At 40.4% G+C, this 72,089-nt stretch overlaps 1 protein-coding gene across 1 annotated transcript; it reads right to left on the bottom strand.

Moving 5' to 3' along the window:
- Positions 1-11,604: 11,604 nt before the first annotated feature.
- On the bottom strand, positions 11,605-48,239 carry LOC139155452 (ORM1-like protein 3). The gene is made up of 6 exons (XM_070730588.1): positions 48,039-48,239; positions 38,539-38,600; positions 36,472-36,513; positions 28,746-28,937; positions 18,651-18,802; positions 11,605-12,735 (listed from the first exon to the last, which is right to left on the bottom strand). The coding sequence occupies exons 4-6, from the start codon at positions 28,917-28,919 to the stop codon at positions 12,600-12,602; spliced, it is 462 nt and encodes a 153-aa protein (XP_070586689.1). The 5' UTR covers positions 28,920-28,937; positions 36,472-36,513; positions 38,539-38,600; positions 48,039-48,239; the 3' UTR covers positions 11,605-12,599.
- Between the last annotated feature and the right edge of the window lie 23,850 nt (positions 48,240-72,089).

The raw sequence follows: 72,089 nt of genomic DNA, 5'->3' as shown, positions 1-72,089 counted from the left end.
AATGTTGCCCAGTGTGATGATGATGATGATGATGATGATGATGATGATAATAATAATAATTATTATTATTATTATTTATTAGATTTGTATGCCGCCCCTCTCTGAAGACTCGGGGTGGCGCACAACAATGATAAAAACAATATTATAATGGCACAAATCTAATAATAAAAAACTAAAAACCTTATCATAATTAAAAACCAAAGAGCACATCCATACCAAACATAAATTATAATAAGCCTGGGGGAAAGATGTCTCAAATCCCCCATGCATGGCGGTATAGGTGGGTCTTAAGTAGTTTACAGAAGACAAGGAGGGTGGGAGCAGTTCTAATCTCCGGGGGGAGTTGATTCCAGAGGGCTGGGGCCACCACAGAGAAGGCTCTCCCCCTGGGCCCCGCCAGCCAACATTGTTTAGTCAATGGGACCCGGAGAAGGCCAACTCTGTGGGACCTTATCGGCTGCTGGGATTCATGCGGTAGCAGGTGGTTCCGGAGGTAGTCTGGTCCAATGCCATGTAGGGCTTTAAAGGTCATGACCAACATTTTGAATTGTGACCGGAAACTGATCAGCAGCTACCTAAGATAAATTGCATAAATTGATGAAAAAAGTTACTTCTCCATGCAGCCAGCCATGAGCGACATTCATTACCAAGCCTATCTATGCCTCCCCACACATGTGAACTGTTTAAAGTTCCCTTGTAAGAAAACATCCACTGCAAATTGAATCAAAGGCACACCTAATAAAACAGTCACCCAAATGGGTTTGTGTAAAACATTTCAGCCAATCATGCTGTAATTTGCACCGTGTCTTCCCTTTTCTTTATCTCATTTTTGATATGCACAGGCCAAAGTTACATAAGCTGGGATTGTGTTTTTGCTCGGGGCTGATTAATGGCATGGGAGTGAACTTGTAGATTTAATTGCGAATGATAAAGCTAAAATGTATGTCAAAATAATAAATATCATCTAGACAGTTGGGGCCTTGCCTGCAACTAGAAATTCATAATATGATGATGTTACGCTTTGGTAATAATGAAAGAGGATGTATTTTGGGGAAGCACATTTTTAATAAAAGTGATCCGGGAGAAATTATTCTGAATGGATGTGGTGAGAGCATACACAAAAAATGACTTAGAGACCCAAGATTAGCAATTTGTCAATGAATTCATAGGAATCCATTGTACATTTTCACTGTATGTCAAATAGCAGGGTCGCCTAGAAAGTCATGCATCATGTTTTTTTTCTCAGCCTAAAGTGATGGTATGTTTATAATTGATTCCATGACTTTGCATGGGACGCAGCATAATGAAATTGGTCTCTCCCTACAAGAGAGGGTTCTCCTTTTTTGAAGATGGAGATGACCATTGCTTTCGACCATAGCTTAGGAAGTGTGCTGGTTCTGAAGGATTTTTCAAAAATTATACTTAGTAGTTCAGCTATGGCAGAAGAGAGCTTTTTTAGGAAGTAAGCACATAGACCATCTGGTCCAACTGATAGAGAAGGTTTAAGGTCACGTAATGCTTTTTCAACTCGGTCTTCAGTGAAGTCTACTTGGGTTAAGTCGTTGAGGGAGTTTGAGGTGCGATTGATGAAATTGGGGGATGAGCCATTGCTGTTAACAAAGACAGAGCCAAAGAAAGAGTTGAGGAGGTTGGTATGAGTATGAAACTTTAGATATACATTATTTGAATTGTCAGGAGTGCGTGTGTACATTTTGTGTTTCTTCAGACAGACAGCATAGCTGCAGCAGTGTTTTGAAATGGTGTCTGTAAGTGATGTATGTTATAAGCAGCGTGTGTTCATTGAATTTCTCACTGCAGAGAAAGAAACTGTTGGGAACATTCACAAACATTTGTGTACAGTTTATGGAGAATCTGCAGGCGACAGAAGAATGACAAAGAGGTGATTCACACAGTGCAGAAATGGCTTTGTGACCAGAACAAGGAGTGGTACTGACAGGGCATGGACGCCCTCGTGTCTCGCGGGAGGAAGGCCATAGAACGGGACGGAGATTACATGGAAAAATAGGGAGTGTAGAAGAAACATCATTCTTTCTTGTGTGTAAGTTTCATTGTGTTGAATAAATAATTGTTGAAGAAAAAAATGTGATGCATTACTTTCTGCGTGATCCTCGTACATTGCATTTTACACTGACAATGCCAGAGGATTCTGCTGTCTTCATGCAGAAAATATGATCATAAAGCTGAAATGGCTCAAGCTGATTTAAATCTGATGCACTCATGGGCTGAGAATGAGATGGTCATATCATGGGGACAGGGCAGAATAAATAAAGTACAGAAAAACCACTATACCAAACATTCCTAGCTTTAAACTTCAATGTGTTAACAAAGTAGGTTTTAATTGGGCTTTAACTGAATGCAATAATTGAGCCACGTTTTTTGGATTAGTGTTCTGTGAGAACTAGTTCCTTCAATAAAGTTTGTTTGAAACAAACTATGGCTTACAGCATCTTCAAGAGAAGGCTCAGGCCTTCAAACACTTTTTTCTATTTCAGGATATAAATATTTTATTTCATGTACATAATAATCAACACAACTTATAAGTAAGAACCTGTGTATGGCAATTAGTTATCCAAAACGTAGAGCAGAGGAAATATCAGTCTTTTATGCTGGCTGGGAAATTCTAAGAGTTGATGTGTACGCATCTTAAAATGGCTTGGATTGAGAAACAATGATCTTCATCAGGTTCCTCCCAGCTTGGACCACATCGCTGAACTGGTAGTGACTCATTGGTGACATCACAAATGATAACACAGAACTGGATCAGTCAGTGCCGTGGGTGCCGCCATCTTTTTTGATCTTTTTTTAAAAAAGATATTTTTTAATTTTTCCCTTGAGTATGTACAGAACCCAAGTTTGAGCACTCTGCATGTGGTCGCCATCTGTTTTTCAGCTTTGTTTTTTTTGCTATGTAGCATGGGGGGAAGTGAACCGGCAGTGAGGTAAGTTAGAACCCACCTGTGCTTCCAGAGTCCTCCCATGCCCCTTTTGGGTCCCAGGGGCTGTAGGCAGGCTTGCCAGGCCCTAAATGGGGCATGGGGAACGGATGAGTGCCTTTCTGCACCATTTTTCACTCCCAGGGGGCAGTAGGGAGGCTCACCAGGCCCAAAATGGTACACAGGAGGTGGGTATAGTGCCCCTCTGCACTCTATTGGCTCTCAGGGGCTGTTGGGAGGCTTGCTAGGCCCAAAATGGGACACTGGGGGATGGGTGCAGCGCTCTCCTGTGCCACTTTTCACTCCCAGGGGGCTGTAGGGAGGCACACCAGGCCCAAAATGGTACACAGGAGGTGGGTATAGTGCCCCTCTGCACTCTATTGGCTCTCAGGGGGCTGTTGGGAGCTTGCTAGGCCCAAAATGGCGCACTGGGGGATGGTGCAGCGGCCTCCTGTGCCACTTTTCACTCCCAGGGGGCTGTAGGGAGGCACACCAGGCCCAAAATGGTACACAGGAGGCGGGTGTAGTGCCCTCTGCACTCTATTGGCTCTCAGGGGGCTGTTGGGAGCTTGCTAGGCCCAAAATGACGCACTGGGGGATGGTGCAGCAGCCTCCTGTGCCACTTTTCACTCCCAGGGGGCTGTAGGGAGGCACACCAGGCCCAAAATGGTACACAGGAGGTGGGTATAGTGCCCCTCTGCACTCTATTGGCTCTCAGGGGGCTGTTGGGAGCTTGCTAGGCCCAAAATGGCGCACTGGGGGATGGTGCAGCGGCCTCCTGTGCCACTTTTCACTCCCAGGGTGCTGCAGGAAGGCTTGCTACACCCAAAATGGGACACGGGAGTGGGTGTGTCTCCCCTGCATCCCTCTGGGCTCCCAGGGGGCTGCATGGAAACTTGCTGTCAGGCCCATAGCTACAATATTTTGCTGATGAAAGGTTTTCTTAGTCTTTTGGCTAAGAGCAAGAGTAGAACCGAGTTTTTCTCTCTTCCAGGTATACATCCGAACTAGACTGTGTTGTTTCTCTTTGTCATCTATGTGGGTATATGCATAATTTTGTATTTATTTAGTCATGTTTATGTAGTGCATATTCGAGGTGGTGACTTTTTGAGAGCTGTATGCAATGAAATTTCATTTGAATTTCATGCCAATTAATATACTGTAATTCAAAGTGACAATAAAGTTTCTAAGTTAGGACTTTAAAAAAATCCAATCTATTTTACAATCCTGATATTTAATGAATGTCTCCCATACAAATATCTACTAACCATGCCTGACCTCACTTTTTAAAGTCAGCCAAGGTTGGCTAGGAAGTGTTAAATTCTGATCTGACAAATTCATTAACAACATATTTGCTATTTTAATTTTCCATTGTCAGATTCTTCTTCTGTTTGGATTTGAATTTTTGAAAGTTCTCATATTCTTGGAAATTTGCAAAGACATATTGGCTGAAACCATATTGCTACATTCATATAGAGCCATAAATCACAGTAACACAGACAGGATATTGCATGAATACTGATTTTTGTTTTATTACCAGGTTTTTAAATACTGTAGAAAGGACATAAAAATAATCACATTTTGTCTTAGAAAGTTTTCCCAACGAAGGATTTCTTTACTACACGACAAATCAAGGTCAAATTTAGAAAGGAAATAATAGGATGGCATAGGATAAAGTAAGCTGGAATAGGATAGGACAGAATAGATGAAAGGAAGGAAAATAATACAGCTATAATTCTATGTTCATTGCGAAGAGTTTAATGTGAAACTAATAAAACTAATTTAAAATACCATTCACACGCTCATTCTAAAAATCGCATTTCACAGATAACGGCAAATCAATGCAATACATTATTTCATATACATCTCATAAATTTCAGTTTGTGATCGCCTCAGCTACCTTTGCCTTCCTAAAATGCTTATTATCGTATCTTAAAAATATTTTTCCTATTTTTTTATATTACATACTTGTGAAGTACAAAGTCTAAATCTAAAAGGAAGCTTATATTCCATCACATCAAGTAGATATCAAACTGTTAGCTCCTTGAGAACATACTATTGTACTATTGCAAATGTATACCAAGATATCTGTGAGACCGCCTTCTGCCGCACGAATCCCAGCAACCGGTTAGGTCCCACAGAGTTGGCTTTCTCCGGGTCCCGTCAACTAAACAATGTCGTCTGGCGGGACCCAGGGGAAGAGCCTTCTCTGTGGTGGCCCTGACCCTCTGGAATCAGCTCCCCCCAGAGATCAGGATTGCCCCCACCCTCCTTGCCTTTCGTAAACTTCTTAAAACCCACCTCTGTCGTCAGGCATGGGGGAATTGAAACATTTCCCCCTTGCCCATGTAGTTTTTGTGTATGATTCGATTGTGTGTTGTTTTTTATATATTGGGGTTTCTTTTTTGGACTTTTTAATCTAAAACTGTAATCTAGATTTTCAAATATTAGATTTGTTACTATGTACTGTTCTTCACCATTGTTGTGAGCTGCCCAGAGTCTGCGGAGAGGGGCGGCATATAAATCCAATAAATCTAATCTAATCTAATTAGGCAAGCCAGAGAAAGCATCCAGCTGGGTCCCCTATTTCTAGATCTCTAGAAGTGCTACATTGTTCTTTGAACTTTTATGTGTGCAGTAATGCATAGCAGAACTGCCCAAATCAATTTCTCAAGCTTTGTTTGGTATCAGTGGAAATTCTTCTAAGCTCCATCTGTTCTATTTTTCTTATGCAGCTGGAAAACATAGCTATGTGTGTCCTGAGCTGTTCTGAAACCCACCACGAAGTACTATAATTTGCAAGGATGACCTCCTGCCACATAGGATTCAAATGCCAATCCTGTTGCTACATGCAATCTGGATGGAAGCAATTGTTCTGGATGGATAAATTGCTACATGCAATTTATCTTAGGTAGCAAAGCATTTCTAGCCCACCCTAACAAAAAATAGCTTTAGGTGGGCAATCTAACGCAGGGAAACAGTGTAAACATAGTATGGCAGTGGAAGAACCGCAACTCCCCATGCTTGCCTCTTCTCTTCATTCCTAAGGTAATAGTCAGTGGGAAATCTTTGGTGCTCAGTCAGCAGCCAATGAGCCTGAATGAACTGGTTGAAATTTCTTTGACCAGGGATGGGAACTCTAGTCTCATCCAGAGCCTTTGCCAATTTCTCCCTATTGTGGGTCAAAGTACAAGCCACAATATTCTCAGAACCTTCAACTCCTTTTGTCCAGCTCTCTCTTATCTATCTAAGATTCCTCTGGGTCATCCAACATAGAAAAGCTCAAAGGGACTGAAACCAGAGGACATCTGGGGAATTTCCCCAAATGTAAATAATAGATAAGGCAATCATATGACCCAATATTTAGGATCTTATGCTGTATATTTCTTTAGTATATTCCTTAGGGAAAGTGATGGCAAACCTTTTTTTCCTTGGGTGCTGAAAGAGCGTGTATGTGTGCTACCACGCATGTCTGAGTGCCCGCACCCATAATTCAATGCTTGGGGAGGGCGAGAAGAGCTTCCCCTGCCCCCCGGAGGCCGTCTGGAGGCTGGAAACGGCCTGTTTCCCAACTTCTGATAGGCCTAGTAGGGTCGTGTTTCACCCTCCCCAGGCTCCAAAGTTTCCCTGGAGCCGGGAGAGGGTAAAAACACCCTCCCCATCCTCCCGGAAGCTCTCTTGAAGCCCAAAACTCCCTCCCAGAGCCTCTGTGAGAGGCAAAAATCAGCTGGCTGGCACACACATGCACTTTGGAGTTGAGCTAGGGCAATGGCTCACGTGCCAGCAGATATGGCTTCGCATGCCACCTGTGGCACCCATGCTATAGGTTCACCTTCACTGCCTTAGGGTTTGATTCAAATATTCTATAACTCTATTTGTCTGAGGGCGTTGAGTACAAATTATACAGAGTAATTCTTTATACAGTAAAACTGATGAGAAATTGATCCCTAATCCCTCTGAGAGAGCCAGAATAATTTTGTTCTGCACCCAATTTGATGGTTCAGAGTTATGCCTGTCTACTTTCTTTAATGACCAAGGAGGCTATTATGTACTTACAACGGGGATAATATAGGAGGACTCACTGTGGCCACCTCAACCTGGTCAACTCATCACAGGGCCAATTCATTACTGGACAATTCAATGCAGAGTAACTCAAGAGAGGGTCAAGTTCAATTGCATTAGGCCTTGTCTTGATTTAGCGTTGGACCTTTCCAAACTAAAAATTCTTGAGGCTGGGATGATCTGCAATTCTTGTCCCTCTCTTGAGTATCCCGCGTTGAATTGTCCCACAGTGAATTAGCTGCCTCAACTTGTCCGGTGACAAATCAGACAGGCTAATTGCCCCTTTCTGTACTGGGAAAATTTATTACTAAATAGCAAGATGAATCCTATTCCAAGGGTAAAACAGCATTCACAATATATCACATGCCTAATAATAGTAAAACTCTGAGGCATTAGCATAACCTGAAGCTTTTAATTTTAACAGCGTGGTGCAGGATTGAAGATCTGGTCCCACTGTATCGTTTTATTTTATTCAGTTCACAAGACCAGCATTCTTGAATCAGTCATTCAATTTTTAAGGGAAAGAGATGGAATAAAATTTAAAACTGCATTAAAAGTAAAAATATAAGAACTGTGACAACCTAATGACTACACTAAGTTACACTGAGCAACTATTAACCCTTTAGAGTTAACTACTATAGCACAAAAGAGAGAAACTCTGTGTGTTATGGTGTGTTTCTGCTAGCATGGATTAAGAGTCATTGGCGTATTCTGAAAATTCAGCCCCTAAACAATTGTAGGTCTTTTTGAGTCCTTATCAGTCCCATCGGTTCTCTCAATAGCTGGAGAAAATGGCTTAAAGTTTAGTAATTATAGAATTATAGGGCCAAAAACCTGGTATAGAAAAGGCTGCCCTTTTTCCAGTGAGCATCCAACACTGGTGAATAAATTCTTTCTGTTCTACAGAGTTGTAAGAAGGACATTTTATAATTGAAAGACACACCGAGGTCAAAGTAGCTACTGTACCTGGGAATATACAAAAGGGTGAGTTGGATGCCACATTGACAAATTGTCGTTTTTGTACAAAATTTAATTTGAGCAGATTTTCCACAAAGTGAAATGGAGGATGCCATATATTTCTGCATTTTCTATCACATTATAAAGCAATTTTGCAAGCATTATCTTGTGTATCCTTTAGCAACACCTTATGAACTTTATCTGGTGAGCCCTTAAGGCAATTCAATCTTTGAAACCAAAGGTAGCATACATCAATTTATTATTTTCAGAACTGTATGTGGAAACACATTTTTCTCCAGTTAATTTGATTTTGCCTCAAGGCAAGTGGTAAGCCTAAACTCTTTTTAAAGATGCTACTCAAACTTAGCTTTTACTTGCATACAGTTAACTACTCTGCACATACAATACTCAGGTCAGGACCGAATCCAGCAGGTTCTGGAGAACCGGTAGCAGAAATTTTGAGTAGTTTGGAGAACTGGCAGTAGAAATTTTGAGTAGTAAATATCACCTCTGGTTGGCCCCAGAGTGGGGTGTGAATGGAGATTTTGCAGTATCCTTCGCTCAGGAATGGGGTGGGAATTATTTTGCAATATCCTTCCCCCAGGAGTGGGGTGAGAATGGAGATTTTGCAGTACCTTTCTCCTGCCATGCCCACCAAGGCATACCCTCCAAGCAACACCATGCCCACCAAGCCATGGCCACAGAACAGGTAGTAAAAAAAATTGGATTTCACCACTGACTTAGATGCATTAACAACCATGCACACTTGATTTGCAGGAACAAAGAATCAGCTTTTCAGTACAATTTTGAATTCTCAAAAACTTTCCCCCCAGAGAGAGAGAGAGAAGGGGAAAGAAAGCTAGCACAGAGAAAAGAAAGCAAACCTGAGTTCATTTAAAGAGCCCCCACATAAGCAAAGTAAAGAACCCAACCACACATTAAAAACATTACACGAACAATTTTAAAGGAAGAAAAGTGGAACAAGTTCTTCTTTCTGCTTTTTTCCCAATGCTTCTTAATTCTTCTTATGTTCTCTTTTTACGGATACTTAAAAGTACTTTGTTTTGAAGATATATATTTGTCAAGCTTTCTGCAATCCAAGTTTGTCCAGATGTTTTCTGACTTACAATCTGAAGGACATGCTGGCAGGAGGATCATGGGAATGAGAGATGCTCAATCCATTTGGAGACACCAGGTTGTGAAGGAAGTCTTACACATGCATAAAAACGGGACATAATGAAATGCATAGCAGTGCAGAATCTCAGCTATGCTAGGATTTTGGTGAACAGCATCCAAAGTAATTTGCTACGGGTAGTTCTCAACTTAGGACCACAATTGAGCCCCAATTTTACGTTGTTAAGTAAGAATTCGTTATGCGATTTAACATTTATGACATTTCTTGCCACTGTTGCTAAGTGGTATCACTGAAGTAGTAACCTGGTTGTTAAGTTCATCTGGCTTCCCCACTGACTTTAGTTGTCAGAAGGTTGCTAAAAGTAATCACATGATCCTGGGATGCTACAACTGTCATAAGTATGAACAAGTTGCAAAGCATCTGAATTTTGACTACGTGATCATGGTGATACTGCAAATATTGTAGAGAAACAATCTTAAGTCACTTTTTTCAGTGCCATTGTTACTTTAAAAGGTCACTAAATGAACTTTTGTAAGTTGAGGACTACCTGTATTTTGCCAGATGTACCCCGTTTCCCCCCAAAATAAGACATCCCCTGATAATAAGCCCAGCTGGGCTTTTGAGTGCATGGCAATAAATCTAAGCGCTTATTTCTGGCTTCAAAAAATATAAGACAAGGTCTTATTTTCAGGGAAACATAGTACTGAATTCGGACCTATCCGCACCTATTAGAGAAGAATTACATTAGGAAAAGCCATTCTTCCTCTCTGGCCTTCAATAAACCTTCCCTAGTGAAATAACCTCACCAGTGCATTTGGGCAGTCTTCAGTTCATTTAGCCAAAATGAGGGTTCAAAACAGGCTCATTTATATAATAAATCCTGAGCTGGACCCACTGCAATTGAAACATTCTGTCTAATTTTAAAGTGGATTTCATAATGTATAACCTGAGGTGCTGGCACTTTGTGCAATTGTCAGTATCAGTGGTAATATTGTTATATTTTATTAACAATCAGCAATAAAGCACCTGTCAAATTGTAAGAGAGTCCCTCCTCTCTTCCCAAAATCCTTCAAAATTTTAAAATCCCGCTACAGTTCATGTGAAGCGCATTTGAGCTGTCATGTCATCTTACATGATGGCATCAAAGATTGGAGAAAGTTGCCAATCCCTTCTCTAAATGACTAGACAAGTGACCTGTGGTTGCCTTTGAGCAGTTTCATCCAGGATTAGATCATTGTGATCAGGGTTGAGAATTAGGAATTTTTCATGTAACGTATATACTTTTTTTTTTTTTACATTTAATCAAGCAAGAATAAATTATCTTCCTTTTAGTATTTGATGATTGATCTAATATCTGGAGAGGAAGCTTCAAGGGCATACAGTTAGATTGGGTTATGGCTCAATTTTAGATTAGCTTATTGGTTCAAGCACTAAGTGCTTCAATTTTAATATAAATATTGTCATTATGAATAGGAAAATGAAAACCCCAAATGATCACTTCTTTTCACATACTTAACTTATGGTTTTCTCCCTTTTAGCTCCATGTATAATAATTTTTGAAGCTTCATACATTGTGGTATACATAATTCACACTTTATCATTTAGGTGTCTTTTTATGTTCTGGAATATGTTTAATTAGAAAATATGTTAACATTAATATTTGTTAACAAGAAATATCTATTTTATTTAGATTTTATGGAAGCAGAAGAAAGGCTTCAGTTATGCTTCTATTTCCTGAGAAGTGTTAAAGGAATTTAATTACCTAGTTGAAAAAAAAACATTTCCCGCTTATTTTTATATTTCGCTCCTCTAGCATCTATGTGTAGGCTAGTTAGCAAAACAATAGAAGCTGTTGTCAGGCACCAATCTTTAAGAATTTGAACAAATAATGCCAAAATCATTCCAGCCATGTTAATTTTCACTGCAGTCACCTCTCCTAACTAACTATATGCACATCTGCAGGGGAGTAGGGGGTAATTAAATTATACTCCTCTTAACAGGATGCATGTTTAACAATAAGAAGCAACTTCATATATCTTTAGATATTGATAATCAAAAGTCACCCTTCCCAACATACTTTTAATGCCTAAGTGTGGCCTGAGGTTTATATATATATAAAGTTGATGCCTCATACCTTAATGTATTAAACTTCTAGTATTCTTCTTTCTTTTCTTTACACCCTAATGAAAAGCTGCAGAAGGAAAACACCCAGGTAGCAGCTTTCCCCAAAATTATGCCCCTCTAGATGTGTGAAGATTCAACTCATGTAGCACTCCAATTAGCATAATCAACATGAAACATATTGGGAAAGTAGGAAGTTTGAGGAAACTTGTGTTATTAAATGGACCTTTTCCTTTTGCAGTTTTCTGAAGAAATGATAGGTTAACAATGTTCACCAAATAAAAACCCATTTTCCTTTCTTACAGTAGCCAGCACTGTTGATGAGAAATAGGCTAACAGCAAGCAGTCCTTAAAAGTATCATGCTAGATGCGTCATTGCTGCTAGACACAAGATCATTTTTATTTTAACATAATGATATATTTATGCAAAATCTGTTCCACCCTATGGACGGCAGGTACAAAGAAAACAAATCCATCACCTTTTCTAGACATCGCAATGAGTAATGAGAGACATTAGCTTCTGAGTTTCAGCATGGTCATAAATAAGTAGTATTCGACAACAGGTCTTAATAATTTAATTACTACTGTTGGATTTCTGACAAAGAGGCAGATATTGGAAATGGGGCCGATTTTTTAAAAGCCACATTCCTTGTCTTCTTCACCTCTGCTCTCATGTAACTTCACAGTACACCATTTGTGCTCCAAGAGGCTAGTCGTTCTCCCAATAATTCTCTGGTGAGAAATGCCAGTGGGGAAGCTGGGATTTAAACCGCAGCACCGGCTGCAAAACCAGTGGCAAGCGTTTCCTCTGCTTCCTTCTTTTCTTCTTCTACCCTAACCCTGCCTCTACTTCATTAAAGGTATTTATAAAGAATTGAGAGAAATCTGACTATTCTTTTCATAGGCTGTAGCTTGATATTTCTGACATAGCCCTTTCAACGAGCAAGTCAAACTCCCCCAATGGGACAGTTTGATGTTAAAGTGCATTTGCTATCATCTTAAACCAATGATGCTTTTGTTATCCTTCTGAACCAGAATCATTTCCCTACCAGAGAACAAATGATGCGTGCCTGCATCTATTTTCAGATTCTTGAGAAGAAATAATAACAAGATTAATTATCATACATTTCAGCTTCCTCTGGTCTCTTTGCAAGCCCAGAGCTGGTTATATTGTGCTGGTTTTTGCAATCCTGTGCAATGTAGTACCCATTGAGAAAAAAAAAGAGAGCTCTCCTGCAATCCTAACCTGAAGATGCAGCCAGAGCAAAGAAAGTGGGGTTTCTCATCTGGTTCACATCTCACCAGAAAAAGGGGGAAGGGAGACAAGCCTCCCCACCACCACCACCAAAAAAAACCACACACAAAAAACCTCAGTACTTGTTGATTCCAAAGATACGGACACCATGCAGCTGGGGCAACTTCGGGATCAAGACGCTCATCAAAGAAATAGTGTTGATGATGAAATGTCCCCGATCATATTTAGTGTAGAAACTGGTAAGAAAATAACTGGAAAGGAAAGAAAAGGAGTTTTAGTTTTACAAATAGTGCTTACAATACTTTAAAATATTTGTCCTTTATCCTACACAACTGGATACTATCAAAAGTGCGGGTTGGGGACCTTCTTTTACATTTGGTGGCTATGTTCCGAAGCAAAAAAAATATTGGATTAAAATTTATTTATTTATTTATTGGATTTGTATGTCGCCTCTCTCCGTAGACTCGGGGCGGCTAACAACAGTGGTAAAAACAGCATGTGACAATCCAATACTAAAGAAGCTAAAACCCCTTATTTTAAAAACCAATCATACATACAAACATACCATACATAAATTGTAGAAGCCTAGGGGGAAAGGATATCTCAGTTCCCCCATGCCTGACAGCAGAGGTGGGTTTTAAGGAGCTTACGAAAAGCAAGAAGGGTGGGGACTATTCTGATCTCTGGGTGGAGTTGGTTCCAGAGGGCCGGGGCCGCCACAGAGAAGGCTCTTCCCCTGGGTCCCGCCAAACGACATTGTTTAGTTGACGGGGCCCAGAGAAGTCCCACTCTGTGGGACCTAACTGGTCGCTAGGATTCGTGACTGGTTTCAGGATATAATAGAAACAACTGTAGAATATACTCCCGAACTCTTCTTACTGGACATAATCAAAAGTCAACACCCCCAAAATATCAAATATCTAATATTGCATATTACAACAGTGGCCAGCATTGTACATGCACAATATTGGGAGGATCCCCAAATACCCACGGAAAATACGATAATGAAGAAGATACAATATATGATTGTGCTAAAGTGGATAAATTAGCCATTGAATTAAAAGGACAAAAAGACTCCGAATATTATGATGTATGGACAAAATGGTATAATTGGACTAAAAATAGGAAATTGAAGAGACAATGTGGGACAAAGACACAGGATTAGACAATATGGAAAAAAGATGTACAAGTTGCATAAATACAATAGCAGTATTTATATATGGCTGTAGATCTGCTTAAAAATATTATATTTAAAATTATATTTAAAATGCAAAAATCAATTAAAAATATGCAATAAAAAAGGTGCGGGTGGTGGGGGAATACTACCAGCAATCTGATACAAAAAGACAGACAAAAAGATCAGCATGTTTTATTAAATTGTATAAGATTTGGTGAGTTTTTATCCGATGAAATAAGTTAAAGCGCACCAAACTTTTTTTGCTCTATTTATTAATTAAAGGCAATTCTTGTTTAGAGACTATCTCCTACATTGATGTAACAATTTTTTTAAAAAATGTTCCCAGTTGTTAATTGTATTTTCCTAATTGTTTGTACCTTAAATGAATAGAAAAAAGTTATTATTCCCTGTAAACTTTGTTTTTGTGGTCAGCACAATGATATTTTGAAATTGATCTATTTTTAAGGATATTCACAATATTTCAAGATACTTAAGAAGCTTCTGGAATTGTGAGAACTATCAAGAAGTTTCTAGAACTGTCCAGAATTATCTAGAACTTTCTGGGACTGTACAGAATTGTAGGTAGCTGTATAACTACAGTTATATAGGGCCATTATAGCCCTTCCTTATTGGGATTGCATAGTAAGTGGGCCATGGCCATCACAGAAAAAGGGGAATTGACGTAGACAGACAGGTGTGAATTCAATATCTATTCAGATTCTGATAAGGACAGTATTCACACTTTACCCCACACCCATTACAGGAGGAGTTTAGGAATGTAAATGTATATATTGTGTGTTACTCTGGTACTGGGTGATCAATCTTGCTCTGCTGAATCATCAGTACACTCTTGTACTTTAATACTGCATGGAATAAAGACCATTTTTATCAAGTTTGGAGAGACATCCTTTTTCCTTACAGTACACAGCAATTTAGTCAAGTTAGATGGCATCAAGGGGTTGCATACATCCAGCAGACACATTTTGCTACGTATGTGGCCAGTTTATAAAGACAAGAGCGAAAAAGTACTATGTGGAAGCATCTGCTAAGATGTGTGAGGCCTACAAAGCATACTTTGGCATGCCTGTTGGTGACCAAGACAAACCATGGGCTCCTCATTTCACATGTGAGCACTGCAAGAAAACTCTTGGAGGTAAGTGGATAAATGCTAATCTCTTAAATAGCAGATTAACTGTGTTAATATTATAAATATTACTAGTCATTGGTGTGAAATAGGCCGAAATTAAATTCTCAATCCAAATTTTATTTTGTTTGCTTATAGGTTGGTACAGGGGAGAGAAGAGAGCCATGCATTTTGCTATCCCAAGAATTTGGCGCGAACCGACTGATCACTCAACAAATTGCTATTTCTGCATGGTGGACCCTTCCAAACGTCGCACTGGCAAAAATGCACCGCCTGTAATGTACCCTGACATTCCTTCATCTATTGCCCCAGTGCCACGCTGCCCTGAACTTCCTGTACCAACAACTCCAGACAGCGCTACACCACCTTCAAAAGAAAGCAGCAGGTCAGACACCGTGGAAGACGTTGAAGATCACGATTTCTCTTCCTATGCAGATGAGGAGCGGAAGCCAGACTACCCTAACCAAAAAGACCTCAACGATCTGATCAGAGACCTTGATCTCACCAAGTCCAACGCTGAGCTTCTGACATCGAGGCTCAAGCAATGGAACTTATTAGATGAAAGCGTCCAAGTCACAGATCAGAGGAAGTTCAGACTCTGACAAAGAACTATGCTGCAATGGGCTGCAGGATGTCATTCAAAATCCATATCCTTGATGCTTATCTTGATAAGTTCAAAGAGAACATGGGAACTTATTCAGAGGAGCAAGGCGAGCGCTTTTACAAGGACATTATGAACTTTGAACACCGATACCAAGGACAATATAATGAAAACATGATGGGCGATTTATATTTGGGGATTAATTCGTGAAACTGATTTGCAGTATAATTGTAAATCTTGGAAAACAGTACACTTCTGAACAGTTTTTGGTAATCTGTGTAAATTTGAAATGCATATAGTGTTCTTAGTCTGACTGTAGATGCAAAATTGTTTGTTTCTATAGTAAAAATGCATAATATTCGTTGCCGTGGTCACAAAAGCGAAATTTATGATGAATGTAAGCAATTTTTAATTTGTTTTAGACATAAGCAATTGGAATATAACATTTAAAAGCTGGGAACAAAATTTGTGTTACATATTTGCAGGTATGATGGAGGTGAAAAAATAACTTTGGAACCAATCCTCACATTTATGATCTCTGCAGGTCTATGAAGGAAAGCTGAAGTAAGGCTTCAGTGACCAAACGGCCTTTCCCAATTGTAACTAAATGAAAATCACCAGTATTTCAATTCTATCCGATGATTTTTGTAAATCCCAACCAAGATAACAGGAAGAGCCGGGGTGGCGCAGCAGGTAGAGTGCTGCACTGCAGGCAACTGAAGCTGACTGTAGATCTGAAGGTTAGCGGTTCAAATCTCATCACTGGCTCAAGGTTGACTCACCCTTCCATCCTTCCGAGGTGGGTAAAATGAGGACCTGGATTGTGGGGGCAATAGGCTGGCTCTGTTAAAGAACTGCTATTGCTAACATGTTGTAAGCTGCCCTGAGTCTAAGGAGAAGGGCGGCATAAAAATTGAATAAATTAAATAAATAAATAAACAAACAAACAAATAAATAAATGCCACAATATTATAAAGTGCTCCAATAAAAAGGCCAAGTCAAGATGACGTCTCAAAGTTACATGCGATTACAAGTCTATTCTGTCTACTGCATTTTTTAAAAGAGTTGGTAGAAAAAAAAGTAATCCTACATGGTTATTGATTCTGTGTGGCCCCTGGCTAATACTTTCCGCTAGGAGGCAGCAAAGCAAAGGCAGTAAAGCCTTTTGTCTGCAAAGTGTGCAAAAAAAAAAAAAAGGCACATATTTTGTAGTGGCTTCATTGATCTTTTCAGTTTTGCAAACCAATTTTCCATTGTCATCCGAGGATAGAAATAGGGGCAAGAAGAAAATAGAGATTCTGATAATTTGAATGTACAGTGTTCCCTCAATTTTCGTGGGGGATGCGTTCCAAGACCGCCCGCGAAAGTCAAATTTCCGCGAAGCAGAGATGCGGAAGTGGCTATGAACAGTATCACAAGCCTTCCCTTAACACTTTAAACCCCTAAATTACAATTTCCCATTCCCTTAGCAACCATTTAGATTATTACTCACCATGTTTATTTATTAAAGTTTATTTAAAAAAATATTTATTAAAGGCGGACTAAGGTTTGGCGATGACATATGATGTCATCGGGCGGGAAAAAACGTGGTATAGGGGGAAAAAACCATGAAGTATTTTTTAATTAATATTTTTGAAAAACTGTGGTGTAGACTTCGCGAAGTTTGAACCCGCAAAAATCAAGGGAACACTGTATATTTTATATATTTTGAACTAATGCACAAAACTGTTACAAGATGGGATGGCAATGCCTAGTTGAGACAGTGGATCCAAAGAGCTAAACCCGAGGAAGAGAAATTGATGAATTGATTGTTGATGAACTAAGGGAAGAGAGAACGTCCTCATGAGTTGCTACTGGTTTTCAAGTTGTCATTATATTGGGCTATACACAAAGCGATAACTGGTTTTCCACATCCCACTATGCTTTCATGTGTTAGAATAGAATAGAATAGATAAACCATATTTAAGCATACATTCAATACACATATTACCCCGAAACAAGATGTATGGCTTCAATATAGGAAACAGAATGCTGGATATATAAGCCTTGATCTAATCCAGCAGGTCTCTTATGTTTTTTAGGTTATGTGGTTTAAACTAAGGGTGTGAGCTAGTGGTTAGGAATGTATAATATCCCCCTTCCCCAACTGCTGACCTACACATCTTGGCAAAAGTTCCATCAGCAAGGTCAATGAAGAAGGAGACTGAAAAATGTAATTCCAGACTGTTCTACACCTGACATAACTATGAGGTATCTATAACTTAGCCTAGTGGTTCTCAACCTGGGGTTCGGGACCCCTTTGGCAGTCAAACGACTGTTTCACAGGGGTCGCTTAAGACCATGGCAAAAGACAAATTTCCTATGGTGTTCTTTATTTATTTATTAGATTTGTATGCCACCCCTCTCCGTAGACTCGGGGTGGCTAACAACAATAATGAAACAACATGTAACAAATCTAATATTTAAAATAATTAAAAGACCCTTATTTAAAAAACGAACATACACACAAACATACCATGCATAAATTGTATAAGCCTAGGGGGGAGGGAATATCTCAATTCCCCCATGCCTGACGACAGAGGTGGGTTTTAAGGAGCTTATGAAAGGCGAGGAGGGTGGGGACAATTTTTATCTCTGGGGGGAGTTGGTTCCAGAGGGCCAGGGCTGCCACAGAGAAGGCTCTTCCCCTGGGTCCTGCCAAATGACATTGTTTAGTCGATGGGACCCGGAGAAGGCCAACTCTGGGACCTAACTGGTCGCCGGAATTCGTGCGGCAGAAGGCGGTCCCAGAGACATTCTGGTCCGGCGCCATGAAGGCTTTATAGGTCATAACCAACACTTTGAATTGTGACCGGAAACTGATCGGCAACCAATGCAGACTGCGGAGTGTTGGTGTAACTAAAGTTTCTATTCTGGTGCCTTGGAACATATTTTTACAATCCAACCAATCAGGTGCTTACAGTGGGGATGTCCCTCTGACCTTCCTGCCAATCAGCTTAAAGCTCTGTTGGAAGAACTGATACTAGACTTATGGTTGGGGGTCATCGCAATATGAGGAACTGTATTAAGGGGTCGCAGCATTTAAAAAGGTTGAGAACCACTGACTTAGCCCATCTAGTTCTCAATGGTCTTCCCGGTAACAGTGTTTGAATTCCCCAGTTTCAGTGCAAACTGGAGTATTCCCTTCATGCTGGAATCGGACATAGAGGAGGATTTCCCCCCACGGGGTTTCTTTGGTACTCACAGTATGATTGGTGTGATGGTCAAGAACTTGCGGGAAGCTGTGAATTGCACTCCATAGTCCATCTGTTCCCAGTGAGTGAGCAGCCGAGCCTTCCCCTGATCAGGAGTCTCAAACGGTGTTCCTTTCACAGTGTGCAAGAAGATGTACATGCACTGTAAGAAAATATGAAGGTTTGGTAGTTTAGCAGGACTTTTTAGCTTGTTTGGCTGCATACTTTCTTTCAGAAAGCAGTTCAGGCGACGAGAAAGGTGTGCCACACTGTATAGCACAATACAAAATCCTTGCAAGAAGACTTTGACCACGTAGCAGAATGGTCTAAAACCTGGCAACTTCAAATCTCCACCACTAAATGCTCTCTCTTGCACATTGGTAAAAAGAATCAGAATACTAAATATAAACTTGGAGGAATTGAACTTATTGATAACCCTCGATCTGTCAAAGACCTTGGAGTACTCATATTCAATGACCTAAGTCCTAGAGCCCAATGCAACAACATTGCCAAAAAGGCTTTAAGAGTTGTTAACCGAATCCTTCGCAGCTTCTTCTCTGGTAATTTTGAACTGCTAACAAGAGTTTACAAAACATTTGTCAGACCAATCCTAGAATACAGCTTGTCTGTATGGAACCCACGTTGCATATATGACATCAACACAATTGAGAGAGTCCAGAAATATTTTACAAGAAGAGTCCTTCATTCCTCTTCTCACAACAAAATACCTTACTCCACCAGACTTGAAATTTTTGGTTTAGACAACTTACAACTCCGTCGTCTCTGTTCCGACTTAATTATAGTTCATAAAATCATATAGCAAAATGTCCTACCTGTTAATGACTACTTCACCTTCAACCGCAACAAGCATGAAATCGATTTAAATTAAATGTCAACCGCTCCAAACTTGACCATAAAAAATATGATTTCAGCAACAGAGTAATCAACGCCTGGAATGCACTACCTGATTCTGTGGTTTCTACTCCTAACCCCAAAACCTTTAACCTTAGACTATCTACAATTGATCTCTCCTCCTTTCTAAGAGGTCTGTAAGGGGCGTGCATACCGTCCCTGTCCTATTGTCTACTTTTTATCATTACTTAACAAATGTTTAATATGTAGAAATTATCACCCTATAATTGTTTGACAAACAAACAAACAAACAAATAAGTATTACGATAAGGGAAAGTGCTGGTGTAAAGTCCAAAAGTCACTATTTCTTATATAATATTTCTTATATATTATAAGAATTAGTGCACTTTTTTTTAGTGGTTGTTTCACTACTAAAAATTGTAGCTATTTCTTAAGAGTGAAGCTATTAGTATAGGTGGTCCCATTTAACAACCATTTGAATTTACAATTGCACTTTGAAAGTAAGTAACTTCTTGCACGTGGCAACGTCTCCATTCTCAAATGAACAAAATTTGGGCACTTGGTAACTGGCATAAATTTACAAGAGTTGCAGAATCCTAGGATCAATGTGATTGCCATTTGGGACCTTCCCAGTTTTTGACCAGAAAAGTCGATTAGGAAATTGAATTTATTTAATGACTGCTTGATTCACTTAACAACCATGGCAAAAAAGCTTGTAAAATCAACTGCTTAACAACCGCCTTTCTTTGCAATTGAAATTCTATTGTAAGGCAAGGACTACCTGTACATAATGCAATAATGTTTGCATTCTGCTTTGCCAATACCTAATTAAAATAAGCTAATGAGGCTTGGCCAAGCTATGAAGCAGGACTGAAACTAATTGTCCTTGTTCCTGTTCCATTACCTTAACCACATGTTGACTTTCAACCTAAGGAGCTCAATCTGTATAGTCTCAGTGAACTCAATCTGTATAGTCTGGAGGACAGGAGGAAAAGGGGGGACATGATCGAAACATTTAAATATGTTAAAGGTTTAAATAAGGTTCAGGAGGGAAGTGTTTTTAATAGGAAAGTGAACACAAGAACAAGGGGACACAATCTAAAGTTAGTTGGGGGAAAGATCAAAAGCAACATGAGAAAATATTATTTCACTGAAAGAGTAGTAGATCCTTGGAACAAACTTCCAGCAGACGTGGTTGGTAAATCCATAGTAACTGAATTTAAACATGCCTGGGATAAACATATATCCATTGTAAGATAAAATACAGGAAATAGTATAAGGGCAGACTAGATGGACCATGAGGTCTTTTTCTGCCGTCAGTCTTCTATGTTTCTAAGGAGGGATGTCTTTCCAAAGAGCAAGAATACTAGCTTTGAGCAGACATGTTTTCTTAAGAGGAGAAGAGAATAGTGGAGAATATAAGGAAAATCAAGAATATAAGGGTTAGGGAAATGAGAAGGAAAATACTACATAAGTGGTATCACAAACCTGCTGAACTTGCATACTTTCAGCAGAATGCTAAGAATACTTGTTGGCAGATGTCAAGATAAAGAGGTGTTTATGGATATGTTTTGGGAATGTCCCGGTAGTGCAGAAATTTTGGAAAGAAGTACAAGAGGATATTAATAGGATGTTAAATATACGATGGACAATTGCAAAGGAAATGGCGGTATTAGTCAAAAGGAATGAGATGGGAGAATTTAGAGAAATAAAAGAAGCAGTGATAGAAAGCACTCAGGCGGTAATAGTCCTAGGCTGGAAGAATACAAAATTGGTATCCGTACATGGTGGATCATATTCAATTTGAGATTATGGATAAGAGGATGAATTTGGCCAATGAAACTAATCTTTGAGAACTGATGGGATGATGAGACAAGGTAAGAGGATATATGGTTAGTAGAATTCGAGACCAAGGTATAAAAAATAAATTAGAATTACTTTATAATATGTAAATAGATATATTGCTTTTGAGTTAAAATGATATACAGTAATCCCTCATTTTTCGCGGGGGATGTGTTCCAAGACCACCTGTAAAAACAAATTTCCGTGAAGTAGAGGAAAGATTTTTTTTTTAGGTATTTAACGAGTATTTGGACTTTTAAAACCCACCCTATGCATTAAACAGTCATTCTATAATGTTTCTCAGCTGTGATATCCTACCAGTTTCTTTAATAGACTACAGTAGTACTGTAGAAGAATTTTATGAATTTTTAATGGATTTAAGCCCCATTTGAAAACCCGTGAAGTAGCAAATCCACAAAAGATGAACAAATGGATGGACACAAATCAAGGAGAAAAGCAAGAATTAGTCTCCAAGAGGCTTGAGAGGATAAATTGACACTTACTTGGCTGGAAAATGATACAATGAATGCTGGAGACTGGGATAGTTAACATCTCATATCCCCTAGGCCAGAGGTCCCCAACCGCCGGTCCGCGGACCGGGACCGGGCCGTTGGGGTTTTCCAGCCGGTCCGCAGCGGCGCTGCCCTCCCGGCAGAAGACATTATGCAGGACAGGGTGGGGCGTCGGGCAGGGCGGGGAGAATCAGGAGGCTCCTTTGGCGGCTGGGGGCTGCCTGGCTTTGTGATTTTGGCTGGGGGGGAGTTAGGAAGGTCCTACTTCTCCCCCCCCCCCAGCCAAAAACTCAAAGCCTATCTGCTGGATATGGGCGATGAGCGGGACGAGCGTGCCTGTCCGGCCGGGGAAGAATCGCCCCGGCCGGACCTCAGTTTCAGCTGGGGGGGGCGAGAACACCGCCTCCCAGCTGGGCGAGCCTGAGCAGAGCGCAGGCTTGCCCACACGCTGCCTTTGGCAGCACAAGCGTGCTTGTCCGGCCGGGGAAGAATCGCCCCGGCCGGATGTCAGTTTCAGCTGGGGGGGGGGCGAGAATACCGCCTCCCAGCTGGGCGAGCCTGCGCCGCCGCCGTCCGTGCCTCGGTTCCGTAGCTCCGCCTCACAGCTGATCACCCTGCTGCCGCTGCTGAGAGAAAAAAAGAGAGAGGGGGGAAGAGAAAGAGATAGCAACAGAGGGAGAGAGGGGGGGTTAGCAACAGAGGGACAGAGAGAAAGAGAGAGGGGGGATAGCAACAGAGGGAGAAAGAGAAGGAGAGAGAAAGAGAGAGGGAGAGGGGGGGCAGAAAGAGAAAGAAAGAGATAGCAAGAGAGGGAGAGAGAGAAAGAGAGAGGGAGAGAAAGAGATGGCAAGAGAGGGAGAGAGAGAGGGAGAGAGGGGAGACAGAAAGAGAGAGAAAGAGAGAGGGGGAGAGAGAGAGAAAGAGAGGGAGAGGGAGAAAGAGAGAGGGAGAGAGGGGGGAGAAAGAGAGAGAAAGAGATAGCAAGAGAGGGAGGGAGAGAAAGAGAGAGGGAGAGAGGGGGAGAGAAAGAGATAGCAAGAGAGGGAGAGAGAGAAAGAGAGGGAGAGAGGGGGGAGAGAGAGAGAAAGAGAGGGAGAAAGAGAAATGGAGAGAGGGGGGAGAGTGAGAAAGAGGGAGAGGGAGAAAGAGAGAGAGGGAGAGAGAGAAAGAGAGAGGGAGAGGGGGGAGAGATAGCAAGAGAGGGAGAGAGGGGGGAGAGAGGGGGGAGAGAGGGGGGAGAGAAAGAGAGAGGGAGAGGAGATAAAGGAAGAGGAGAGATAGAAAGGAAGAGAGAGAAAGAAAGAGGGATAGAAAGAGAGTGAGAGATGCTCAGTGAGCCTTTCTTTGAAGTTGCCTTTCTTTCTTTCTTTCTTTCTTTTGCTCTCTTGCTCTTTCATTCTTTTTTCTCTCTTGCTTTCTTTCTTTCTTTTTCTTTCTCTCCTTCCCTCCTTCCATTTCTTTCATTCCCCCTCTCTATTTTTATTTCTCTTTCATTCTTTCTTTCTTTCTTTCTTTCTCTTTTTCTTTCTCTTTTACCTTCCCTTCCTCTATTTCTTCTTTTCTTTCTCCTTCCTACCTTCTTCCCTCCCTCCCTTCCTTCAGTCTTTCCTCTCTTACTCTCCCCTTTCATAAGTTTCCTTGCTTCCTTCCTCTGTTCCTGTCCCTTCCCCCTTTCTTTCTTTCTTTCTTTCTTTCTTTCTTTCTTTCTTTCTTTCTTTCTTTCTTTCCTTCCTCCATTTCTTGCTTTCCTTTTCCTTCCTCCCTTCTTTCCTCCCTCATTCCCTTCTTTCACTCCTTCCTCTCTTACTCTCCCCTTTCACCCCTCCCCAAAGAAGGTAAATTTCATACATAATTGGTATGTCGCAAAATAAAGTAGTTTTAAAATGGCGGGGAGGGGCCCCCCCAGACACTTAGGCTGTATGGGGCCCCAAAATTCCTGATGGCGGCCCTGGCTCCACCCCTCCATAACCCCACCCCCATATGACCAAAGCCCCCCCCCCCCCACCGGGCCATGGAAAACTGGTCTAGCTTAAAGCCGGTCCCTGGTGCAAAAAAGGTTGGGGACCTTTGCCCTAGGCCAATGTTTCCCAACCTTGGCAACTTGAAGATATTTGGACTTCAACTCCCAGAATTCCCCAGCCAGCGAATGCTGGCTGGGGACTTCTGGGAGTTGAAGTCCAGATATCTTCAAGTTGTCAAGGTTGGGAAACACTGCCCTAGGCTAATGCTGATGTGAGGAATATGAAGCAAAGATAGTAAGAACATAAGAAGAGCCATGCTGAATCGGGCCGAAGCCCATTGAGTCCAGCATTCTGTGTCACACAGTGGCCCACCAATTGTCCATGGGGATCTTGAGCAGAAAGACAAGGCAAGACCCTCCCTGTCCCATGACCCCCAACAAGTGGTACTCAAGGGAATCCTGCCTGCCTCAACCAATATAGAGGCAGCCGTTTGGACAACTAGGACATCCGTTTCAATAACCATCTATATGCTTGGCATCCATGAATCTGTCTAATCCTGCCTTGAAGCTATCAAGGCTGACAGCTGTCACGACCTCTTCTGGAAGTGAATTCCATAAACCAACAACCCTCTGGGTGAAGAAATATTTCCCTTGATTTGTCCTCACTTTCCTACCTATGAGCTTTAGGGAGTGCCCCCTTGTCCTAGTATTGTGTGATCGAGAAAAGAATTTTTTCTATCCACCTTTTCTATCCCATGCATGATTTTATACACTTTAATCAAGTCGCCTCTTAAATGCCGTCTTTCAAGGCTGAAGAGACCAAGGCGTTGCAACCTGGTGATGTTTTTCTCTCTGTGCAAAGCAGTCATATATGCCCGAGCAGGCGCAAATGTTCTGACAATAAACTTTATAAGTTGGAGACTTTGGTATAATCTTTGGGTTCCAGAATAATAAATGGTTCGCCCCATTGTAGCCCACCCTATATTTTAAGAGTAAAAATACTGAATAGAACTACTGCAGATTACCGCATTTATTGGACTATAAGACGCACCAGTGTACTGTATAAGATGCACCAAGATTTCAAAGCGGCAAGTAAGAAAAATAAGTTTTTGTCCTCCACGGCCCCCAGGAGTATTCTGCAAGCCTCCCAAACTATGCACCCTGTTTTTTGTAAAAATGGGCCATTTTCTTGCAAAAATTGGGTCACTTTTGCCTTTCCTCAGTCCCCAGGAGCACTCTGCAGGCCTCCAAAAACCTCTGTGCACCCTGTTTTTTGCAAAAAATGGGGCACACAGAGGGTTTGGGAAACTTGCTCCTGGGGGCTGGAGGAAGGCAAAAATGACACACACACACACACACACCCAGCTACGCCTACCCAGGTTTTGTGAGTCTGTTTTCTATGAGAAAAAGGTATCTCCCTCCCTCTTTTCCCCCTTTTTCTCTCTCTCCATCTCTTTTTCTTCCTCTCATCTTTCTTCCTCTTTCCCTCTCCCCATCTCTCTCTCTCTCTTCCTTCCTTCTCACCCATCTCTCTCTTCCTCTTCCTTTCTCCCTCTCCCCTCCCCTTCTCTCTCTGTGTGCTGAGAGTTTCGGGTGACCCTCTTCATGACTGCCTGGTTGGCTGCCCCGAGTCGACGGAGAGGGGCGGCATGCAAATCTAATAAATAAATAAAATAAATATATGTGTGGGCAGACCCTCCTCAAAGAGGCATGCAGAGGGCGGGCGGCTGCTCATCTAAGGAGGATCATTGCAGGCAGCTTCTCTCCTGTCTTAAGGATCTGGCCATTGTTTGCCGTGTCCTGCCCCATCCCTCCACCCCTGAAGTTCTTCGGCCGAGTTGGGAGGATGGAACTTCCAGGCCAAAGCACTAGGAAGTGAAGGCTTCCTTATGCGCAAATGAGGGGAGGGCAAGGCCAGCCAGTGATGGCACAGGGCCCCCCAGCAGGGGGCCCAAAGAGCTGCATGCAGCTCCCGAGCCACAGGTTGCCGATCCCTGGTCTAGTAGGAATGGCCAGATAGAAGAGCAGGTGACAAGAGTCAATTCCACAATAGTGAAGTAATACCCAACCACAGACTCTTTCAATATTCCTGACCTCAATACAGTGGGGAATGGAAGGATTTATATTCTAAAAGGATGCAAATAACCAGCTGTCTGCAAGGAATATAAATCCTTCTATTCCCTCACCATCCAGTCAGAGCTGAAGAAGCTTCTTGGATGAGAAGCGAAACATCTTCAAAGAAAAAGCAAGAAAATCCAGTTGCCTCATTTTGCCCTATGTTCTTCCATGCAGTTTATTTGCATAACATTTTTGTTTTACTTCTGCAATTTTCCCTATTCTTATCATTGGGGGGGGGGGGGGGGGGTTGTGTGTGTGTGTGTGATTCTCCCTCTATCTCATATATACAGGTAATTCTTGCTTAGTAATTGCCCCATTTAGAGACCATTCAATCTTACACTACCACTGAAAAAACAATTTTATGACTGGTTCTCACGCAACATTGTAATGTCTCCACAATCATGTTCAGTCAATTCACAACTGGAATCAGGACTTTACAACTCTCATAATGCCCTGTGATTTGCCCACTTTATAGCTGGTTTCTGATAAGCAGAGTCAACAGAGAAAAGAGTGGTAAAATAACAAGTTGTGGTCACTAATGTTTGGTTCAATGATCCAGAACGATTCACTTAACAACTGGGGTAGAAGTGAGGTCATAATTCTGTCACAATAATGTGATGTCTTGCTTAACAGTTGCATCACTTAGTGGTGGAATTGCCAATCCCAAATGGATACATAAATCCAGGAAGTGTGAACATCTGTATATCAATCAAATCTGACACAGACCCATGGCTTAATATTTTACTATCGGACAAATTAGCATTGCACCTATCTATCTCCATTTCTCTCTTGTAACGAATCTATCATTATAATTATAGTTCTCAAAACAGGGTAGGCAATTATTAATTCATTCTTCTGAACCAACCCCATCAAAGGCAAGTGAGTGTAGGATTGTAAATCTCCAAGCTTCCTAACTTTCCCAACTCTCCTTTAAAGTTATTTAAAGTTAGGAAGCTTGGAGATCCTACACTCAGTCATGTTTCCTACTGTAGGCAATCTGGCAAAAGTGACTTAATCTTGATTATTCACCAACTCATCAAACTTGATTTTGCAAACTACCAGAATATCTCTGAGACCGTCTCCTGCCGCACGAATCCCAGCGGCCAATTAGGTCCCACAGAGTTGGCCTTCTCCGGGTCCCGTCGACCAAACAATGTCGGCTGGCGGGACCCAGGGGAAGAGCCTTCTCTGTGGTGGCCCCTGCCATCTGGAATCAACTCCCTCCAGAGATTCAAATAGCCCCCACGCTCCTCGCCTTCCCTAAAATGCTGAAGACCCACTTTTGTCGCCAGGCGTGGGGATAATTACCATCTTCCCCCCCTTTTTTATTATATTTTTGGCCTTACTGTAGGATAGATTAGGTTGAATGTGTATAACTGCATAGTTAGGAATTTTATTATGTTATGAATGCCTTCTTAAATTGATTTAATTTTTTATTATTAGATTTGCAATGTATTGTATTACTGTTATGCTGTGAGCTGCCCCGACTCTTCGAAGAAGGGTGGCATACAAATCTAATAAACTATAAATTAATAAAAACTAAACCAGGTTTTTTTTTTCCCTCTGTAAAGGGAAATGATAGTTTAAGCTAAGCATGATAGGAAGCAGTATGAAGCAGTATGAATGCTACTTTACTGAGCTTTGACTTAATAAACTAAGATCTTTATATGTGGATATTCTGCTTCAAATACCTTACTCAGCTTATACCACTGTTACCCTTGTCCCAGGTGATATGATGGACATTTTCACCAGAGAATCAATCCCTGTCATCACATTATCCTAAATTGCCATACAGAGAACACTGAAAGAAAATAGGGGCCCCAAATCAAATGGGGCCACAAATCAACAACTCTTTATCTGAGATGTATGGCTAGTTACAAGTTGTATATACCATCCTATATAGCAGTGTTTCCCAACCTTGGCTACTTGAAGATATCTGGACTTCAACTCCCAGAGTTCTCCAGGCAGCATTCGCTGGCTAGGGGATTCTGGGAGTTGAAGTCCAAATATCTTCAAGGAAGCACACAGGTTCAGGAAATGGATTGCAGATAGAAAAGATATAGAGTGCTGGTGATCCCCCTGTATAGAGTGCTGGTGAGACCACATTTGGAATACTGTGTTCAGTTCTGGAGACCTCACCTACAAAAAGATATTGACAAAATTGAACGGGTCCAAAGACGAGCTACAAGAATGGTGGAAGGTCTTAAGCATAAAACGTATCAGGAAAGACTTAATGAACTCAATCTGTATAGTCTGGAGGACAGAAGGAAAAGGGGGGACATGATCGAAACATTTAAATATGTTAAAGGGTTAAATAAGGTCCAGGAGGGAAGTGTTTTTAATAGGAAAGTGAACACAAGAACAAGGGGACACAATCTGAAGTTAGTTGGGGGAAAGATCAAAAGCAACATGAGAAAATATTATTTCACTGAAAGAGTAGTAGATCCTTGGAACAAACTTCCAGCAGACGTGGTAGATAAATCCACAGTAACTCAATTTAAACATGCCTGGGATAAACATATATCCATCCTAAGATAAAATACAGAAAATAGTATAAGGGCAGACTAGATGGACCATGAGGTCTTTTTCTGCCGTCAGTCTCCTATGTTATGTTTCTAAGATTACACCCACTGGTTGTAGGGCTGTGCAACAATCGCACCTGAATTTATTACAGTGACCATTGATGCGATTGTTCCCACTCCCCATGCGTTTAGAATACTCTGAGAGGGACCATCACTTTAGTTCCTTCCACTGCCTGTTGTAGAAGCACGTATTGGTGAAGCCAAAGAGCACCTTCATACCATGTTGTGAATGAGGTTGGTTAGAGTCCACACAACCGGGACGCTGAAGAAAGGAATGCTGAGCAGAATCACATGCAAGAGGCCAATTCCCAAGATGTAGGAGAGCCAGATGCCGCGGCTGTTCATGACTCGGGTATTGGGGTTGACTTCGCTGTGAGCTGTGCCCACATTCATCTTTCTGGCACAGCAGCCCTGAAACGGAACACGGAGCAACAAAGGTGCGTCAAAGACAATATGCAACTTTGCCATGCCAAATAATTTATTTGTTTGTTTGTTTGTTTGTTTATTTATTTATTTATTAGATTTGTATGCCACCCCTCTCCATAGACTCGGGGCAGCTCACAACACAATAAAACAGTTCATGGCAAATCTAACAATTTACTATTTAAAATATTTAAAAAACCCCATTATTAAGCAGACATACCTACAAACATACCATACATAAATTATATAGGCCCGGGGGAAATATCTCAGTTCCCCCATGCCTGATGACAAAGGTGGATTTTGAGGAGTTTACGAAAGGCAAGGAGGTTAGGGGCAGTTCTAATCTCTGAGGAGAGCTGGTTCCAGAGAGGCGGGGCCGCCACAGAGAAGGCTCTTCCCCTGGGGCCCGCCAACCGACATTGTTTAGTTGACGGGACCCGGAGAAGGCCCACTCTGTGGGACCTAATCGGTTGCTGGGATTCGTGCAGCAGAAGGCGGTCTCCGAGATATTCTGGTCCGATGCCATGAAGGGCTTTATAGGTCATAACCAACACTTTTGCTTTCTTTCATATCAGTTAGGCCAGTGTTTCCCAACCTTTTTTGAGCCGCGGCACATTATTCATATTTTCAAAATCCTGGGGAACACTGAATGGGGGTGCGGGGGGGAGGGGTGCGGGGGGAGGGGGCTAAAGAAATGTTTGGACAAAAAAAAATCTCTTCCTCCATTTTACTCTATTTCTCCCTCCCTCTTTCTCTCTCTTCCTTCCTTCCCTTCTTTCTCTCTCTCTATCTCTCTTTCTTTCTTTCTTTTTTGCTCTCTTTTTCTCTCCCTCCTTCCCTCCCTTTCTCTCTCCCTTGCTCTCTCTCTGCCTCTCTTGCTATCTCTCTTTCATTCTCTCTCTTTCTCTCTTTCTGTCTCTCTTGCTATGTCTCTCTCTCTCTCTCTTTCTCCATCTCTCTCTCTCTTGCTATCTCTTTGTCTCTCTCTCTCTTGCTATCTCTTTCTCTCTCTTGCTATCTCTTTCTTTCTTTTTTTCTCTCTCTCTTGCTATGTCTCTCTTTCTCTCTGTCTCCCTCCCTCTTTCCTTTCTATCTCTCCCTCCCTCTTTCCTCCCTCCCTCTTTCCTTTCTATTTCTCCCTCCTTCTTTCCTTTCTATCTTTCTCTCCGTCCCTCAGCGGCGGCAAAGAAGAAGGAAGGCAGGCTGCAGAGGGCACCGAGGACAAGAGCGCTCGCTCGCTCCCTCGCCCTCTGACTTCCCTCCCTCGCTGCTGAAGGGACAAGCGCGGGCACACTGCAAGAAGGGGTTTTTTGCTTTTTTTTCCTTCCCCCACCTCACGGGAGAGAGTGAGAGAGAGAAAGAGCAGCGCCGTGTCGGTTCCGAGCGCAGCCAGGGAAAGCGGCCTCGAGCCGAGTGGGAACTGCGGGATGCGGCAAAGGACTCCTTGTCAACCAAAAAAGGGTGGGGGTGGCAAAGGCAAAGCCTGGGAGGCGGGGAAGGGAAGAGCGGGAGACCCCCAGACAGAACGGCTGAGGGGAAGGAAAGACGGAAGGAGAGAGGGATTGAGAAGCGAAGCCAGGGAGGGCTGAGAGAAAAGGGGAGCGGCACGCGCGAGAGAGGGGCAGGGCATGCATTCCCGAAACTGATGGAGAAAGCCCTCTCTCGCAGCGAAAGCGCTCCCAGCCAGGGGGCTGCGAGAGAGGGCTGGGAGCGCTTTCGTCCCGAGGAGCTGAAGCTGCAGCCACAGCCGCCGCGAGAGAAGTCGCGCCCCAAGGCAGGGGGCGGCGGCGGAGGAGAGGGGGCAATCGGGCGGGGAGCTTTGCGGCACACCTGCCTGTGTCTCGCGGCACACCATTTGGGAAACACTGAGTTAGGCCAGTGTTTCCCAACCATGTAAACTTGAAGATATCTGGACTTCAACTCCCAGAATTCCCCAGCCAGCATTTGCTGGCTGGGGAATTCTGGGAGTTAAAGTCCAAATATCTTCAAGTTGCCAAGGTTGGGAAACACTTGAGTTAGGCAACAGCTCCATTCTCAAACTCAAGATGCAGGCTCACAAGTCTCACTGATATTTTCCAAGAGAGACTTTGACAGCTGTGATGAGCATGTGAGTACTGCTCTTGGATCTGCACATCGAAGAGGGGAGAAAGGAAACAGGCATGGAATCGAATACATTCTCAGCCCTGTGTTGTTGGGTCTGCAAATCTCATCATTTTCAGTTAGACATGGAATTGTGGTTCCAGGATAACATGCTTAAGAGAGACCTTTACAGGGACCGCCTTCTGCTGCACGAATCCCAGCGACCAGTTAGGTCCCAGAGAGTGGGTCTTCTCCAGGTCCCGTCAACTAAACAATGTCGCTTGGCAGGATCCAGGGGAAGAGCTTTCTCTGTGGCGGCCCCAGCCCTCTGGAATCAACTCTCCCCAGAGATTAGAATTGCCCCCACCCTTCTTGCCTTTCGTAAGCTTCTTAAAACCCATCTCTCTGCTGCCAGGCATGGGGGAACTGAGATATTCTTTCCCCCTAGGCCTTTACAATTTTATGCATGGTATGTCTGTGTGTATGTTTGGTTTTATAATAAGGGTTTTTAACTGTTTTAATATTGGATTGTTATATGCTGTTTTTATTACTGTTGTTAGCCGCCCCGAGTCTATGGAGAGGGGCGGCATACAAATCCAACAAATAAATAAATAAATAAATTTTCATTAAACAACAACAACCCTGAGGAATGTGATCCAAGGAAGAAGCATACAACATTTGAAATTGGTATATACTTCCATTTTGGCTCTAGCACCAATTCTGGATCAGCTGTAATCATCAGCATTGATTTCCTTCCCCCAATCCAATCAATGGTTGATTTGAAACACATGTCAAGTTGCTAGTTCTTTTGAAAAGCTTTTGAGTAGTTAATTTCCTTGCCTCAGACTGGCTCCAAGCTTCAGGATTCAGTTCCCGGTGTCTGTCTGGAAACATTAGCTACAATGCCTGGCCCGCTTCACCAACTGGATTGGCACCAGCCAAAATTAGAGGTAAGGACCCCAATTGAAAATGCTAGCATTACCATTTGGTTATTATAGCTTGAAAAGGTCTTTTAAATGAAGGAGGAAACATGGCAATGCAGCTGAAAAGCGTTTTTAGAGAGAGAGAAAAATATCATTTCCCCCAAAACAGCCAAACAAATGCATACAATGTGAACTAAAGAGAAGAGTGAGGTGACTAACGAAATATTTTCCTTTTTTGGTATGCTGGGAGGGAGGAATTTTCATGGTTCCAGGATGTGTAATTGGTTCAGTGGATGAGAAAATGATGGGAAAACATTTTTGCTCTGGTGTTACTCAGCTTGAGCAGAATACTGATTGCTTTATGGCATTTTTTGCAGAGGAAAAACTTATTCCCCCCAAAAACAGCCAAACAAATGCATACAAGGTGAACTAAAACCTCCAGGGGGAGAGCTAACAATTTATTTCCTTTTTTTATATGTAATGGGAGTGAGAGATTTTCATGGCTCTAGGATGTGTAAATTGTTCAGTGGATTAAAAAATGATAAGAAAACATGTTTGCTCTCCTGTTACTCAGCTGGAGGAGAGCACTGATTGCTTTATGGTATTATTACTTGCACATTTACAGTGATTCATGGGGCATCATGTGTGACACTTTTATTTCTGTATGCTATTGTAGGGCTGCCCTCTCACTAAACAATTTTTGGTTTGCTATTTATTTGTTTGCTTGTTTGATTTGACTTTTATGCTGCTCAGTCCTAATGGGACTTTTAGAATATAGGATGGCTTTAAACTGCTTTGTTAGTTTCTAGAGAATGGAACTGGTGTGGCATGAAAGTGCCCTGAGAAATCTGAAGGGATCCTATGTATGATTTCCAGTAAGTAGAGAGTAAAGTGATCCTGGGTGGCTTTGATACATAGAAGAAGAAAACTGTAATATCACGAAGGCTATTTTCTAGATATGCAATGAGCCCAGTGGAAAAATTAAGATTAAGCAAAGCTGGACACAATTCAACAAGAATATAAGTAAAATGGTTTAAGTATATGCCTGTGGCATGGAAGAGGGTCATCATTAACCAGATGTGATACAGCCACCATCAATTTGGAACTCCTGTGCTTCTCCCAGTAAAAAACAAAACTGGTTTACCAAGTTCACGTGTGCATTCTATGTTACTTCACCTGTTTCTCTTTATTAATTAGTTTCAACACTAAAGCACTCTGCTTTGCATTGGTTTCTGAAGCAGGTTGCCTGGAGGTTCAAATAAATGCTGAATTATTAACATTTCACGCCAGGAAAGGCCAATAGTGACTCTGACATAGGACTCTGAAGTGGAAGAGAAACTTTTAACACTTTGCTCCAATGCTCTTTTGCATCCTTCGTGGTCCAAACTATTACCCTCTTGGCATAGCAATTTGCTTCAACACTCTTAACTGAATGAACGTGAAGAATGCAGGACTTGTTAAAAGCAAGGACTTTTATGTCCCCATATTAGAGTTTTGTTTCAACTTGAGCCTGATTGTGCCAATTTATTTATTTGGAGAAGACAAAGCAAATACATAAGGACTAAAAAAGAGAGAGAAAAGATATTTGCAAGCATATATTTCATTAAGCTGAACAGTGCCCCCTCAGAAAAAAAAAGTATTTTACAAAGCACAATCTTATAGTGAGATTTGTATTTACCAACAAATAGGGGCAAAAGTTTATGGAGAAAAATATGTGTTTGCTAGGAATAAAAAATGATTTGATGGCACATAGTTGGTGTAGAAGAGCTATTTGGATAGATGGGTTAGGAAAGAATTTAATCTGATACACTAACAATTTTAGAGTCAAAGCACATCTATCACCCCACTGAGATTTAACTTTTGAGGCAGAGATAGTGGCTGATGTCTTACGCGTCACATCGGTAAACAGTCTGCAAGTCATACCTGTCCATTAGTAAAACAAGAAACAGATGCTGGGGTTATCAGGAATTCAACCAAATATCTTTTGCATACAAAGCACATGCTATACCAGTGTTTCCCAACCATGGCAACTTGAAGATGTTTGGACTTCAACTCCCAGAATTCCCCAGCTGGCTGGGGAATTCTGGGAGTTGAAGTCCAGATATCTTCAAGTTGCCAAGATTGGGAAACACTGTGCTATACCACTGGACCAGGGCTATTTTGTACTACTCAAAGCTTTCTCCTTGAAATCCTTACAATAGCCCTATAAATGGAGATTAGGACTTATCTCAGTTAATATGCAATAAAACTGCAGGTTACATTTTTTTTCTTAGCATGTGCATTGCATACATTCTTTTCCTGTTCTCCCTGGGATATTCTCTTAGCTTTAGTTTTTTTCAAAAGCAGTTTCTATTTGCTTCTGTGACTAATGAGTTGCAATCAGACCTTATGCATCACATGTCCACTGCTCTTAAATGTTAACTTTAAATATAGGCTTGGCCCTGGTGTGTACTTCAGCTTTGCTTTCTCTTTTTTTCTAGCAGTTTACTAAAAGAGGAGGGGGGAGAGTTACAAGTGAAAATGCTTCTTTTTACAAGAGATCTGAACCTTTTATGTTTGATTATTTAACAACAGTGAGATTTCAAATCTAGATGTTCATCGAGATGATAACTTCATTTTTAAAACTTTTTTTAAAAAATCAATCTAACTTTTCAGGCCTGGCCTAGTGATTTTTTCCTCCACTTTTATCCAAATGAATAATTAGTAGTTGATAACAATGTGTATGGGTTTTTGACCATGAGAATAATTTTGATTTTTTAAAAAACTGTGAAAAGACAGGAACAGGATTCCAGAAGCACAGATTTTTTCAGAAATGACAAAATGTTGGTTATGACCTATAAAGCCCTTCATGGCATCGGACCAGAATATTTCCGGGATCGCCTTCTGCCGCACGAATCCCAGCGACCGATTAGGTCCCACAGAGTTGGCCTTCTCCGGGTCCCGTTGACTAAACAATGTCTGGGTCCCGACGACTAAACAAAGGGGAAGAGCCTTCTCTGTGGCTGACCCGACTCTCTGGAACTAGCTCCCCCTGGAGATTAGAACTGCCCCCACCCTCCTTGCCTTCCATAAACTCCTTAAAACTCACCTCTGCCGTCAGGCATGGGGGAATTGAGGCATTCCCCCCTCCCCCCGGGCCTATACAATTTATGTATGTTATGTCTGTATCTATGTCTGGTTTAATAATGGGTTTTTTAAATTTTTTAAATTTGTTAGATTTGTTGTGAATTGTTTTATTGTATGTTGTGAGCCGCCCCGAGTCTACGGAGAGGGGCGGCATATAAATCTAATAAATAAACAAACAAACAAACAAAAGTTCCAGAAATATAGAGTCAGTTCTCTCTCTAACTTGAATTATGACTAAAGAAGCATGTATTTATCCAGAGGAACTCTCCTCTATCATAGTAGGAGATATTGCCATGCTGAAGTTTTGAAACTTCAGGGATGGCGGAGTTATTTGTTTAAATACATTTGTTCACTTTTGTCAGTGGAGAAAAAAGCCAAGTTATAGAAAGTAAGCCTCTTTCATGAAAGAGTGGTATAAGGTCTTTAAAAGCATATATGTGGGATTTTATTTTACTGGTGATTCTCATACTGTATGTATATGCAATAGTCCATGCAAAGAAGAAAAATATAAACTCTACATTTCCAGGGCCATTTGGTCGACTCTGCTAAGAGAAACTAAGTTCCTTTTTTTCTCTTAGCAGGTTTTCCATTTGCCACAGGGAGCAAAATCCAGGTTACTGATTTGTTCTGGATAAAGGTAGTCCTTTGACTCACCAGTTCGAAGCAGAATACTGTTGCTAAGCAAGGTTAAGTGACAATTTTAAGACTTTTTTTGCTGTGATTGTTAAGCAAATTGCCAGTTGTTAAACGAAACATGGTTTTAAAGAAATCCTTTTCCCATTGATTTTGCTTGATTTTTGATTCAAACTATTTACTAAGTCTGCACTTACTAATTTTTATCATCATTCCTATCACCCATTTCCTCCCACTTATGACTGTAACTTGTTGCTTGTATCCTTAAGATTTTCATTGTTTCCTCATTGCTTATTTGACCTCTATGATAATCATTAAGTGTTGTTCCTCATGATTCTTGACAAATGTATATTTTCCTTTTATGTACACTGAGAGCCTATGCACCAAGGACAAATTCCTTGTGCGTGCAATCACACTTGGCCAATAAAAAATTCTATTCTATAGAAGGAAGTCAGTGGGGAGACCACAAATGGTGATCACATGACTTTGGGACACCACATGCTAGTTGTCAAGCACCCAAATTTTGATCATGTGATTGTGGGGATGCTACTGGGATTGTAAACTAAGTTATTTCTTTCAGTGCTACTGTAACTTTAACAGTCATTGAACAAATGGTTGTAAATTGAGGCCTACTTTTAGAAATGGGCATATTTGAATTCTTGTTATGGTTTTATGGCTTGAGTCCACAACCCCAATTCCCCCATGTTTTGGGCAAATTATTTAACTAATCCATACATTCATGAACTTTCATATTTGCTTACCTCTCTAGAAGGGCCGGACTGGACTGATATATTTGGAAAGAACTAGATGTGATGGCAACAATTCAAAAACAGAAAAAGAGAGTAAGGAAGGGAGCAAAATTATTTCTCAGAAAAATTAGAGCATGTACTGTGAAAAATTTAAAAACTATCTTCTACCTGCCTAATTTTTCTCTTCATCTATCTTTAAATAACAAAAATTACATCTGATAAACAAACTGTGCCAAGTAGTAATATTCAGCATTCCTTATCCACAGGTCTATCTTGCTATTTAAATAAGGCTTCTTTCTTCATCTTTATATTTATTGAGGTAATTATTTTAAATCCATTTCACCAAGTGACGCAATACTTCATTTGAAGATTATATAAACAACTCATTGGCTAATCCAAACGGGCAATCATTTTTGAGTTACCTAATTCATTACTGTAAAGCAGGAGTCTGCAACCTTAAACAATCAGAGACATTTGGAACAGTTTCCCACAGAAAACACAGGAAGCCACAAAACCTAGATGGGCGTGGCCAATTCAACATCACTGACTCCCACTTAGTCACATGACACTCCCCAAACCATGCCTACACGGGTTTTGTGTCTCCTAATATTTTCTTTTCTCTGGAAAATCTATATTTTTCTCTCCCCGATCTCTCTCTCTCTCTCATTTCTATCTCTTCTTCTCCTTTCCTCTTTCATCTTTCTCCCTCTCATCTCTTTCTTTCTTCCCCACCCTATCTTTCTCATGTGTGAGTGTGTGTGTTCCCTCTTGAACCATTTCCAAAAACAGCCAAGGGTTGGTTTTTTGGTTTTTGTTGATGATGTTATTTCTTCTTTGGGTGCTTTTTACCATAGGATTTACACAAGAGTCATTTCGGGTTCCCAGATAAATGAAATTCTTTTGTCCCCTTGCTGTGGGCTTCCTGCCAGCGGAACCCACCACTATCTGGCCCCGCCTCTCGCTCTCACAGTCGCGCCTCACCTGAGAAGGAAAGGGTGACAGTGGCAGATGGGAGACTAGCTCCATATTCCAGAGCGGGAGTGAAGAGGCCCTGTACTTGCCTCTTCTTTCAGCCTTGTTCGTGTTGCACATACCTTGGTCATTCAGAGAGACGTGCAAATTTCTCTCTGCCCCGAGACACCGGGCTGGTCCGGCTATGGCTGTGGCTGACAACGGTGCTCTCACCACCTCCATGGCCTGCTCGCTGCTCTTGCAGCACATGTGTTTCACAATGGGGGGCACGGCATCCCCTTCTCTTCCTGGAGCCCATTATGTCATGGAGCATTGGTCGCTCGGGGAGACGTGTGACTTTGTCTCCAACCCGAGACACTGGCCCGGCCTGGCTGCAGCGGGTGGATCAGTGTTTGAAGGCTGCAGCTAACAGGGCCACCCAAATCTCCAATAGGATGTTATTCCATAAAGTAGGCACTGCCATTGAGAACTCTGAGTTCCAAGATTATATTATTGGACAGAAGAGGCCCAGAGCATGCCCTCTTTGTTGTTTCTGGAGGGCGGATTAAAAACAATGGGAGAAAGGCACTCCCACAATTAGTTTTGTCCTATGCCACTGAGGGCTACAAATGATAGCCAGAACCTTGAATTATACCTGGAAACCTATGGGAGACAGTTTGCAGAGCAGTGGTGTTACCTGGGCATAATGAGAAACATCAAAAATTATTTGAGCTACTCATTTTTGGAAATGATCAAAAATGTCTGGCTACTCAGGATGGGGGGGGGAGAGAACAGTCATTTAGGAGAACACAACTAGTTTGATATAAAAAAGGAGGGTTTATAAATATTCCAATATGAGATTGTGTAATATGACTGCCAATCAGTGAATGCTACGTGCTCCAGCCTTTTTTTGGATTCCAATGGAATTTTGAAAGCATGCAATGAACTGTCATGGAGGATTTTGTCAACTGATCAGCTGTCTCTGCACAGGATACACAATAATCAAACATGACATGACCCAGAAACTTATCTTCACCTCTTGCAGATTGTCCAGGTGGGTGCTCTGCTTATGCAAGGGTCAAGCAGCCGCCTTTATTAATCCATGATAACATTTTAAAAGACACTTACTGAGTCAATAGGCACAGGTACAAATAACTATTGATTCATGTGACCTTTTCCATCTGGAGCACCTTTAGGAAATATAAGTTTGAAAAGAATAAGAGTTAATTGGGCAACATAACAGTCTTCGGAGAGGGGCGGCATACAAATCCAAGTAATAAATAAATAAATAATAAATAATGTAATCATAGATCTACATAGATTCACTTTACAGAATTGCAACAATGGCAACAGCTGGGCCAAATAATTTAGACAGGTGGCACAGCATCAAAGCTAATTAGGAGGCCTATGGATATTCTATTAGCTAAATGTAAAAGCTTATTATATGGAAATAATTCAGTGCACATCACGTTTGCAATGCCAAAATGCTGCTCTTTTACAACTTTTCCCTTTTGGTTCAGTGAGAATGGATGTTGACAGATGAGAAGTTGTGTTGTTTTAAATTTTTTTTTTTTAAAGGATAGTAGTTAGTCCCAGGCAACTACAGTAGTACCTCTACTTACAAACTTAATTTGTTCCATGACCAGGTTTTTAAGTAGAAATGTTTATAAGAAGAAGCAATTTTCCCCATAAGAATCAATGTAAACGCAAATAATGTGTGCGGTTGCAGAAATCACAGGGAGGGTGGAGGCCTTGATTCCTCCCAGGAGATTCCTAAAGAGGCCCCATGGAGGCTTCTCCCCGCCTTTTTTGGCCCTGTTTGCTCCCAGGAGATTCCTAGAGAAGCTCCACGGAGGCTTCTCTCTGCCTTTTCCAGTTACAGTTTTGGAAGCTCGGGTTTGTAAGTGGAAAATGGTTCTTGAGAAGAGGCAAAAAAAATCTTGAACACACGGTTCTTATCTAGAAAAGTTAGTAACTAATGGTATTTTTAGGTATATCTAAGGACAGAAAAGAACATTGGAGATGACTGCTATCATAGAATAGAATTCTTTATTGGCCAAGTGTGATTGGACATGCAAGGAATTTATTTATTTATTTATTAGATTTGTATGCCACCCCTCTCCGAAGACTCAGGGCGGCTCACAACAGTAATAAAAACAATATAGTAGTAGAACAAATCTAATATTAAAAAACATATAAAACCTTATCATTATTTAAAAAACCAAACAGCACATTCGTACCAAACATAAAACAAAGTATAAAAAAGCCTGGGGGGAAAGTGTCTCAACTCCCCCATGCCTGGCGGTGTAAGTGAGTCTTGAGTAGTTTATGAAACACAGGGAGGAATTTATCTTTGATGCATATGCTCTCAGTGTACATAAAGGAAAATTTTTTGTTGTGGTAAAAACATTCATTAACTGACTTCCTTGAATAGAAATATTGAAGCTGGGTTCTGCCGGTGTGTTTCAACAGCCCGTAATTACAGGGTAATTAGTCCAGGAAGACACACACCACACGATAAAAGGAAAACCCAAAAGTTTTTATAAACAGAAAAACAGAAACAGCTCCCTTTTTAAATGCCAAAGAGATTTTCTGGTGAAATGCAATCCAATTTCTCACCCAATAACTGGGAAATTGAGTCCAATTCTAAAGTCCAGAGAGTCCACACACACAATCCTGAACAGCAAAAAACCACGATCTTGACGAAACAATGAATCAGAGAAACTGCTATGAGGCTAACACACCAGGCTGCACTTTTATCTGTAGCACTAATTACAGCAGCCCCACCCAACCACAGGTGGCCTCATTTTCTCTTGTAATAATCCTTCAGTTGTTGTCTCCTATGCATCATTCTATGCATGCGTGGGTCTGTCATAAGTTCTTGTTCAGAATCCAGGGATGATAAGGATGATTGATCTCCTCCTGGGCTGTCTGCCAAACTCCCCTCTTCCCTGTCACTCACGCTTCCTTGGTCAGAGGAGACAGATTCTATTGGAAGCAAAACAGGCCTGCGGCATGTGGGTGTCTGCCCCACCTCTACCTCCACATTGCTTGGGGCAGGAGCTGGGCCAGAGCTAACCACAACAAGTTGAAAATTACTTTTCAAAACATAGGGGGAAATAACGAGAAGATCATTGTGGAAATATCAAGGTTTTCAAAGCAGGTGGGGAAATAATGTGAGGATACCGTAGCATCATTGCCTGTGGAAAGCATGTATTATCAGGGTTTGCTGGATAAGAGATGGAGTTTGAGATTTACCCCTAATGACTTTCTGTGCTGATATCTGTGCTAAGTTGTTTATCACTTCTTTCTTTTGGGATTTCATTCAACCTTTTAGACCAGCCCACAAGTGAAGGTGTTCCTTCTATTAAGACTACAGAGTGTAGCTAATTAGAAATGACAATGTATTCATGGGAGAAATAATAGATCACATCATTGTCGCTAAGGTGATTGTACCTTTAAACCACTTTCTCCCATGGGTTTGTTGTCGGGGTTGTTGGGTTTTCTGTTTTGCTTCTGATTTGCTATGGTCTGGCTTCTGTAGATTTATTGGATTTATATGGCAGATTTGGGAAGGAGAAATTTTACTGAATTAATACCAGTAGGTCTTTTTAGGCAGGGGTTTCCAACCTTAGCAATTTTAAGATTTATGAACTTCAACTCCCAGAATTCCCTGGGAGTTGACGACCATAAGTCTTAAAGTTGCCCATGTTGAAGACCTCTATTCTGAGAGGTCCTTGGTATTGTCTGAGCTTGATTATTTTCTTGCAGACAGTTCATCACTCTAAATTAGGTTTCATCTGTGCTATTAATTAATAGTTCTTTTAGGAAAGAAGAATGACAAATGATCTGTCAACATATATACTATATATATATTCCCCAATAATGTAATGTATTGGAAAATTGACATGTTTTCTACCCCCTCCTGTCCCTCCCATCACCACATTAATCTGTGGGCAGTCCAATAATTTTTTAGAAATTAATCTTGGAAGCAAACTATCCCTGGAGTACCCAAATCAACGCATTGTTTTTTGTTCTTTCAATTCTGCATACATTATAAATACATAGCTTATAAGGAGAATGTTACACAATACTTATAGACAGTGAAGGGCTACCCAAATTTTTACTACCACACTGTAGGTGTGGCTTATGCATTTTCTTTCAACATTTTTTCAGTGCAAATTGGGTGCTCTGGGGTGGAGCTCCATTTTTGCTACCCCACTGTGTTCCCTCCTGTCCAGGAAGTAGCCCTGCTTAAAGACTTTAAGTTCTTTGTCATTTTATGATTCTTAAAAAAAAGCTTTCCTCATTCTACATTATTTTAAAATCAGTTTTGTTAAATAAATGCTGTATTTGCAGCTGCATAAAGAACTATACCAATTATTACAGTATTTAACTTTGTTTAAAGTTACTTTGTTTATTTTCAGTGAATAGCAGCCAGAAGAAGCTGGAAACAACCAAAGTGGTGAAAAATAATTCTTCCTGCTTTAATTTTCTTCATGTAAGAGAAATGTTAGAGATCCAATAAAAACAATGCAAGACTATGGAATCTGGTACATTCTGTGTCTGTTCATAGTTTTAAAAATGTTGGCCCAAGCTTTCACCAAGAATTTACCCCTTTTCAGCATTGCAAGAAAAGCTGCAAACAAACAACATCTTAAAGGAGCAAGAGGTAATCTTAAGAAACATCTTGTATTTCATCCTCTTATATAACTTTTATCTTATTCTGATGTAAGCAAGTAAACTACAACACTTTTTCTCATTCCTGGTCTATCCTAAAAGGAGCTTCCTCCCTCCCTAAAGCATAATAATAATAATAATAATAATAATAATAATAATAATAATAATAATTATTATTATTATTATTATTATTATGTCAATACAGGACAGCAAACAAGATCACTATGCTGGATTTCGTATTTCATCACCAGTTGGGTGCTTCCCAAGCACCTAGGAGTGCGTGATGTAGCGGCGAATTATGTTTGCCGATCCCTGTTGTTGTTGTTGTTGTTCTTCTTCTTCTTCTTCTTCTTCTTCTTCTTCTTCTTCTTCTTCTTCTTCTTCTTATTATTATTATTATTATTATTATTATTATTATTATTATATTATCAATGCAAACCACAATTTAAAAGTGTTTTTTACATTCTGTTTATCTGGTCTTCTTACATCAGTCTGAAATATTTTGGCCAAAAATTTTGGACTTGCATTTGTTAAGTTGCACAACTTGAGTTCCAACTAAGTGCCACAAAAGTCAAGAATATCCGGACTGAATATTCAAGAGCTTACTTTAGCCAGAAACTGAAACTTTTGATTCTTGACATTCCTCTTTATTTGTTGAGCAAATGCTTTTAAGAAAGGCCTCTCTTCTCTGCCTGCCCACCCCCCTGCACATTTTGATTTTTGATTGTTTGAAGGACCAGTTCAACTGCCTTAGCTGGAGTGGAATATTTTGTCATGATTTAATCCAACTGTTTTAAATGCAATTTTAATTGGAAAGTGCAGCTTTCCTCAATATAACTTCAGCCAAAGCCAAAAGGTCATTCTTTAGTCGGTACATTGAGCTAACAAAACTTGGCAGTAATGACAAATTTTCAGAAATGAAATTCCATAAGCAGGCACCTGAACTGAGAACACCCTTTTCTTGGATTGCCATGGAGAAAACGTCTGGTAAACTGGCCACAGTGCTTTCAAAAGAGTAGAAACATAGAAGACTGACGGCAGAAAAAGACCTCATGGTCCATCTAGTCTTCCCTTATACTATTTCCTGTGTTTTATCTTAGGATGGATATACAGTAGAACCCCGACTTATGAGACTAATTGGTTCCGGAAGGAGGCTCGTAAGTCGGAACGCTCGTATGACGAAACATTGTTTCCCATAGGAAACAATGTAAAGTCAATTAATCCGTGCAACAACAAAAAAAACCGCTGCCGCCGAACGCGGAAGTTAGCGTTCAGAGACAGCTGCGAAGCGGGGCGGGTGTTTTAAAACGTGGCAGCCGGCCTGGGGGGCTCGGGGGGAAGCCCCCGAGCCCCCCAGGCCGGCTGCCACGTTTTAAAACACCCGCCCCGCTTCGCAGCTCTCTGCTGAATCCGGACCGCTAACTTCTGCGTTCGGATTCAGCAGAGAGCTGCGAAGCGGGGCGGGTGTTTTAAAACGTGGCAGCCGGCCTGGGGGGCTTGCCAGCACCCCCCCGAGCCCCCCAGGCCGGCTGCAACCTTTTAAAACACGCGGGATACGAGCGCCAAGGAGCTGTCTCCTGAAGCCGAAAGCGGAAGTTAGTGTTCGGCTTCAGGAGACAGCTCCTTGGCGCTCGTATCCCGAATATGAGCTCGGGAGGCGAACAAAAATGTCGCTCCCCTCCCAGCTCGTATCTCGAGTAGCTCGTAAGTAGAGCTGTTCGTATGTCGAAGTTCCACTGTATGTTTATCCCAGGCATGTTTAAATTCAGTTACTGTGGATTTACCAACCACGTCTACTGGAAGTTTGTTCCAAGGATCTACTACTCTTTCAGTAAAATAATATTTTCTCATGTTGCTTTTGATATTTCCCCCAACTAACTTCAGATTGTGACCCCTTGTTCTTGTGTTCACTTTCCTATTAAAAACACTTCCCTCCTGAACCTTATTTAACCCTTTAACATATTTAAATGTTTCGATCATGTCCCCCCTTTTCCTTCTGTCCTCCAGACTATACAGATTGAGTTCATTAAGTCTTTCCTGATACGTTTTATGCTTAAGACCTCCCACCATTCTTGTAGCCCGTCTTTGGACCCGTTCAATTTTGTCAATATCTTTTTGTAGGTGAGGTCTCCAGAACTGAACACAGTATTCCAAATGTGGTCTCACCAGCGCTCTATATAAGGGGATCACAATCTCCCTCTTCCTGCTTCTTATACCTCTAGCTATGCAGCCAAGCATCCTACTTGCTTTTCCTACTGCCCGACCACACTGCTCACCCATTTTGACACTGTCAGAAATCACTACCCCTAAATCCTTCTCTTCTGAAGTTTTTGCTAACACAGAACTGCCAATGCAATACTCAGATTGAGGATTCCTTTTCCCCAAGTGCATTATTTTACATTTGGAAACATTAAACTACAGTTTCCATTGCTTTGACCATTTATCTAGTAAAGATAAATCATTTACCATATTACAGACCCCTCCAGGAATATCAACCCTATTGCACACTTTAGAGTCATCGGCAAATAGGCAAACCTTCCCTACCAAACCTTCCTCTATGTCACTCACAAACATATTAAAAAGAATAGGACCCAGAACAGACCCTTGTGGCACACCGCTTGTAACCTGTCTCTGCTCAGAATGCTCGCCATTAACAATAACTCTCTGATGTCTATGCTTCAGCCAGCTTGAAATCCACTGAACTATCCAGGGATTAAGTCCAATCTTCACTAATTTATCTATCAGCTCTTTATGTGGAACCGTATCAAAGGCTTTGCTGAAGTCCAGATAGGCAATATCCACGGCACCACCTTGATCCTTAAGCAAGTTGAATTTTTGAATAGATATGTACCGGTAAGTGATATATCCAATATCCAGCATACATACTGGCAGGGCCTTCTATATCACTTGTAAGGAGAGAACATTTGAAGAATTGCCAAACGCTAGAAATTAAACAAGGCTTAGTTTCTGGGCAGCTTAATTTGTGACCAAAAAGCAAAATGAATGTGCTAATCATGAAGTGGAACTAAGTTATTCAAAAGACACGCATTGGAATGATCTACTAGCCCATTAACAATCATAATTAGTTAATGACCCAATCAAATCAACATGGTTTGCAAAAATGGAATATGGACATTTTAGTCATTTCAGGGCTACCCACCCAATCTATACATTCTGCCCAATTAACAAAAGGTGATGTTGTTGTAGGGCAATAATTGTTGTTGTAAGGCAACAGGTTTCAGGCAATAATTAATCAATTGTGGCTGCATGTGGGAATTTTGTAATCATTTCCCATGCTGGAAAACACCCCCCCCCCCTTTACAAGAAAATATCTAGCATAGCACCCTGGAAGGAAGGGTCTAACTAGTTAATATAGTTTTATGTATGGTATGCTTGTGTGGTATGCTTTTTAAATAATGGGTTTTTAGATATTTTCTTTTAAATATTAGATTTGTTCATTGTACACTGTTTTATTATTGTTGTGCGCCGCCCCGAGTCACAACAATACTAATCTAACAAATAATAATAATAATAATCTCAAAGGTTTTCTTTTTTACTCTTTCTCAGCATAAACCATTAAACAGATAATATCACACCTGCAATGTGATGCAATAATTCTTAACCATTTCTAAACTCTTACTATTTAATTCCTTTGGGATGAAGTCCAAAACGACTTAGTGGTAATGGCTGTGCTGTGTAATAATCTCTACATGCAGGATGTTTGAAAACTTTCTAAGAGATTACTGATTAGGCATTAATTCTTATACCAGGGTGAGAACTATTGTGACCGCTTTCTTTTTTAAAACTTCTGCATATAGTTCCCAAAATAACATTTCTACCACATTTAGCCAATTTTTATTTTGCTTGGCTTTGAATAAAAACCCAACTAGACGGACATTAACTTGCAAAGAAGCTTCCTTGTAGTTTCATGCAGTTCTTTAGCTTTTTAAAATGAGTATTAACTCATTCGAAGTAAAAATCAGGCATGTAAATTGCTAGGTAAGCTTTCATTTTTACCTTCCATATTATGTTGTACATTGATTCTATATTGGCCTGCACTGGCTGCCAATCAGTTTCCGGTCACAATTCAAAATGTTGGTAATGACCTTTAAAGCCCTACGTGGCAGTGGACCAGAATACCTCCGGAACTGCCTTCTTCCGCAGAAATCCCAACGGCTGATAAGGTCCCACAGAGTTGGCCTTCTCTGGGTCCCGTCGACCAAACAATGTCGTTTGGCGGGCCCCAGGGGAAGAGCCTTCTCTAATGGCGGTCCCGGCCCTCTGGAATCAATTCCCCCCGGAGATTAGAACGGCCCCCACCCTCCTTGTCTTTCGCAAATTAGACCCACCTATATCACCAGGCATGGGGGAACTGAGACACTTCCCCAAGGCTTTTTATGTTTTGGTATGTATATGTTGCATGGTTTTTAATCGTTGGGGTTTTATATACCTTTCTCTTTTAATATTAGATTTGTTGCAATGTTATATTGTTTTTGATTATTGTTGTGAGCTGCCCTGAGCCTTCGGAGAGGGGCGGCATACAAATCTAATAAATTATTATTATTATTATTATCATCATCATCATCATCATCATCATGTTTTGGATATTCTTTTTACTCTTCCCAAACCTTGTCTTGATTTCTTCAGCATCAAATTCGACATCAATAAAAGAAAATACGTAACTCATAGTTGAATTGGGGAGTCCTTAGTGCTCACTGAACCCATGTCTTTGCTTGCAGATGTTTCTTTACTCAACTAAATAACATTATCAGTGTACTGCTCAGAGCACTTATGATATTACCTAGCCAGGTAATGAAACAACTGAAAAAAGCTTTGTGCATTTGAGGACTCCACAGATTAAGGGTCATTTATTTGAATCTTAATCTATTGCTCTATATTCATTTTTGGGGAAAGAAATCTATTACCTATTATGTGGGGAGGAAGGGAGTGAGAACACCCATTGTCTGTTTTGTAGCTTTTTATCTAACTTTATGAGAACGCACAGCAAATCATGAATTAAAGGAGGTTAGTCTGGTTTCAATCTTTTCAAATCCTTTAGTTCAATAAATGTAATGCCAAATGTTAAAAGTAATCTCATGTGAATCAAGATCAACTTCTGGTGATTCCGTTGACACATTAATATAGTTTTCTTAGCAAAAGTATGGTTAACTTTTGCTGGGACGTTTTCTGACTTGGTATTTCTCATTGGTCTCCCTTTCCAATGTAATCAAGTTTGTTTTTATGTAGTATTTTTCGGAACAATTGAAATTGACTAGATTCAACAGCTTACCAAGGGAAGTTAGGCAAATATAATATAATGCTGTTGTTGGAGATCCATCAGTTTAGTCTTAAACTACAATCTTCATCAGTCCATATTTGACCTTCTCCAGGCATGCAGAGACTAAAGTTGAGAGCCAAAATTCAGTACTGGAATTTTAAGCAAAATGGCTCATAATTCCCAGGATCTAAATTTAATTCTGTGCTCTAATACAGAAATAGTGTGAACGCATCTACCTGGTGTATTGTTTCACATTGCCTTGATTGCAAACTTTACTCTCGGTAATTAAGTCTTTGAAAACCGGCGGGTACTTTTATTGCTAACTTCTCAAATTGTCCTCTTTCCTTATCCACCCACCAGGTTTTCTGAACAAAATATTTTTACGGTAGTTGGAACATTCACACGTTATTTTGTACTTCAAGCACGTTCACACACACCCCCACCAGCCCACTTGTTCTTAATCTATGCATCTCTCTCCCAGCAGAAATAGGAGTGTGCTTTTTTGGGGGGAGGGGGTGTCCCCATTTGCCTTTGCACATTCTCTTCCACCATTATGTGAATACTCCCGGGACACAATTTTTAAATTTCTCTTTCTTGTCCGCCTCCCCACTCCTAATTTTGTTTACTATCAAACACTCAACCCCTCCCCCCGCGTTATGCCTTTGCTTACTTGGCAGCAGGCAGGTCCAGTTCTCCGCTCCCTTCCCTTCCTTACTTTTCAATGCACACGACAGGCCGGCTTCCCACTGATATAGGTCGCCTGGAAGAGGGGGGGGGGTTTACTTGTAAGAAAGACCCCCGCAGCTCAAATCTCCGCTCTTTAAGAGCTGACAACAGAGCAGGAGCTTTTGTAGTACCGCCTCTTCAGTGCATCATCACCAGTAGACGGCGAAGCATGTTGGGAAATGTAGTTTGCAAGAAAGCACGTGGAAGTCGCTCTCTTCGAGCGTATCGGATGGCTTCTGGCTAGATAGTTTCCCTTCCAGCATGCTGAAGTAATACTGTAATAGACTTTAACCGCTAGCTTTTGTTGATGCAGAGGAGTTTCGAAACCACAACTCAAATATTATTCCAATTTATCGAACAAGAAAAACTCAGTTCTCTGCCATCCCTGACTACATTGGGAAGAAAGTCATAATTTTTTTAAAAAAATCTATCAAAAATCAAGAGAAATTTAAAAATGAAGCTTTTGCGGGTGATTCAGAGTTGGTTCTGGAAGATTGTTGGCAATTGAAATATTCATGGACAAATTAAAATATTTTGGTGAATCAGTAGATTTCAAGTTTAATAAACAAGACGATAATAACCAAAATATGAAAATTGATTAAACAATTCATTAATGAAATGTGTCTTATTGATTGAGAAGAAGATAAAATATCTGGGACTAAGACAAAAATGAACTATATATCAAATTCTATGTTATGGAATAGAATAATATTAAATTTAAAAATACATGATAAGATGGAAGAAATTAGAGCTCCCATCACTTGAAAATTTCTGGGATAAAAGTTAATCTTACTTTGTTTTTATTTCAGATGCTTTTTGTTTTGACAATGTATGCGTCATTTAAACCAATGTGCCATCCTATGACCCAAGGACTACATATGGCCCTGGAAAGTTAATAATGCAACCTCTCAAGATCATATTAAAAACAAAAAATAAAGGGACTTTGTAATTTGTATAAATTTTAGTTAGCTATATTGCATATGCAGTCCAAGATAATGTTTCGCTGAATATGGCCCAAGCAAGTCAAAAGACAAAGTCAAAATCTGATTTAAACAATGGAAGAAAGAGACAGCTAAATTTGTGTGTGGTGGGGGCATGATTTAGAAAATGGATGTCATGCTCGATTTTATTGAGAGCCTCATCAGATTGTGTTTGACCTCACAGGGCCAGGGTGGGCGTGGCCAACACATGTTTTGGGTGCCTGTGGTGGCCTGAGTGCTCCTGAGCTTTGTTTTCAGCTGCAATGGCCTCCTGCAACCCCCTGCAAGTAAAAATGAAGCTCAGGAGAGCCACACGTGGCCCTTCCAATGTTTGTTTTCTCTGACAGAGGCACCGCAAACCAGTACTTTGCTATTTCTATGGCCAGATCTAAGGGCCAGATCTGGGCCAGATCGAAGCAACCTTTTCGGTCGAATTGAGCCCCTGAGCCTTGAGTTTGATACCCCTGATTGAGAAGTAGGTTCCTCCTGTTTCAGACTGTTTTGCTCAAAGTGATATCAAACCACTGGTGACATATTGGTTGGTACCTGTCTATGTGCCGGCATCTTTTGGGGGGAATTTTTTTGATTTTTTAATTCATTTTTAAAAAACATTTCCTGTTTTCCCCCCCCCCTTCTGCGCAAGTGCAGAAACCAAGTTTCTGTCACTGTGCATGTGTCGCCATCTTGTTTTTGGCTTCTTTGGGGTGGGGATATTTTCAGATTGTTTTGCACTGCACATGAATTGCCCATGTAGCCACATGGCACATCCACGCAGCATGGGAGGAAGTGAACCGCCAGTGAGGTAAGTTAGAACCCAGTTAGCCTGTTAACCCAGTAAGTTAGCCCTGATTTGGATATTTTATTTATTTTATTTATTTATTTTCTCTAAATAATACACAATGAATGTTATAGAGGATGTAGTAGAGAAGAAATACGAGATATAGGAGAAACTATAAGACAGGGGACGGAAGGCACTCTAGTGCGCTTATGTACGCCCCTTACTGACCTCTTAGGAATCTGGAGAGGTCAACTGTGGATAGTCTAAGGGTAAAATGTTGGGGGTCTGGGGATGATACTACGGAGTCCGGTAATGAGTTCCACACTTCAACAACCCGATTACTAAAGTCATATTTTTTACAGTCAAGTTTGGAGCGATTAATATTAAGCTTGAATCTTTTGGGTGCTCTTGTGTTGTTGTGATTGAAGCTGAAGTAGTCTTTGACAGGCCGCAGGACATTGCAGAATATGATCTTGTGGGCAATACTTAGATCATGCTTAAGGCATCGTAGTTCTAAGCTTTCAAGACCCAGGATTGTAAATCTAGTTTTGTAGGGTATTCTGTTTCGAGTGGAGGAATGAAGGGCTCTTCTGGTGAAGTATCTTTGGACATTTTCAAGGGTGTTAATATCTGAAATGCGATATGGGTTCCAAACAGATGAGCTGTATTCGAGGATGGGTCTGGTGAAAGTTTTGTAAGCTCTGGTAAGTAGTGTGAGATTTCCAGAGCAGAAACTACGTAGGATTAAATTAACAACTCTTGAGCCTTCTTAGCGATGTTGTTGCAGTGGGTTTTGGCACTTAGATCTTTAGTTATTAGTATTCCGAGGTCCTTGACCGAGTGGGGATTATCTGTGATAATTTGTTTATTAAGTTTATATTTGAAGTTCTGATTCTTTTTGCCAATGTGTAGGTAAAGTAAATAAAATATGTAAAGTATTATAAGGTGCAAAGGAAAAAGAAGAAGTAGATCTACCTGATTAGAAATTGTATTTTGCAGTGTGCTGTTTGGTTTGGATAAAAGAATGGGTATTGGTGAGAAATAGAAGGCCTTTTAAAATTGGGTGACCTTGTGCTATCTGTATTTAAACCAACATGTTCCACACAGATTGGAGGATTTATTATAAGTATCTTCCAGGATATTCTCTGCAGTGCTTCAAGATGAGACCTGTCTGGAACCCATACCACATCTCAGACATCAACACCGTTGAAAATGTCCAAAGATATTTCACCAGAAGAGCCCTTCACTCCTCCACTCGAAACAGAATATCCTACGAAAATAGACTAACAATCCTGGGCCTAGAAAGCTTAGAACTACGGTGCCTAAAACACGATTTGAGTATTGCCCACAAGATCATATGCTGCAACGTCCTACCGGTTAATGACTACTTCAGCTTCAACTGCAACATCACAAGAGCACGCAACAGATTCAAACTTAATACGAACCGCTCCAAACTTGACTGTAAAAAGTATGATTTCAACAATCGAGTTATCGAAGCGTGGAATTCATTACCGGACTCAATTGTGTCAACCCCTAACCCCCAACATTTCTCCCTTAGACTCTCCACGATTGACCTCTCCAGGTTCCTAAGAGGCCAGTAAGGGGCGTACATAAGTGCACTGGTGTGCCTTTCGTCCCCTGTCCAATTGTCTTTCCTTTCTTTCACCTATCATATATATTCTCTTCCTTTCATATATCGTCTCCTCTAAGTTCACTTTTACCCTTATATATATTACCACATGTCTATTTTTCTTCCTTTGTATTTGTGTATTGGACAAATGAATAAAATTAAATTAAAATAAAATAAATAAAAATATGTTTTAAAAAAATTCTTTCTTTGCGCAGGGTTCACTGGCTGGTGTATGGGTTTGCTTCATTGACTAAAGTTACATGTCATTGGCTCATTTGTGGTTTGGGATGTGTCAATCAAGCACATTTAAAGCCTCTTATAAGAAAGTGGTATGAAAGCAATCCAACAAATCATTGAGGACCATTTTTAGGAGTTATTAGCGAAGACCCCTTCCTTTCCAAAGCTTTGGCCTATTTAATGAATCTCCTTCAACGCTCTCTACTCCTCCAGCCCTGAATGGAATACAGTCATAGCTGCTTGCAACTTTCCCGCACTGGTCAGCTTCCAAGAACTCTGGCTTTCATTTCTTGGTATTTGTTGGGAAAAAAATGTACATCTGGGTTCAGTTCCAAGTGGGGAGAAAAACACTGGAAATATGGACACTGCTTGGATAGATGATTTAATGATGAAAGGATCACATGGTTTGAAGTTCTGGGCAAAAAGGCACATGGATGAGAGAATGATAGATTTATACCTTCTGTTGGAATTTGATGTTGAGCTTGTATTCTGATTGGTTGTCAGACTCCCATAGAGCCATGCAGGGGTAACTTTGTAAGTTGTCTTTTGAGTCCCAGGCTTGGTTGACTCTTGCTGGGTGATGATGAAATGAAAAGGCTTTGGAAAATTCCTACTATTGCTGAAGGAGATAGATCTATGTAGAATTGTTCTGTCGAGCTCTCTGGTAGAATCCTCCCAAAAATGCACAGATACAATTTCAGACACACACACGTTTGAAAATTCAAAACAATGTTCTTTATAATGAAAATTCATTTAAACTAAGCCCTCGTTTGGTATAGCAAAGAGCACTTGTCTCCAAACAAACTGGTAATTTGTACAAGTCCCTTATCAGTTCTGTGATACTTAGCTTGCAGCTGTGAGGTAATTCACAGTCCTTCTTTCACAAAGTGAAACACACTTTGCTCTGGTTTAGTTTCAAAGCGGGGGAAAATTAGCACACAAAAGGTTTATTTATAGCAGCCTCACTAATTACCACAGCCCCACCCAACCACAGGTGGCCTCATTTTCTTTGATAATAATCTCTCAGTTGTTGTTGCCTATGCATCGCTCTCCGCACGCGTGGCTGTATCATTAACTCTTGTTCTGAATCCAAGGAGGAGCTAGATAATTGATCTCCTGAGCTGTCTGCCACACTCCTCCTCCCTGTCACTCATGTCTTCTTGGTCAGAGGAGCCTTCATCAGCAGATTCCACCGGGGGCAAAACAGGCCTGCAGCATGTGGATGTCTCCCCCACATCCACAGTCCTTGCGGCAGGAGCTGGGCCAGAGCTAGCCACAACATAGAATAGACTGGGCCAGGCCTTAATGGCCCATTTGCAAAAGTACCTCCTCCTGAGTTTCTGTCTCCCTTTTAGGAGAAACATTCTGCCCTTTTAATATTTGCTAAAACATCTCATTTTCCTAGGAGAGAGGTGGGTGCTAACTTCCTATATATTAAGGCGGTGAGAGGAACACCTCTCCACACACTGAAAAGATCAGCTGAGGATTCCCTGGGAGGTCTCAGGAACTAGAAGAGCCTCCTTTCCCTGCTCTCATTCCAGTTGCGTTCTGACATTTCATTTATCTTTGTATATTTATCAGCACTGTTGGTATATTCTGCATCCTTCAATATGATTCCTGGGCCACTGAATGCAGGATGGAGCGGTGGTGGTGTGGTGGCATTGGAAATGATCCCACTGACAACTTGCAAAAACTTGTGGCAGCCTTTCTTTAAAGGCTTCATGGTTGAGAAGATATGAGGATGGCATTTATCAGGGCAGTCAAATAATAATAATAATAAATTGACAAAGTATGTAAATTTTATATAGATAAGTTTAGATATAAGGGTTTTTAGTTTGTTTTGAGATTTTTACTAGAGGGAAGAAGGCACTATGGTTATGAAATTAAGATTATAAGATCCGAAGGATTTAGACTTTATACATAGTTTAAGGAATATTAATGACGGACTTAATTAGACATTAATTGAGATTTATCTGGATGACAAAGTTAGAAAGAAAGGTATAAGGGGTGTGTGATGATAACCGAAATCAAATAGGCGGGATTTAAGATTATACAAGATGTATTAGTCAAAAATTATTTTATTATAACGAAAGAGAAAGTATATGATTTTTTGTATTATATGATGTGGAAGAAAAAATAAAAAAAATTACTCTGAATAATAATAATAATAATAATAATAATAATAATAATAATAAGATTTGTATGCAGCCCCTCTCACAATGATAAACTGTGTACAAATCCAATATTTAAAAAACCATTTAAAAACCCTTGTAATAAAATAATCACACAAACCATACATAAACCAAGATAATTAGGGGATATGTTCTGGATGTATTATGTGATGGCTATGCCCACGCCCGGTTTAGCAAAGGGGGAAAATACCGGTATGTCACATGATGCTGCCATGATGACGTGAGTTTGACACACCTGGCATATATATGCCCCAAACTAAGGCCAAGTGGTACTACTTTTTAAAAAACCAATAGAGACTAGCAGCTAATGCAACTGTCTAGGAGGTGAGAGATAGCGAGTTCTAGTTTCACTTTAGCCATGAAACCTGGTTGGATGAATTTGGGCCAATCACTCTCTTTCAGTCTACAATGATATCAGGCTCAGGTAACAAAGTGGCTAGGCAATTCCAGTTGCAATCAATGGATCAATACTGATAGATAGATAGATAGATAGATAGATAGATAGGTAGGTAGGTAGATAGGTAGATAGGTACATAGATAAGACAGACAGACAGATGATAGGTAGGTAGGTAGGTAGATAGATAGATAGATTAGACAGACAGATGATAGGTAGGTAGATAGATAGATAGATAGATAGATAGATAGATAGATAGATAGATTAGACAGACAGATGATAGATAGATAGATAGATAGATAGATAGATAGATAGATAGATAGATAGATTAGACAGACAGATGATAGATAGATAGATAGATAGATAGGTGGATGGATGGATGGATGGATGGATGGATGGATGGATAGATAGATAGATAGATAGATAGATAGATAGATAGATAGATAGATAGATAGATAAAAATAAGATCCTGTGTTTGCAGGAAAATACTAAGGTGAAAAATAATAGTATATAATTAAGGGATTGGATCTCGACCAGGGAAATTCAATGTTAAGTCTTTACCCAAGTGAGTAACTTTGGTTCAGCCTTCCTCATCAGGTTATAGTGATGGTAATCCCCCACCTCCATCCCAACCCCTGTGCCACTTTGAGCTTTAAATAAAGGGTATAAAATGCAATACATAAATAATAAATGAAGCCCCAGGGGCAGTTTAAAAGGAACATTCCTTGTATCTTGGCCCCACTTTGCCCCAGTTATTTCTTTCCAGTCTCTAAATCTCTGGAGCGGCAGGCAAGGGAAGATTCCTGGATTTTTTCCCCAGGCTTGCCCTGCTCAGCTGGGAGTCTGTCTTGTGTAAATCAAAGAACTCTATGTTCCTTAGCACATTCTAGTTCACAAGGTGGTATTCTCTCATATTCCAGTTCTAACAGGAAGCAGAGATGCATCTCATTGCATGTGATCATTAATAGTCTTTGATCATCCTCTGTATCATTATATTTATATCTTGCTATCAAGTTACTCTCTATCCCTTTTCTTATTGATCTTGACCTCTTATCCTGGTTTCTCTTCCGATTCTCAAACTGGCTGGGTCAGCTTTTGGAAAGGCATAAATTGGTGGCAATTTCGTATAACGAAAAACTAGGTCAAAGTAATATTTAATCCTCCCTGATAATCCTTTCTCACATGCATGTTTCCTTTGAACCAGAAAGAAATAGATCCCAGGGAGGAGGGATACTTGAATGGCTCAATAGGCTAAATTCTTCCTGCATTAAATCTTGGGTGTCAGGTCTTTTGATCTTAGATGGCATGTCAGGATTATCCTCAATTATCCACTGCAGTTATTGGTTTCCATTGGAGCCATCATTTGAAATTAAAGTTATAGTTTTGTAGAAATTATTTCTATGAAAAGGAGAGTGGAGGAGAGAATTAAATTGTTGTTCCTCATCCTTGTAATATATTGGCCCCTAAGGATGATAACATTCTCCTCTTTCCTATTCTCTCTGTCCCAGGTGACATGCTTAGATTTTTATTTGGGAAGTTTTGTGTATTTATATACAGTGTTCCCTTGATTTTCGCGGGGGATGCGTTCCAAGACCGCCCGCGAAAGTCGAATTTCCGTGAAGTAGAGATGCGGAAGTAAATACACTATTTTTGGCTATGAACAGTATCCCAAGCCTTCCCTTAACACTTCAAACCCCTAAATTACAATTTCCCATTCCCTTAGCAGCCATTTAGATCATTACTCACCGTGTTTATTTATTAAAGTTTATTAAAAAATATTTATTAAAGTCGGATGAAAGTTTGCCGATGACATATGACGTCATCGGGCTGCAAAAACCGTGGTATAGGGAAAAAACACCGCAAAGTAATTTTTCATTTATTTTTTTGAAAAACCGTGGTATAGACTTTTTGCGAAGTTCGAACCCGCGAAAATCGAGGGAACACTGTATAACTTAAATACACACTTTTTTTTTAAAGAAATGAAATGTAGTTTTAAATGTAATATTTGAATCCTGCATACTTTCTAGTAATGTTTTTGATGGAATTTTCTTTGAACAATTTTAGGGTGATGTAATTCAGAGGCCCAGAAAATATGTTTTAGAATATTTCAGAGACTTACTGATACATCTGGGTTATTTTATATTACTCTCAGAACTCTGCCAACAAATTGTAGGGTAAATCTTAAAACAGATTTAGCAAGAAGAGAAAAATGGAAAGTATCAATTAACTTGATCCATCTTAAAACTTAAGTGGATCAATTCACTTGACCCACTTAAAGATGGAAAGTATCAATTAACTTGATCCATCTCTGACATCTCTGGTCTAACCATTTAGGGTAGCCCTTCTCAACCATTGAGCTTTGAAGTCTGTCGAAGTATTATTATTATTATTATTATTATTATTATTATTATTATTATTATTATTATTATTTAGATTTGTATGCCGCCCCTCTCCGAAGACTTGGCTTCTTGGCTAGGCTTAGAGTTTCCAACAAATTGCAATAAAAATTACTTTGTGGACTAATTTGAATGGAAAGGGAACAGAAAAAATTAAGTAAAAGAATATTTCAATGGTTCAATGATTCACATTGAAAATTGGCAGCCATGTTTGCTGCATTTTTCCATCAGGGATTATGAAATGGTGAAAAGATGGATGTGCTGTAGATCCCTTGTTCCATATCCAATGCAATTCTCCTTTTCAGATTTGGCAATGCATGCTCCATGCTAACTAGACTGGTATAAATCCGCAGCTAATTCTGATGCTGTTGTAAATGTAGTTGATTTGTCCTAAACTCCAGCAAAATAATCTATCAGAATCATTCCTGCTTTTAGTCAATAGGTGGCACTGCATCCTACATTTTTGTGTTGCAGGAAGTTGTGAACCTGCTATGAAATATTGCTTGGTTCAGAGTCTTAGGTTTACGTCATTTTGTTCCAGTGCAGAGAAAGAGGGTCCCTCGTGGAGAGGTTTCCTCACAGCTACAGTTGGCAGCATTAGAACCAGGGAACTGCCAGGTTGTGTAATTTCTATTTCAAGACACTTGTAAAGTTCTAACTGGGAATCATTCATCAAACACCCAATGTTCTTTGGACGAGATTTTTGCCTACGCAAAGGCGGCTAAGGGAAACAAATGCGATCCTTCTAGTATTCTACCTGTGACAGTGGGGGTGTGGGGCAGAGGATTTCAAACCCAATTCTTGAGTTCCTAGCAGAGATCCTTCCTCGTAGTGAAGAGTGTCCTGCTAAAGTGGCTGGAAACAAAACAAGAGAGCATTTCAAGCCAATCTGATGAGATGTACCTCTTTGCCTTGCTCTGGAAAGATCCTAGCCTGTGTGCAGATGTAGCTTATAATCTAAACTGGGGTGCAATACAGCCATCAAGGTTAAGAAAACAAGCGACGATAATTGCATTGTGGAAAAGGCTAGGTTATTATAAGCCTCCAGAACGCCAGGAGAGTGGGACCCCTCCTCGCTGGGGGAGGGGGTTGTTTTCGGAGAAGTGGCCTTTGTATGCACAGGAAGGGCTTTGCTGAACCGTTTTGTCAGTTCATTTCCCCAACCTTTAAACATAGCAATGGCGGAAGATCGCAAGGAAAGGTAAGGGGCAGGCTGTCCGCTGGCATCTCCCGGGCTGCGTCCCTACCATCGGAAGGAAGTGAGAGGGGAGGCGGTCACCTGAAAGGCCAGATGCTGAGAAAGCAAGCCCCCCTTCCTCCTCCCTCCCGCTGTCCCCCTGGAGAATGGATGCTGCTTCTGCACTGCAGAAATTCTTCCTATTTTTTTTTTTTTTTAAAGGATGCCAAAACCCGGAGCGGAGGAACTCCAGCGGCTGCTAGAGAAAAGGGCAGGAAAGACGCCAGGACGCCCCATCTTTCATCTCTGGGGCGCAGAGGTTGCCCACCCGAATGCTGCGGGGCTTCTCGAGGCGTTTTTTTGCCTCGCTCCCACGACCCTTACACACCGTCTATTTTTATCCGCTCTCCTGCCCGAACGAGCAGAATCCCTGAGCTGTGCTGACATCCAATTTAGTAAGGTTCCCTGCTGGCTCAGCACGTGAGGGGGAAGCCGAAAGCCGGAGCTCTTTCCATAAATATTCATCTCCTTCAGGCAGCCAACAGGGTTGCTCTTTTTTCTCTCCCCCCCCCCTTTTTTTTTTTTTGCTTTATTGAGAAACAAGCGGCGTGCCAGGGAGTCGGCAAGGCTGGGGAACTGCAAGGTTTCTGCGAGTGTTTTCCGTAGGGAGAGGACTGCAAATTCTCCTGGTTCTGATAGTTCTCCCAGTCTTTCGAGGAAAGCAAAGGTTTTAGAAACCCGGGTTCAGTTTTCCCCTTCGCCCAGAACCTGACCGTTATTTGCCTCCTCCGAGGATTTGATATCTAATTAGAGAGTAGCTGTGGGTTCCCCTCTTTTTGCAACCTTCCCCAGTGCTGTGGACGACCCTTGAACAATATAAATATTTTAACATAAATTCTTTTATTCTGAGAAGTATATTGCTGAGCTGAATGGCCGCTCTCCCCAGTAAGCATGCGAAATGTTTCAACCCTAGTAACTGATACTATGCGTATTTTAATTCAAAGCAAGCTCCATAGTGAAACTTAACACCTGCATTAAAATGCAAATAAGCTTGCGGGGTGCCGTGGGGGTGTTGCTCACAAAACCTTAATTGCAATCTTTGAATCCTTTTGAAAGTGGCCAGTGAATTCCTAAATTTTAACGGTGACAAACTTGTGATATATAAATCCCCTTAATTTTATTCCACTTGATATGAATTCAGGTATACAGAATGTCTTCCCCTGTTGATCTTTGTTCTGTTTCTGCCCATCCACATGATAAATTTGAAAGATGTTCAGAACCTGCCAACATTTTAATACAAGTATCTGTAGAAATTGAATTCATGCAATATATTCCAAATCCTTTTAGAAGAATCCTGGTAGATACTGGATGAGAGATGTTTCCTAAAATGATGTATCACATGTCACATGTATAGAGAAAAGTTTAAAAAAGAAAAGCAAGATGTTTACTTTAATTTTTTATTATAATAAATGGTTTCAGAAATGCTCAGCACACAATTCAACTGGAAAATACTTTAATTAGTTTAGGTGTAGAAGCATTTTTAGGGCATACACTATATAATGAACCTGTGAGTTGTTCAATTTTCATTAACGTAAGTTACATTGGCCATATATTTGTTACGGACAATAGGATGTATAATCCCAACATCTGGCAGCCTTGGTCTTTCCAACAAACCATCTTAAGCCAAAGAATGTTCACAAAATTCTAAGAAATTGTATTGAATTGAATCTTAATATGCACCACTAAAGCAGCCTCGCCATACATGAAAGCAAAATATAGTAAATGCACAGCAATTTCTAGGTGACTCTGTCTATGTTTATTTTATAGAAGGGAGGACAGGGGGGAAGGATAAGCAGACTTGCCCTGGAGTTATGGCAAAATGGCTGGCAAAATTTGCAACAAAAAGAAACTCCTTGGAATTGTCTTGGCCGCCCTATTCCATCCCTTGCGGCCGACACTGCAATTTCTTCCCACTTTGGGCCACTTCTCCGCTCTTCTTCACCTTCCCAAGGCCTAAAGGGTTCCTCTCAGTATAAGCTATGCGACCCACCCCACTCTGGCCCTCCCACCCAGTCAGTGCTGTCTCAGCTTCTGCCATTTCATAGTCTGGGTCAATTGCTGTTTCTATATATAGCAGGAGCTGCTTCAGCAACATTGGCTATTTATAAACCTCTCTGCCAACCTCCCCTGAGCTCCCACCCTGTCTGAATGCAAAATGAGGGGGCTCCTGACGGCTGAGGAAGTAGGTATGCAGCACAGCCAGAGATACTGCACTGCAGCCTTGGTTGGTGGGGTTTGGAGGGGGAGCGAGAGAGAGAGACGGATTTATCTGCAGGCAACTGCTAACAGGCTTTCTAGATGCAGTAATGAAGGTGGCTGTTGAGGAAAATGGACCATGTGGAATGAACTAATTAATGGAGAGCAGAAAGGCGACTCAACATAAAGCTGTGTGGTGTGAAAGGGCGATCAAGGGGAGAGGCAGACGATTGGTTGTCAGAAGGAAGAATGAGCAAAAAAATGGAAACTATTGCTGGATACACGCAAACCCAAATGGACAATCTTCTGAATAGCTTTCTGGCTCGGTTGCACGAAGCATTAAATTTAGGTGGGTACCAGACGTGAACAAGTAGAAAATAATAGAACATTTCCCCCTCCACTCTATTATCTACTAGGGACCAAACTCTGAGTGACCTTGCTGGTTGAAGATTCCTTTTTTTAAAAAAATAAACTTTATTAATTTTCATAAAAAATAACAAACAGACACACAAACATTTAACATGTAATTGGGGTTACAATTACCCCTCTCATCTTAGAAGTCTATTTTTATACAGAAAAAGAATACACTATTAATTCATTAAGTCAACTAATTTAAATGAAAAGAAGAATTTTGTTCAAACATTATAATAAAAAAAACAGAATCATTTTAATATCTTTACACTTTTCCATAACGTTTACATTTTCTTTTTCTTTTTGTTTATCCATATATAAACTTTATTCCAAATAATATAAAATTCTGATTCTTCTTGATTGTTCAACCGTCTTGTCATCATATCCATCTCTGCACAATCTAAAATTTTCTTTATTACCTCTTCTTCCTTGGGAGTATTTTCTCCCTTCCAATTTTGTGCGTAAACTATCCTGGCCACTGTGAAAATATGGATAACTAAATAAAAAAATATCTTTCTGGTATTTCTGCTTCATTATACCTAATAAATAAAATTCTGGGGGGTTTTCTATTTTTTGTAATGTCAAAAAATGCTGGTTGAAAATTCCTTAGGACTGTGGTCCCAATCTATTTCCATGGTGGTGAAGCTCTGATGAAAAAAGATAGTAGTAGGGGATATTTATCTATCTATCTATCTATCTATCTATCTATCTATCTATCTATCTATCTATTTATTAGATTTGTATGCCACTCCTCTCCGTAGTTTCGGGGCGGCTAACAACAGCAAAAAGACAATATGAACAAATCTAATATTAAAAGTAATGTAAAAAAAAAGCCCAATTTAAGAAACCAATCATACATACAGACATACCATGTATAAATTTTATAAGCCTAGGTTGAAGGGTATATCTCAATTCCCCCATGCCTGATGACAGAGGTGGGTTTTAAGGAGCTTAAGAAAGGCAAGGAGGTTAACTGATTAGTCTAACCTCATCTGGAACTATACTGTTATAGCCTGAAATCACACTTTTTTTTAAAAAAGAAAAGCTCCTGTCAAGGTATGGTGAAGCCAAAGGGTAGTCATGGGAAGTCTAGATTAGCAATGGCAAGCTCTAAGAAAGGCAAGGCAGCCACAGTATTCTCCGCTACAGCAATGACAGAAATGCAAAATGCTTTGGATGCTGTCCACATGGCGCTGTCCAAAGTCGGTGATGGCTGGGAATACTGGAAGCCAAAAATCAATACATACAGAGAATATCAGCTTAAAGAAAGCTGCTTGGCCTTAGTTAAAACGGAGGGAAAATGGAGGCTTTTTCATCAAGGGCATCTTCTCCCTATGCCAGGTTGGATCCAAAAATGTGGGGGGATTCCATTTTGATAGTGCTCATTGTTATATATTTTATAACTTTGTTATCACCTACTGGGATGTTTTACATAACTATTATATGCTATCAATGTGACAATTATCTCCCTTTGGTAATGTGCAGTATATACTAATACCCATTATTTTCTTACTAGCTATACCCAGCCATGCCTTGCTATGTCTCAATCTTGTTTGTCTAGTTTGCCAACTCTTGAACATGCAACATGTAATTGTCCATGTGAGAAGAATCCGTGTGTGGATCTAAACCGCATAATTCTTAAGATTGGCCTTGAGCTTTGTTGATGGTGATTGCAAAGTGCAATCAAATTGGGAGTTACAATCTCTGAAATTGAAATGGTTTATCAGTTATCGCAGGTAGCCCAGCCAACGCAAGAGCCAAAGCTATGTCATTTTGAGACCAAATTGCTGCCAGAATCAATCGAATTAGGACAACAGGTTATTCATTCATGTATGGGAAATGAAAGAATTCGCCATACAGCTTCATTGCTGCTGCTTTTAACCTGTCACAGGCATGACATCTATATAATATTAGTTATATAAATGCGCTCATGTTCAAATGCAATGTTATATAAACGAACCATTGTCACCAACCAAATTATCACCAACCAAGGAAAACGTGCCTCCCATCTTTTTGACCAAGCAATCAAAACATGCAAAATGTTTCAAAAAAAATGAAGAAATGCATTGAAAATGAAAATAACCATAGGAAATCAAGAATTAAAAGGTGCCTTGGTTGTAGGAGTCGAACCCCCAGCCCTGGGGACTTCAGGCCTCTATGCCTCCTACTTGGCTAGGGACCTTTTGGAACACCTGATCTTTAACCACATTTAGCTAACTCCATATAAATGGAGCATTCATTCAATTGATCACTAGCCAATCCAAACACGGCTCCTATCTTTTTCACCATACCACACTTAGCTAACTTCATATAAACAGAGCATTCTCATTGGTTCAAATTATCAATCACCAGCCAATCCAAACATGGCTCCTATCTTTTTCATTAGCCAACCAAAAAGCAGCTCTTATCTTTTTCACCAGCCCTCAATGCCAAACAATGCCCTGTTTTTACCTGTCACAGATGTGACATCTGTATAATATGGTACATAAAAACATGTATATTAGAATGCAACGCTGTGTCAAAGTTTTAAAGCAATCGGTGAAGAACTTTCAGAAATTGAATAAACAAACATTTACATTTTTATTTATATAAATTGCTATTTTTCTTTTAAAAACCATTCTTTCCCAAGTTGTTTTTATGGTGGGCCTTTAGGACAACTATAGAAACAAAGAAACATAGAAGACTGATGGCAGAAAAAGACCTTATGATCCATCTAGTCTGCCCTTATACTATTTTCTGTATTTTATCTTACCGTGTTTCCCCAAAAGTAAGACAGTGTCTTACTTTCTTTTTATCCCCAAAAGCCCCACTATGTCTTACTTTCGGAGTATGTCTTATATTGGAAAAAAAATTGTCAATTTTTTTGTTTTAACCATAAAATTAACATTTATTAACAATCTGAACAGTACTGTATTCACCACAAAACAGCAGATGATACCCCAGTATGCCAGTGTGTATGTTTTACTGATGTATGATTAATACTGTGTGCATTACCGTATTTTAAGCAGGAGGCGGCAGTGACAAGTGCAGGGGACGGCGCGGTGACGTATGGAGAGGGGGGCGGCGTGGAAGTGGGCAGGAGGCGGCGCTCATTAAGATCAGAGGGAGGTGGCAGACGTGGCGACGTATGGAGAGGGGGACGGTGCGGACGTGGGCAGGAGGCGGCGCGCAGCTAGATGAGAGGGAGGCGGCAATACCCCTGTGTTTCCCCGAAAGTAAGACATATGTCTTACTTTCGGGGTATGGCTTATATTAGCCGACCCCCCTGAAACCCCCGATACGTCTTACAATCGGGGGTGTCTTACTATCAGGGAAACAGGGTAGGATGGATATATGTTTATCCCAGGCATGTTTAAATTCAGTTACTGTGGATTCACCAACCACGTCTGCTGGAAGTTTGTTCCAAGGATCTACTACTCTTTTAGTAAAATAATATTTTCTCATGTTGCTTTTGATATTTCCCCCAAATAACTTCAGATTGTGTCCCCTTGTTCTTGTGTTCACTTTCCTATTAAAAACACTTCCCTCCTGGACCTTATTTAACCCTTTAACATATTTAAATGTTTCGATCATGTCCCTTCTTTTCCTTCTGTCCTCCAGACTATGCAAATTGAGTTCATTAAGTCTTTCCTGATACTTTTTATGCTTAAGACCTTCCACCATTCTTGATTTCCATGTGTTACTGGAGGAAAGAAAAAGCTAAAGAAGGAAGAATCAACCTGGCACTTTTCTGATATGAAGCTAAGGGATTATGAAATTGATTCTAGTGTGTTTCCAGATAAGATCCAGAGGTAATCGCAGAAAGAAAATCTCCATCTGGAGAAATCAATTATCTTTTCCCTTTAAAATCTGCTTCAGGTACACAGCAAAAGAGGAATGGTTATTCAAGCCTGCACATTTATAGGTAGAAAAGTAGACTTTTCTGTCTATCTGTAAAGACAATCAAATCAACATAACAAAAACACACAATTAGCACCTCCCAGTTTTGCCACAGCTATTAGCGTAGGCCTGTTAATCATATTTTAAACACAGTGACTATTGTATGCCATTGCAGGTCATAATCACTCAGTGATCCTAGTTGGGACTGGCTACTCTGTTAATAAATAAAGCAATCATCAAGTGAAACATCATGTGACTGCCTCTCTTAGTGATAGCAGTTCTAGCAGTCATGGTTTTGATTGTTCAGTTAATCGTAGTCATTAAGTGAGGCATTAGGCAACTGTGACTTGCAACTTCCTGCTGTCTTCCTTATTGCCTTTCTTGTTATTCTTTATTATTAAAAATAAATTTTTATTTGAATAAATATATATACACAATACACAAAACAAAACAAAAAGAAAATTGGATGAATGTGTAGTAAATCTACATAACGGTTCTAACTGTACTCACATTCACTTTTTAAATACTTGTTATAAACCAGGTTTTTTTTAAAGAAAACAATAATTATTCATATAAGTAATCTTATATCTCTATTTCCCATCATACAATATATCACAAGAAATAACTCTTTTTAATTGTTAAAAGCCACCTGAGAAGGCTGCCAATGGCAATTATAAGACATGAGATGCTGCAATTGTAAATTTGTGATAGTTGCCAAGCACCCAAATTGTAATCATATGAATGTGAGGAGTCATAAGTGTGAGGACTAGTCACAACTCATTTTTTTCAGTGTTACCATAATTTTGAACAATTGTTAAACAAATGGCCATTAAGTGAGAACTACTTCCATTTATCATGTGTTTATGTTCAGTTCCATTTGGAGAACATACTGTTTTTGTAGGATCACATACATTCAATATAGTTCAGGCGTGTCAAACTCAAGGTCTGCAGGCCACATCCAGCCAATGGGTGCTTGGATCTGGCCTGAGGGACTGCGCTGGAAACAGTGAAGGAACAGCCCACGCGGTGCCTATGCCAGTGAAAATGGAGCTTGGGAGGGCTGTATGTGGCCTTCCCGAGCTCTGTTTCCACTGGCAGAGGGTGCAGGAGGCTGTCACAGCTGAAAGTGTAACTTGGGAACTTGTGCCATTACAGACATGGTCACACACACCCCAGCCACCCCCAAAGTAAAACTCAACCCTGGTGTGGCACTCAATGAAATTGAGTTTGACGTCCCTAGTATACCCTGCAATGGTATCGGACCAGAATATCTCCAAGACCGCCTTCTGCTGCACGAATCCCAGTGACCAATTAGGTCCCACAGAGTTGGCCTTCTCTGGGTCGTCTGGTGGGGCCCAGGGGAAGAGCCTTCTCTGTGGCAGCCCCGGCCCTCTGGAATCAGCTCCCCCCAGAGACTAGGACTGCCCCCACCCTCCTTGCCTTCCGCAAGCTCTTGAAAACCCACCTATGGTTTACCCACATTATGTATGGTTTGCTGAATTGTGTGATTGTTTTTAATAAGGGTTTCTTAATATGTTCTGGTTTTTAATATTGGTTTTGTAAATTGTACTGTTGTTAGATGCCGCTCCGAGTCCTTGGAGAAGGGTGGCATACAAATCAAATAAACAAACAAACAAACAAATAAATAAATAAACAAAGACGTACGTACGCACATAAATAAATAAATACCTCTTATTCTACAGTTATGCTTTGACTGTAATATAGAAGTTTCTCTCTACCCTTTTGGACATTGAAGTACTAATAGAATAACAGTTGGAAGGGACCTTAGAAATTCCCAACTCAGGAAGGAAACCCTACTATTACTGCTAAAGACAGGATTTGGAGGATAAAAATATCTGGTAAACATTTTATTGATGTAGACTGTCCATTACAAAGCAGAAAGATAAATTTTGTTCCCTAGATTTATCAGTTTTATAAGCCAGCTTTATCAGATTTGTAAGGCAGCATTATTTATCAAATTTATCAGATTTACAAGTCAGCTTGTTAGCTACAATGTGACCTACTTGTTTATAAATGTCTGTAACATTTTGCATTCTGGATTGTATTAGCAGATGTAGTGGGAAATTAGGAGATGGATAGTACTGAGTCTTGGTCAAAGAACATATAAAGTGTTATAATTATACCACAGCTTCCGGTCACAATTCAAAGTGTTGGTTATGACCTATAAAGCCCTTCATGGTATCGGACAAGAATATCTCTGGGACCGCCTTCTACCGCACGAATCCCAGTGACCGGTTAGGTCCCACAGAGTTGGCCTTTTCCGGGTCCCGTCGACTAAACAATGCCATCTGGCGGGACCCAGGGGAAGAGCCTTCTCTGTGGCGGCCCCGACCCTCTGGAACCAGCTTCCCCCAGAGATCAGAATTACCCCCACCCTCCTTGCCTTTCGTAAGCTCCTTAAAACCCACCTCTGTCGTCAAGCATGAAGGAATTGAACTATATTTGGTTTTTTAAATAAGGGTTTTTTATTATTTTAAACATTAGATTTGTTATATGCTGTTTTATTGTTGTTGTTAGCCACCCCGAGTCTACGGAGAGGGGCGGTATACAAATCAATCAAACAAACAAACAAACAAACAAACAAACAAACAAACAAACAAATAATAGTGGAGCTGCCCCACATGCCCTACGTATACAGGGCTTCCTGTATATGGGGGAAAAAAGGACTTATTTTAGGTCCCAAAAGGAAATAAGACCTGGTAAAACAAATACAGCTAGTCCTTGATTTACAACCAAAATCGAGCCCAACATTTCTGTTGTTAAGTGAAACATTTGTTAGGGGAATTTTGCCTCATTTGATGACATTTATTGCCATGGTGGTTAAGTGAATCACTGCAGTTGTTAATATAGTTATTAAGTGGCTTCACCACTGACTTTGTTTGCCATGTGATCACATGACCCCGGGAAACACTGCAAGTGAATCAGTTGCCAAGCATCCAAATTTTGATCACATGACCATGGGGATGCTGAAATGGTTTTAAGTGTGCAAAATGGACATAAGACACTTGTTTTCAGTGCCATTGTGATTTTGAACAGTCATTAAATAAACTATTGTAAATCATGATATGTATTAGGAAACCTCTTCTCATAAACATGACTGATCATCCTACTATAAATCTTACTTTGAAGCTGGCTTTTTAAATATTTGTTACCACTTAGTTCTCCAATATAAAACCAAGCTTGATAAATTGTCAATATTTTTAATTATAAAATCATAGGAATTGTATACTGCTCAAAAAAATAAAGGGGACACTTAAACAACAGAATATAACTCCAAGTAAATCAAACTTCTGTGAAATCAAATTGTCCACTTAGGAAGCAACGCTGATTGACAATCAATTTCATTTTGTTTCCAGCACATCCAACTTTGTATTCAATGAGAATATTTCATTCATTCAGATCTAGAATGTGTTATTTGAGTGTTCCTTTTATTTTTTTGAGCAGTGTATTTCAAAAGCAGAGCTGGGTTCCTACCGGGTTTGGACCAGTTCTATAGAAACACTAGCAGGAATTTCCTGCCACTAGCCAAACCAGCAATTCTGGCTGGTTGGACATGCCCCCAGACTGGTCAATCAGCTTGAAATCCATCTACTGGAGCCAAATTTTAGTGAAAAAATACCATGTGCATGCTCAAAGCCTCCTGCACATCCACAGACCAGTTTAATCTGAGAACGACAGAAATGCGCACACTTGCTACACTCACATGTGCATGCAAAACACATACTTCTGGCGCAACTCTGAACTGGTAGGGGAGGTAAGTAGAACCCACCCGTATTTGCAAGTGTATGAATGGTTTCTCAGACTAGACAGTCATTCATGGGATTGTTAAACAAACCTTCTCATTATTAGTAGAAGCTGGGAAGAAGTGATGACCTTGTTATTCATCAGAAAGTTGCTAGAAAGAGAAAGCCACTGCTATAATTGACATATTTTGTTGCTAAAATAAAAATAGTTTAGCTGCTAGACTTACAACAGGTCTTCTTGGGCTTGTTTGGAAAATAATTTTTGATCTGGGCCAGAAAACATAGGCCATCTTGAACTCTCTCTGAATGATGACTTCTTTAAAGGTTCCTTAAGAACTGGGCCTTCTGCCGCATGAATCCCAGCGACCGGTTAGGTCCCACAGAGTGGGCCTTCTCCGGGTCCCGTCAACAAAACAGTGTCGTTTGGCGGGGCCCAGGGGAAAAGTCTTCTCTGTGGTGGCCCCGGCCCTCTGGAACCAACTCCCCCCAGAGATTAGAATAGCCCCCACCCTCCTTGCCTTTCGTAAGCTCCTTAAAACCCACCTCTGCCATTAGGCATGGGGGAATTGAGATATTATTTCCCCCTAGGCCTTTACAATTTATGCCTGCTATGTTAGTTTGTAGGGATGTTTGGTTTTTACAATAAGGGTTTTTTAGTTGTTTTAGTATTGGATTTATATGATGTTTTTTATTACTGTTGTTAGCCGCCCCAAGTCTACGGAGAGGGGCGGCATACAAATCCAATAAACAAACAAACAAACAAACAAATATAATAATAATAATAATAATAATAATAATAATAATAATAATAATAATAATAATAATAATATTGCTAAGGACTTTTGCTTTTGTGGCTCACATTAATCTTTTTGCATTATAGAAGTTGTTTAAAAGAATCTTTAAAATTTTTTTGGTAGGTATCAAGGAAACATAAAGATGAAATGTAAACTTGTATCAGCTTAGAAGGATATTGAGTTTTTTTCCTCCCCTTTCCTGGCACTCTACTTTTGGATTGAAGTATTTAGAAGAGACCTCATGATTTCCGGATCCAGCATGCCCTTTTCATAACTGTACCCAGCACGGAAAGATCATTGTATTTTCAGGAGAGGAACAGACATATTCATAACCCTCTATTTCATGAGAACAGGCTGCCTCCTTATGTAAGGAAAACAGAGAGGACATTCCAAGAAAGTGTCAAAGGAGAAGTTGCTTTTTCCTAATCTTCCTGGGAAAAGGAAGTTTTCAGATCTGACCTATGACTCATCAAATCAAATGGAGTCCATTAGCCACATATGCCCATCAGATTTTGCCATTGGCCTTGTTAGCTAATTTAAAAACAAAACAAAACAAAACCCTTATTGATAAAAGAAAAAAATGTACAAGTCTTGGCAATATCTCCATCATATGAAGTATAACATGTCTCTTCTGTATTCTTTTTCCTTCCTTCCTTCCTTCCTTCCTTCCTTCCTTCCTTCCTTCCTTCCTCCCTCCCTCCCTCCCTCCCTCCCTCCCTTCTTTCTTTCTTTCTTTCTTATTTATTTATACATACTTCTATGCCGCCCTTTTCAACTGACTCAGGGCAGCATACAACATAATAAATACAGCACAAAGTGTAGAAGAAATCTAATATTAAAGTTAAAACTAAAATTTCTAAAACCCCATTTATCCTAATCACAATCATCCACATTCATCCAGTTGGGTCTAGCCACTCATAACATTGGCCAGAGTTAGCTGTCAACACTCATGGGCCCCCCATGCCCATTGGCAAAGATGAGTCTTCAAAGCTTTGCAATATACATTATATATACATTACTTACTAATTACTTATATACACAGGCTTAACCTCATATACATGCTTACATTTATATACTATATTGCATATATTGGCTTTTGTTTCATTCTATACGTCCTTGTCCTTACTTGTTCCGACTTTTATTCGTCGAATCTAACCATTGGTGAAATCTATTCCAAATCTCATAGAATTCTGTCTCTTCTTTATTTTTCAGTTCTACGGTCAGTCTATCACATTCTGCACAATCAAGTATTTTCTTTATTGTTTCCCTTTCTTTCGGTATGTTTTCACTCTTCCACTGTTGAGTATAAACTATTCTTGCTGCTGTTATGATATGCAATATTAAATATGTTCATTATTTATTTATTTAATGCTGCCCAATCCTGAAGGACTCTTTATTTAGATCTTCTATAATTCCTAATAGAAATAATTCTGGTTTGCATTGCAATCTCTGTCCGATCATTTCTTCCAACCACCTTTGAATCTTTCGCCAGTATTCTTTTGCTATTCTACATGTCCACCACATATGGTAGTATGTGCCGGTGTTTGGTCACATTTCCAGCATTTTGATGGTAGGTTTTTATACATTTTGGCTAGTGTAGCTAGTAACAGGTGCCACCTGTAAAACATTCCCCTACCCTCTGGAACCAGCTCCCCCCAGAGATCAGAATTGCCCCCACCCTCCATGCCTTTCGTAAGCTCTTTAAAACCCACCTCTGTCGTCAGGCATGGGAGAATTGAGATATTCCGTTCCCCCCAGTCCTATACAAGTTATGCATGGTATGTTTTTGTGTATGTTTGGTTTTTAATAAGGGTTTTTAGTTATTTTAAATATTAGATTTGTTATATGCTGTTTTTTAATTGTTGTTGTTAGCTGCTCTGAGTCTGCGGAGGGGGTCGGCATGCAAATCAAATCAGATCAGATCAAATCAGATCAGATCAGATCAGATCAGATCAGATCAGATCAAATCAAATCAAATCAAATCAAATCAAAAATACAAACATGACAGCCGCATAAGGAGTCAATTGACTTGTTTTTAGACCTTTATCCCACCTTTAGTTTATACAGCTTGCGTTATCTCCTAAATTTCCACAATTACTCTATAAAGGAGGTTGGAATTACGAGCCCAAAGTCACCCCAACCAGTTTTCACGCCTAAGGGAAGATTAGAAACAATCTCTTCATTTGTAGTTAAGCATCTGAATACCACATCGAACTGAATGGTGGAAATCAGGGGTGGGTTCTAACTTACCTCGCTGCTGATTCGCTTCCTCCCGCACTGCATGGGTGAGCCACATGGGAATGCATGGGCGCATACATGTGCAACACTGAAAAATCCCCCCAAATTAAAAAATAAATAAAATAAAGCTGAAAATAAGATGGCATGCACAGTGCTGGAAACTCAGCTTCTGTGCCTGCTCAGAAAAATAACAAATTCAAAAAAAAATATTCAAAAAAATAGATGGCGGTGCTTACAGACCAGCACTGACCGAACCTGTTCTCGTGATGTCATTGGGAGGCTACTAGCGGGTCGCCACTGGTTCAGGCAAACCGGGAGGAACCACCTCTGGTGCATATGAAAGATGCAACATGAAGCAATAACCAGAATAAATAACAAGAGAACATATCACCAGGGCACATTGTATTGAAAGTTCTTTGCCTTGATGTCCGTTTAAGCTAAACATGCCCTGGATAGGAATATTACATTGGACCTAACCACATTATGGAGTAATGAGATCACATCAGTTGAATAGATCAGATCACAATGGCACAAAGACATAAGAAATGGTCTACATTTCTATTGAATTTATATACTACACTACGACAAAACCAAACACATCACATTGTAGTTGTATAGCCAAGACCTGCGTGGGGCAACTTAATCTTGCAATATTTTTTCCCCTAAGGGAGAGTTCCTTTTCCCACCTAGAAATTTACATTTTAAGTTAAAAATAAAGCTGCTGAAAATCAGAATTTGGAGTATCTAGGAGGCCTTTATGATCTTAGAGGTTGAAGCCAAACCTTGGTTTAATTATTGCTTGCAAGCAGCTCTGGTAACAAAGCCAGTTGGGTAACCTGCTGCAGAAGGAACTAGTCAGTCAATGTCGC

This window comes from Erythrolamprus reginae, unplaced genomic scaffold (assembly GCF_031021105.1).
Source record: "Erythrolamprus reginae isolate rEryReg1 unplaced genomic scaffold, rEryReg1.hap1 H_2, whole genome shotgun sequence".
NCBI lineage: Eukaryota > Metazoa > Chordata > Lepidosauria > Squamata > Dipsadidae > Erythrolamprus > Erythrolamprus reginae.
Note: the sequence above shows the minus strand (reverse complement) of the source record. Positions and strands in the feature narration are given on the sequence as shown.

Excerpts from the sequence above, each read along its gene's own strand:
- LOC139155452 (XM_070730588.1), bottom strand. The coding sequence starts at position 28,919 with ATGAATGTGGGCACAGCTCACAGCGAAGTCAACCCCAATACCCGAGTC. Across the intron at positions 18,803-28,745 it reads CCAACCTCATTCACAACATG|TGCATGTACATCTTCTTGCA; the intron begins GTATGAAGGTGC and ends ATTTTCTTACAG. Across the intron at positions 12,736-18,650 it reads ACCATCACACCAATCATACT|TTATTTTCTTACCAGTTTCT; the intron begins GTGAGTACCAAA and ends TTTCCTTTCCAG.